Source organism: Anopheles darlingi, chromosome 3 (genome assembly GCF_943734745.1).
Source record: "Anopheles darlingi chromosome 3, idAnoDarlMG_H_01, whole genome shotgun sequence".
NCBI lineage: Eukaryota > Metazoa > Arthropoda > Insecta > Diptera > Culicidae > Anopheles > Anopheles darlingi.
The window spans coordinates 32813365-32885453 of NC_064875.1; the positions used below are offsets into that span (position 1 = coordinate 32813365).

General features: G+C 40.7%; 2 protein-coding genes and 1 long non-coding RNA gene across 3 annotated transcripts; 2 read left to right on the forward strand and 1 right to left on the reverse strand.

Moving 5' to 3' along the window:
- Positions 1–12229: 12229 nt before the first annotated feature.
- LOC125956197 (uncharacterized) lies at positions 12230–28049 on the reverse strand. Its single transcript, XR_007469156.1, has 3 exons — positions 28013–28049; positions 13255–13332; positions 12230–12412 (listed from the first exon to the last, which is right to left on the reverse strand). It is a non-coding gene; the product is annotated as an uncharacterized LOC125956197 (long non-coding RNA).
- A 2250-nt stretch (positions 28050–30299) lies between these two features.
- LOC125956137 (condensin complex subunit 3-like) lies at positions 30300–34449 on the forward strand. Its single transcript, XM_049687711.1, is given in 4 exon segments — positions 30300–31261; positions 31329–34041; positions 34119–34364; positions 34366–34449. Coding segments are annotated over 4 exon segments (4005 nt in total).
- A 1582-nt stretch (positions 34450–36031) lies between these two features.
- On the forward strand, positions 36032–36774 carry LOC125955450 (uncharacterized). Its single transcript, XM_049686585.1, has 4 exons — positions 36032–36087; positions 36159–36241; positions 36413–36508; positions 36622–36774. Exons 1-4 carry the CDS (start codon positions 36054–36056, stop codon positions 36772–36774), a joined length of 366 nt encoding a protein of 121 aa, XP_049542542.1. The 5' UTR covers positions 36032–36053.
- Positions 36775–72089: the final 35315 nt, after the last annotated feature.

Consider the following 72089-nt stretch of genomic DNA (forward strand, 5'->3'; position numbering starts at 1 on the left):
AAAATCGCATCACTCCTCACTTTGTTTTAGTCAATAAGACACGTTATTTTTGTCAACATTTTACGATCTTTGTGTCAAAAGCAAATATAGTGTGACCCAAGTATACTATATTCGCGCCCAGATAGCTTTTAAAATACTTTCTTAGGTTGTTTGAAACTGAAAGATTGGAGCGTTTATAACATGGAATACTAGTTTGAAGTAGCATCGACCTCCTCTAATTGATTACTGACATCATTTGAATATTTTAACCCCATGTAACTAATAGACCTGAAGTTAGTGGAAACGGCGATCAACCGGCGTACTAGATGATAAGTTTATGAAGTAGATGAAAGATTATGTGTGGGGTGCAGGTTCGTTAGCACACGTCCAATTAATTAATGTAGTGTCGACCTTCGCTAATTAGTTTATTTACGGTTAATCAATACGGTAGTACGGGATGTCGCCTCCATCAAATGAGGTTTCTTCTTTGGAGCGTCTGTACTCCAGAGCCCTGCACCAATTGGACGATGAACTAGTCAAGCTAAACCTGGACCTAGTAGCACTAGCACTACAAGAGATACGCGCATGACACTCGCCCGGCTTCGGTGGGCTGAGCTTGTCAAGAGAATGGCAGACGACCCAAGCTTGTAAAGTCTTCTTAGGACAGAGAGGGCGTGGTAGGCCCAAATCGAGATGGAGCGACGGTATCAACATTGACGCCAGGATAGCAGGAATTACAGCTTTGAGAACGACGACGCTCGATCGCGAGTGGTGGCGGAATCTTCTGCTACTGCCATTGCGTATCACACGCAGTACAGTTTGGATAAAGTGTAAACAACACCTTTTTCGAAGTGTGGAAAATGTCGAGTTTTTTCCCTGAAAAAGAGTTTTCGCGGGGAATACTTCTTCATTACTACAATATGAAGAAAAATGCTACCGAGAGCCATCGTATTCTAGTGGAAGTTTATGAGGAACATGCTCTTTCTGAAAGGAAGTGCCAAAAGTGGTTTGTGCGATTTAAAAGTGGTGATTTTTGCTTTCAAGACCAACAACGACCAGGACAGCCGAAAAAGATTGATGACGAAGAATTGTCAGCATTACTCGACCAGACGCAAAAAGATCTAGCAGAATTGTTGGGGCTTGATCACTCAACAGTCTGTAAACGCCTGAGTGCCATGTGAATGATGAAAAAATGTCTAATTGGGTGCTATATGAATTTATTGAAAGAGATGTTGAACGAAGGAAATCCATTTGTGAAATATTGCTTACGCGAGAAAAAAGAAAAAGTTTCTTGCACCGTATAGTGACGGGTAATGAAAAATGGATATATTATGAGAACCCTAAACGCAAAAAGGCATAGGTAAAGCCTGGTGAACCGGCTCCATTGCAACCAAAGCGAAATATCCACTGTGGCAAGGATTTACTGTGCATATGGTAGGATATGAAGGGCGCGGTGTACTACGAGCTTTTAAAATCCGGTGAAACTATTGATGGACACCGCTACCGAGAACAATTAATACGTTTCAAGAAAGCTTTAGGCACGAAACGACCAGAATGGGGAAAAAGACACAACAATCTGATTTTCCAACATAACAACGCTCGAACACATGTAGTTTCCTTTTTGTAATGTTTTTTGGATGAAAATGGATCGTCTACCAAAGAAAACATACGAAAAGCTGGTAAGTATGTTTGGGTTAAATATGTAAGTGAAGTGAACTTGGTTATCCGGAACGCTTCGGAATGCTCCGGATCCAGTGGACGAAACAGTTTTCATATTATGTCGCCTGTGATTCGGTTGTATTTTGTAGTTAATTCACTCCATTTCATTTTGTTTATTTATCTTCGTTTGCCGAATAGGCTCTACGAAGTTCCTTAAAATTAATACATATAAGAGGTATACGCAACAACGGATGAGCCACGAATAGAGAAGACGAAACATGCTCGCACTCCCACTGCTGCATCAACATCTACAAGGAGACAGCATAGACAACGTGCTAGCGATATCGATGACGATCTTTCGGTTTCGCTGCAGGCTTTGGTCGATATAACATGGAGCGGGCTTCATCCCGACTCGCCAGCAATGTAGCCGATTGGGTGGAGAACTCGACAGTCGGATTCATTCTTTGGTTATCGGAAAATTATATCAGGCTATGCACACTATCGAAGTAGAGATGAGAAGACTAGACGTAAATAGCTTAACGACAAGTCAATAGGTTTAAGTCATAGCCAATAGTACCACCGTTCCTTTGTTTCAACTGAACTAAAGACAGAACTTTTGCGAGTAATTTATTTATAGCCAAAGATCACTAAACTGATCGCTTTTCTCTTCTTCATATGAAGGTATAGAAAAATTGGTATCCGATTGGATCGCTTCCAAAAATAAAGAGTTCTATCGACACGGAATCCGGGAACTACCTGAACGATGGGAGAAAGTAGTAGCAAATGACGAAAGTACTTTCAATAGGATAGTAATATGTTAAGTAGTTATAATTTGGCCACAAATATTGAATAAAAACCGCCTGAATTAATTCAAGTATCTAATACCTCGGAGTGAAGTTTCGAGCGGATATCGAGTCAAAGTGAAAGGAAAGGAAGATGGATTTTTCGAAGATAAACATAATCCGGCTGAATAATCGAAATTATCGGTCGAAATTATCCTGCGTGGCTTTCAACACTCATCCCCAATATAGAGCTATGGGTGGCTAGAGGACACGGTGAAGTCAGCTATCACCTAACCCAGCTCCTTTCCGGGCACGTATCTCAACCGGATAGGGCGAGCCTCGTCCGCAACTTCTGCTGCATTTGATGCAGTCAGTGGGTTTGCGAAATCAACGATGACACGCGCTTGCTCAGAGTGGCAAGAGGAGCAAAGGAGATAACCTCTAACGGGTAGGCTGGCCAAGTCCTGAGCGCGGTTTTTAGCGAGCGTACCCACATGGGTACGAGTGAGACTACCATGCCCAGCCTCCCCTTCGAAGGTAATACCGAGTAGGTGATCCGAAGGGGGCTCAAGGCATTGGTAGGGAGGGTTTTAGTGGGTAGGTTCGGACTCCTCAGAGACCGGAAATCCCACACTATCGGTTAGGAGCTCTTGCCCTCCTAACGGTGCCTATGAAGGTTTCTCGCCCAGCATCAGAAAAAAAAGATGTGACACTTTACCAAAATATCACCCGATAATTATACCTAATAGCCATTTTGCTAAGAAACCACTTATTAGCGAGGCCAATAAAAAGAGGCGACTAACTAAGCTTTACAAAAAGAACGTAAACAAGTCGCTTGAATTTTGGAAACGTGTCGTTTGGTTGGACGAATAAAAATTTAGGCTATTCAACAACAAACGCCGACTAAGAACGTGACGCAAACAGGATGAAGCTCTTCTAGAAAGGATCATTCAACCAACTTTGAATCACGGCGGAGGAAATGTTATGGTTATGGTAAATTATTAAACCTTAATTACTACAACTAGTGTTTAAGTTATGATTTGAAATAACGAACGATGTTCATAGGATTAAACATTCTACACTTGAGAGCAAAACTTAGGCGAAATCCAGGGTGGTGGTCCATATGAAGGCATCCATATTTGCATCTCTCTCAGGGTTTTCGCAATTTTTACCGAGTAATCATCAAAACAATCACTTGTTGCGATTTTATCTCGAAATTGCCAATGGAAAAAGTTGAAGTGCAAAAGAGCAAGTGTAAATCGAAATTGAGCCTTATTACAGTGGAGATCTTTATAAGCCGATACCGCCGCGTAATCAGCCTGTGTAAGTATCTATGGTTTATCAAAAACGGTAGCCCCATTGGTGTTCTGTGTTATCGCTGATAGAAACTGACACTATCTTTTTCCAGTCAACCCAGTCCAATATTCGTAGCGTCGGATCCCAGAAGATAGAGAATCCCTAAGGAGACCAGACATCTTGGGCCCCGTTCAGACGTTTGGATAAAAGGAGTTGGTAAGTGCTAATTATAGCAAATCTCATTTAAAAGCATTATCAAAAACATATTTTTCTATTCAATTTTATTTTTCTCCAAACTTATTTTCAGCAAACGCTTTAAACGAAGCGGTGGTGTTTGAGCAAGATCTCCAAGCAGGAGGGTGATAAATATAGCAATAACTTTTAATGGAATTCCTCTTAGCTATAAACCGTTAGTGGAAGTTTAGCCACTTAGGGGGATAGTACACGAGGAGTAGAGCATTTAGGGAACACTCGTTTTTGCAGTATACCACGTCTACAACAAAAAGCCAACCTGTGCTGTCCAGGTTCCAATTATGAAATTCCTCAGGGCACACGACGGTTGGTGAAGTTGCACTCGTAGGGCATTCAGTTGTCGCAAATACGGCGTACTTTGGCAGCTGGGACCACTTTATTCAATCAGCACCACATTCATAGATGGCCATTGTGACGACTTGAGTGACAAAAAGTGTGAAAATCGACCCAGAAAAGTTGAGAACCATGAATTGCACGCTCTTTTGGATGAGGATGATACCCAATCGCAAAAAATACTTGCCCAACAGTTGGGAGTTACTCAGCCAACCATTTCCAACCGTTTACGGGCCATGGGAAAGGTTAAAAAATGCAGAAAGACATGAGAAGATAATTTTTCTACACAACGCATCCCCATCGCACTCTTCAAAAATTGTCCAAAATTTTTTGGATACACTTTGGATATGTGGAGGGGATGGAAAAGAAAGAATTTCCAAAGATAAATGCTCCACACTGCTAAAAATTAAAGTAAAGAAAAAGTACCGAAAAAGATTATAAGGTATAATATACCGAAGGCATTTGAGAAATCGGTTAACGAACGGGTGGCGAGATATGGCGTGAATAAGACCATTGTGAGGCATTCTGGGCCATCTATGGCAGTACCAAATCCTGAGTTACCTGATCGAGAAAACTCTGAAAGTAGCGACATATTAAGTTCCGTTAGTAGTACGATGACTGAAAATGCAGGTCAAGAGAGTGACGGCCTACAATATATAGTAGGATTTGTAGCCAAAAAGTTTAACTTAAAATATCCGGAACTTAATTTGGGTATTCAATCATTAAACATTAGGAGCGACCATAGTTACTCGCATCCACCAAGCTATTTACAGCACTTATCAGTAGGAGAATTGTTCGTACCATCCGAAAATTTCTTGAAATCATGCTATAAAATGGAAAAGATTTTCCAAAAAATTCATCCAGATGGAAAATTTAAGTACACCAAAAATATTGTAGCGAAATGCTCCACCGTAATCGAAAATCAAATGAAGGATCTGCCGGCACCGATCATCAAATATTTTGCATATATTTGATATATTCCTGGTCCCGGTTGCAGGTGGAAGTCGCTTTGCGGCTCGTATCGGTCGATGCGAAGCCAGCATCAAAAGAGCTTGACGACGGGATCCGGTAAGGAACTAATTACACCTAGTTTACAATTTTTTTTATTAATCTAATTTTTCGTCCAACAGCTGCCAGTTGTGTCGCAAGACCAAATTAGTTTGCCTATGAAGCCATGGCTTTCATGGCATCCGTGAGCGAGGCCGGAACCTCCACTAACACGGTGAGTTTTATTTATCAATTTATTAATAATACGAACGTTATTCATTGTTTTTATGTACCCGCACTATGCCGGGGTATTTAACAATCGTTTTGAATTAATCCTGTAATGGATTCTTTGCAAAATATCGGGCCAAATACATGCCGAATGTGCATTAGATTATCTTTTGTTCGATGGGTTACACCCCGAAATTCACCCTCTTCTGCGATATTCGCATCCAGCTGAGGATTTTGTTTCCAATGCCTGTCGCTTTGCTCCTGATCGCTTTGCTCCTGATCGCTTTGAATAAAATTGTGAAGGAAGATTGTGACAAGTGTAACCTTTTTTGTGTTTTCTGGCTCTAGCTCTATTGTGGTTTTCATTACTCGGAATCGACTTGATAATATCCCGAACGCCATCTCTACCGTCCTGCGTGCTCGGAAGTGCCGCTCGTTAAATATATGCGTTCAAGGAACCCCGGTCGATTGGTCCCTCCGAACGGTCTGATACAGTAATTTGTAAAAGCGAATGCCTTGTCACCTAGCACCATATACGGTACTTTCGGAGATGATGAAGGTTCATTCGCCAACGTTGTTGGTGCAGGAATATCTAATGAGTTGTTTTCGAGCATATTACAGATGTGAGAGTGGCGTAAAACTCCACCATCGGAGATGCGACCCTTACTCCCAACTTCTGCGAATAAAAAAAATGCAATTCGCATCGACTATGGCCAGCAACACCATGCTACAAAACCCCTTATAATTAAAATGATCGGTGCCACTGAAATTGGGTTTTATAATTTTGATATGCTTCCCGTCTATAGCGCCAATGGCATGCGGGGACTGCCATTTATTGAAAACTGTTGTTGATATTTGCATCCATTCTTCCTTTGTGACTGGAAGCTGCAAACAATAATAAAAAAATTAAGTCAATTAAACCATTAAATCAATTCAGTAATTTCAGCTCAACCAGAACCAAACGGAAGGGGGACCAACGCCACCAGCTACCCCCACTTCGACACCAACACCAACACCAGAGCCGGTGCCAGGGTCAAGCCGGCGACCAGAGCAGACCCAGGAGCCTTCATCTGTGCCAGCCCCATCGCCACAAACCCCTGCTCCTCCACCACCTACGACCCCACCGCGCACAAGGACTCAAAGCCTGAAGCGCCGGTGGGATAAAGCGAAGCTCGAGTATACCGGGGAGGTGTTGAAGGTGCTCTCCGGACTTCACGCCACACAAAGTAGTTTGACCGAACTACTTTCTCGTCCGGAGACAGAGGACTCGGCCTTTGGAGGAGTGGTTGGGAAAAAGCTAGATGGCTATTCGCCTGTTCGTCGGAAGAAGGTCATACTTCTGATAGAGAAGCTGTTTGTCTCGGAGGATAAGGTGCTGCTTCACGAGAAGTATGGCATTACCCTAGCATACTACTAGTATAGTGTATGAAATGAATGAATCTGTGAAATGAATGAAACTGTGATCTCAAAAGACAAATGCTGAAATACATGAAATGAACTGAAACGAATGATGAGGTCTTGCTTTGGTGTTTTGGTGTTTGGGCTACTACACCGCAGTAGTAGCTTTTCAATATCGGGGCTGAATTTTTAAAAGATGTTAGCCTAAAGATACGATTCCCGCCAGAGGAGGAAACGAACGTGTGCCTGGTTTCGGAACCGTATCCGCCCTCATCAGACGGTTATTCAAAATCAAAAAAGTTAATAACTACTGTACCTTACCATAATCATGAAGTAGGGTAACTATGTTGGTGCATACTTCGGGGATGAAGCTGGAAATTGACTGTGTTGAAATCTGCAATAATTTCACAAACCCTTTAATATTTTGTTGATATAATATCGAATAATTGATATAATATCGATTTTAGAAAAAAGATAAGAACTTGACATTCGGGTCAATGTTTGTAATCTAGAAGAATTTGAAGAAGAAGAAACATTTATGATGGCAAAATTATTTTCTGGCCCATCTATGGCAATACCAAATCCTGAGTTACCTGATCGAGAAAACTCTGAAAGTAGCGAAATATTAAGTTCCGTTAGTAGTACGATGGCTGAAAATGCAGGTCAAGAGAGTGACGGCCTACAATATATAGTAGGATTTGTAGCCAACAAGTTTAACTTAAAATATCCGGAACTTAATTTGGGTACTCAATCATTAAACATTAGGAGCGACCATAGTTACTCGTATCCACCAAGCTATTTACAGCACTTATCAGTAGGAGGATTGTTCGTACCATCCGAAAATTTCTTGAAATCATGCTATGAAATGGAAAAGATTTTCCAAAAAATTCATCCAGATGGAAAATTTAAGTACACCAAAAATATTGTAGCGAAATGCTCCACCGTAATCGAAAATCAAATGAAGGATCTGCCGGCACCGATCATCAAATATTTTGTATATATTTGATATATTCCTGGTCCCGGTTGCAGGTGGAAGTCGCTTTGCGGCTCGTATCGGTCGATGCGAAGCCAGCATCAAAAGAGCTTGACGACGGGATCCGGTAAGGAACTAATTACACCTAGTTTACAATTTTTTTATTAATCTAATTTTTCGTCCAACAGCTGCCAGTTGTGTCGCAAGACCAAATTAGTTTGCCTATGAAGCCATGGCTTTCATGGCATCCGTGAGCGAGGCCGGAACCTCCACTAACACGGTGAGTTTTATTTATCAATTTATTAATAATACGAACGTTATTCATTGTTTTTATGTACCCGCACTATGCCGGGGTATTTAACAATCGTTTTGAATTAATCCTGTAATGGATTCGTTGCAAAATATCGGGCCAAATACATGCCGAATGTGCAAACCCCTGCGCCTCCATCACCTACGACCCCACCGCGCACAAGGACTCAAAGCCTGAAGCGCCGGTGGGATAAAGCGAAGCTCGAGTATACCGAGGAGGTGTTGAAGGTGCTCTCCGGACTTCACGCCACACAAAGTAGTTTGATCGAACTACTTTCTCGTCCGGAGACAGAGGACTCGGCCTTTGGAGGAGTGGTTGGGAAAAAGCTAGATGGCTATTCGCCTGTTCGTCGGAAGAAGGTCATGCTTCTGATAGAGAAGCTGTTTGTCTCGGAGGATAAGGTGCTGCTTCACGAGAAGTATGGCATTACCCTAGCCTAGTGTACATATGTATTTTTTTTTTCTTCAACTAGTATAATGTATGAACTGTAATCTCAAAAGACAAATCCTGAAATACATGAAATGAACTGAAACGAATGAACAGATCTTGCTTTGGTGTTTTGGTGTTTGGGCTTGATGCGGTGTAGCAGCATTTCAATATCGGGGCTGAATTTTTAAAAGATGTTAGCCTAAAGATACGATTCCCGCCAGAGAGGAGGAAACGAACGTGTGCCTGGTTTCGGAACCGTATCCGCCCTCATCAGACGGTTATTCAAAATCAAAAAAGTTAATAACTACTGTACCTTACCATAATCATGAAGTAGGGTAACTATGTTGGTGCATACTTCGGGGATGAAGCTGGAAATTGAATGTGTTGAAATCTGCAATAATTTCACAAACCCTTTAATATTTTGTTGATATAATATCGAATAATTGATATAATATCGATTTTGGAAAAAAGATAAGAACTTGACATTCGGGTCAATGTTTGTAATCTAGAAGAATTTGAAGAAGAAGAAACATTTATGATGGCAAAATTATTTTCTGGCCCATCTATGGCAATACCAAATCCTGAGTTACCTGATCGAGAAAACTCTGAAAGTAGCGAAATATTAAGTTCCGTTAGTAGTACGATGGCTGAAAATGCAGGTCAAGAGAGTGACGGCCTACAATATATAGTAGGATTTGTAGCCAAAAAGTTTAACTTAAAATATCCGGAACTTAATTTGGGTACTCAATCATTAAACATTAGGAGCGACCATAGTTACTTGCATCCACCAAGCTATTTACAGCACTTATCAGTAGGAGGATTGTTCGTACCATCCGAAAATTTCTTGAAATCATGCTATGAAATGGAAAAGATTTTCCAAAAAATTCATCCAGATGGAAAATTTAAGTACACCAAAAATATTGTAGCGAAATGCTCCACCGTAATCGAAAATCAAATGAAGGATCTGCCGGCACCGATCATATTTTGTATATATTTGATATATTCCTGGTCCCGGTTGCAGGTGGAAGTCGCTTTGCGGCTCGTATCGGTCGATGCAAAGCCAGCATCAAAAGAGCTTGACGACGGGATCCGGTAAGGAACTAATTACACCTAGTTTACAATTTTTTTTATTAATCTAATTTTTCGTCCAACAGCTGCCAGTTGTGTCGCAAGACCAAATTAGTTTGCCTATGAAGCCATGGCTTTCATATCATCCGTGAGCGAGGCCGGAACCTCCACTAACACGGTGAGTTTTATTTATCAATTTATTAATAATACGAACGTTATTCATTGTTTTTATGTACCCGCACTATGCCGGGGTATTTAACAATCGTTTTGAATTAATCCTGTAATGGATTCGTTGCAAAATATCGGGCCAAATACATGCCGAATGTGCAAACCCCTGCGCCTCCATCACCTACGACCCCACCGCGCACAAGGACTCAAAGCCTGAAGCGCCGGTGGGATAAAGCGAAGCTCGAGTATACCGAGGAGGTGTTGAAGGTGCTCTCCGGACTTCACGCCACACAAAGTAGTTTGACCGAACTACTTTCTCGTCCGGAGACAGAGGACTCGGCCTTTGGAGGAGTGGTTGGGAAAAAGCTAGATGGCTATTCGCCTGTTCGTCGGAAGAAGGTCATACTTCTGATAGAGAAGCTGTTTGTCTCGGAGGATAAGGTGCTGCTTCACGAGAAGTATGGCATTACCCTAGCCTAGTGTACATATGTATTTTTTTTTTCTTCAACTAGTATAATGTATGAACTGTAATCTCAAAAGACAAATCCTGAAATACATGAAATGAACTGAAACGAATGAACAGATCTTGCTTTGGTGTTTTGGTGTTTGGGCTTGCTGCGGTGTAGCAGCATTTCAATATCGGGGCTGAATTTTTAAAAGATGTTAGCCTAAAGATACGATTCCCGCCAGAGAGGAGGAAACGAACGTGTGCCTGGTTTCGGAACCGTATCCGCCCTCATCAGACGGTTATTCAAAATCAAAAAAGTTAATAACTACTGTACCTTACCATAATCATGAAGTAGGGTAACTATGTTGGTGCATACTTCGGGGATGAAGCTGGAAATTGACTGTGTTGAAATCTGCAATAATTTCACAAACCCTTTAATATTTTGTTGATATAATATCGAATAATTGATATAATATCGATTTTAGAAAAAAGATAAGAATTTGACATTCGGGTCAATGTTTGTAATCTAGAAGAATTTGAAGAAGAAGAAACATTTATGATGGCAAAATTATTTTCTGGCCCATCTATGGCAATACCAAATCCTGAGTTACCTGATCGAGAAAACTCTGAAAGTAGCGAAATATTAAGTTCCGTTAGTAGTACGATGGCTGAAAATGCAGGTCAAGAGAGTGACGGCCTACAATATATAGTAGGATTTGTAGCCAACAAGTTTAACTTAAAATATCCGGAACTTAATTTGGGTACTCAATCATTAAACATTAGGAGCGACCATAGTTACTCGCATCCACCAAGCTATTTACAGCACTTATCAGTAGGAGAATTGTTCGTACCATCCGAAAATTTCTTGAAATCATGCTATAAAATGGAAAAGATTTTCCAAAAAATTCATCCAGATGGAAAATTTAAGTACACCAAAAATATTGTAGCGAAATGCTCCACTGTAATCGAAAATCAAATGAAGGATCTGCCGGCACCGAACATCAAATATTTTGTATATATTTGATATATTCCTGGTCCCGGTTGCAGGTGGAAGTCGCTTTGCGGCTCGTATCGGTCGATGCGAAGCCAGCATCAAAAGAGCTTGACGACGGGATCCGGTAAGGAACTAATTACACCTAGTTTACAATTTTTTTTATTAATCTAATTTTTCGTCCAACAGCTGCCAGTTGTGTGGCAAGACCAAATTGGTTTGCCTATGAAGCCAGGACTTTCATGGCATCCGTGAGCGAGGCCGGAACCTCCACTAACACGGTGAGTTTTATTTATCAATTTATTAATAATACGAACGTTATTCATTGTTTTTATGTACCCGCACTATGCCGGGGTATTTAACAATCGTTTTGAATTAATCCTGTAATGGATTCGTTGCAAAATATCGGGCCAAAAACATGCCGAATGTGCATTAGATTATCTTTTGTTCGATGGGTTACACCCCGAAATTCACCCTCTTCTGCGATATTCGCATCCAGCTGAGGATTTTGTTTCCAATGCCTGTCGCTTTGCTCCTGATCGCTTGTAACCTTTTTTGTGTTTTCTGGCTCTAGCTCTATTGTGGTTTTCATTACTCGGAATCGACTTGATAATATCCCGAACGCCATCTCTACCGTCCTGCGTGCTCGGAAGTGCCGCTCGTTAAATATATGCGTTCAAGGAACCCCGGTCGATTGGTCCCTCCGAACGGTCTGATACAGTAATTTGTAAAAGCGAATGCCTTGTCACCTAGCACCATATACGGTACTTTCGGAGATGATGAAGGTTCATTCGCCAACGTTGTTGGTGCAGGAATATCTAATGAGTTGTTTTCGAGCATATTACAGATGTGAGAGTGGCGTAAAACTCCACCATCGGAGATGCGACCCTTACTCCCAACTTCTGCGAATAAAAAAAATGCAATTCGCATCGACTATGGCCAGCAACACCATGCTACAAAACCCCTTATAATTAAAATGATCGGTGCCACTGAAATTGGGTTTTATAATTTTGATATGCTTCCCGTCTATAGCGCCAATGGCATGCGGGGACTGCCATTTATTGAAAACTGTTGTTGATATTTGCATCCATTCTTCCTTTGTGACTGGAAGCTGCAAACAATAATAAAAAAATTAAGTCAATTAAACCATTAAATCAATTCAGTAATTTCAGCTCAACCAGAACCAAACGGAAGGGGGACCAACGCCACCAGCTACCCCCACTTCGACACCAACACCAACACCAGAACCGGTGCCAGGGTCAAGCCGGCGACCAGAGCAGACCCAGGAGCCTTCATCTGTGCCAGCCCCATCGCCACAAACCCCTGCGCCTCCACCACCTACGACCCCACCGCGCACAAGGACTCAAAGCCTGAAGCGCCGGTGGGATAAAGCGAAGCTCGAGTATACCGAGGAGGTGTTGAAGGTGCTCTCCGGACTTCACGCCACACAAAGTAGTTTGACCGAACTACTTTCTCGTCCGGAGACAGAGGACTCGGCCTTTGGAGGAGTGGTTGGGAAAAAGCTAGATGGCTATTCGCCTGTTCGTCGGAAGAAGGTCATACTTCTGATAGAGAAGCTGTTTGTCTCGGAGGATAAGGTGCTGCTTCACGAGAAGTATGGCATTACCCTAGCATACTACTAGTATAGTGTATGAAATGAATGAATCTGTGAAATGAATCTGTGAAATGAATGAAACTGTGATCTCAAAAGACAAATGCTGAAATACATGAAATGAACTGAAACGAATGATGAGGTCTTGCTTTGGTGTTTTGGTGTTTGGGCTACTACACCGCAGTAGTAGCTTTTCAATATCGGGGCTGAATTTTTAAAAGATGTTAGCCTAAAGATACGATTCCCGCCAGAGGAGGAAACGAACGTGTGCCTGGTTTCGGAACCGTATCCGCCCTCATCAGACGATTATTCAAAATCAAAAAAGTTAATAACTACTGTACCTTACCATAATCATGAAGTAGGGTAACTATGTTGGTGCATACTTCGGGGATGAAGCTGGAAATTGACTGTGTTGAAATCTGCAATAATTTCACAAACCCTTTAATATTTTGTTGATATAATATCGAAACAAAATACGAAAACATGATTATATACATATCGTGTAACAATACTCCAATACTCTTAAAATCCTCTACGGTGGCAAGATACCTCATCGTAACAATCAGCTTATCTCTAGCAGTGATTGCTTTGCGCATGACGGTATCTTGCCGCCTAATTTTTGGAGTGATTATCTCCATCAGATAGCGAAAATTTGATTTTTATATGCGCATGTAGTTTAATACAGTGGCCTTCGTTTCTTCTTGCTCAATCGATTCAAGAAGTTTGCCAGCTTGCTCATCTCATTCCAAAAAAAACGGTTTCATCCAAAGTCGACGTTGTTCCGGTTCCTCTCGATGCCGGAGCAAATCCATCCGCAGGAAATAAGACCACTCTTCACGAATTGTCCCAGCTTGTTGCCTTGTCAAGTTCTACATATGAATATAACTTCAAATGGGATTTCGGCAGAAATGATGATGATACCTATACTGCACTATATTGAAAACACTCATTAAAGCATACCATTGTTCTTCATTCGAATAGGCTACTCGAGAGATGACACATATCCATTATTGGCGCAGCCGTCCAGGTTTCAGTAGTGTGATCAGTTAACAAACAACAGTGGAAAAGATTTGCCAAATAATCGAATCTAAAGTGACTTCGTCCAAGAACATCGAGTGCTGAAGGTTTAACCGCACTTTGAGTAGAGGGTAACCGACACGCGGAGCACCGCCATCGTTTGCTGCAACTACGCGACACGACAGCAAAAATCGTAGCAGGAAAGAATTTCCCTACGTCCTAAGCAGTGAGTTTGGTTGAGTTACTTTTAACACTTTAAGTCGGCTTAGCAAACAAGCAAATCTTAGGTGAGAAACAAATGATCACATCGGTGAGTTTCTCTGGTGAGGTACATATCAGATAGTTGTACAACACTGTGTTAGGGAGTACTGCTAGATAGGGCCCTGAAACCAAGGGGATCTATCACACATACCTCTAAAGGAACCCCTTCCATACCTAAGCTGGTTAGAAATACTCAGTCAACGTGTAGAGATGGATAACGAAAACGTGAAGGATACGTCTGAAAAGATAGCATTAGCGATGGATACAATGCAGGCACAGATAACAAATCTGACTGCACAAATACAAAATCGGAACAATTTAACCACGCGAGAAGTGTCCATAGATTCATACTATAAAATTCCAGACCCGATCAAATCGTTGCAAAATTATGACGGGAACAAAAAACAGCTATCATCTTGGTTGAGCACTGCCGAAGAAACGATCGAAATGTTTAAGGAGCACGTAAGCCATCAACAGTACAGAACGTACGAAACTGCTATTAAGAACAAAATAACCGGCAAAGCAGCCGACATTCTTTGGCTTGCTGGTGACCTTCGCGATTTCGCCCAAATAAAAGACACTCCTATCAACGACATAGGCGATCGGCAAGAGTTATCCACATACAAGTCGTAATTATGGCAGAATAAAATGACAGAACACACTAGCAACCACACTCCAGACAGAAATTCAATAGAGAAACCTATAAGAACAAATCATTTATCTTCTCTTGAAAAAACTTCCTTAATCGATACAATTCTCGAAAAGAATGTATTATTCAAAGAAATTGAAAAATTAACGCCAACAACCATGGTAAAACATAAAATAGTAACGACAAACGAAGAACCAATATACACAGTAGAATACAAACAAGGCAAAGCGAATGTTGTAGCAGATACACTTAGTCGAAAAACAGAAAATACCAGCAAAATTAAAGCCCACAACGTACAATTCTTCAACTCCAAGCTAGAAGACGAAGATTTAGATAAAAATCGTTGAGCTAATACTTCCAGCGATCACTTCATAAAATCAATAGTAAGACCGATAAACTATTACAAAAACCAAACAATCATAATCGAAACATCCGATCAAGCGACGGAGGTTACAAAAACACCTTTCCCAAACTACATAAGAGTAGCCATTAGCAAACAATCTTTCAGCAAGGAAAGCATAACTGCTTGCTTGCAAAAGTATAACAACGGAAAACAAATACAGCATTACTCGCACCTGAAAGTTTTTTAACAACACCAGATTCTTTGTTATTTCTCATTTCCGTGTCCAAGATGTTCGATGCGAAAATACACAAGACCAACTCATCACAAAAGAACACGAAAGAGCACACCGAAGCATTAATGAAGTGGAAGTGGAACTAATTCAATTAGTTGAAGGCACCCCTTGCCTTTGGGACAGGCTGCATGCAATGTATAGAAATGCATTCCGGTAGGGTGAAGTTTGGGAGGTCATAGCGTCGCAAATTGGGCAATCGAGCGACTTCTGCCGGAAAAAATGGAAGTCGCTCCAAGCGTCTTACCGCACCACGAGAAGTAATCTTCTCAAATCGATGGTGACGGGGAGCGGTAAGTGATTCAATTTACATATAAAATAGACATGTTTAGTTACCATTTCCTATAAAGAAACATGATTTTCCCTCCAACAGCTGCTTGTTCGGTTGCAAAACCGGTATGGTTCGGGTATGAGGCCATGTCGTTCCTGCAGGACTCCTTCGACGCGGGGTCCTCAATCGACACGGTGAGTTGTATTGTTTATAAGAATAATTTTCACACATACGCCTATTCTTCATGGTTCATTTGAAAGTGTCTAGTCAAATACATTCGCATTTCCAAAAGATTATTGCTTGGGCGAAGATTTACACCTGGCAGCGGCTCTAGAAGCTCGTTTGTATCAACGTCTTGTTGGTAGTTGTCTAGTGATATCTGCTCCTGTCCCCTCCGTATAAAATTGTGCAAGTAGAATGTAGCTAGCATAATTTTGTTTGCGGTGTCTTCGTGTTGTTCCAATACCGTTTTATGCACTCGAAATCTTGACGATAATATCCCGAACGCCATCTTTACGGTCATGCGCGCTCGGGAGTGCCGGTAATTGAAAATTCCTTCCACTGATCCCGATCGAGTATCTCCACCAAAAGGTCTAATACAGTATGTTGTGAAGGCGAATGCCTTGTCCTCTAAAAACATATAAGGGACTTTAATAGGGGAGTGTGGGTCGTTAGCCAAGCATTCTGGCTCCGGTATTTCCAGTAAATTATTTTCAAGCTTGGTGTACAGTTTAGAGTGCCGTAAAACTCCGCCATCGGAAATTCGGCATCCGCGTACATAAAATTAGAATTTGCATCAACTATGGCCAACCAGACGATGCTACAGAAATGTTTGTAATTGAAGTTATCTGACCCCGAAAGATTAGGTTTTTTTTATGCGGATATGTTTTCCATCTATGGCCCCTATAGCATGCGGGAACTGCCATCTGGCTTGAAATGTCTCCGATACACGTAACCATTCATCCTTTGTAGCCGGTAGCTGCAAAAGATAATTGAAAATTTACATTGACTCATAAATTTTTTCAACAATATTTGAGAACGGATCCTTGGTAGTTGTCAAGAAACGATTGACGCCAGCGGGAGAGGAAGAGGGAGAGAAATTGTCGGAGAGGTCTTGCAGGGCGAACGACCTGCCCGACGGCCGAAAAGAAAGGCGAGAGAGAGGTCAGTCGCGAAACAAGGGTCAGTGGTGAAACAAGGGTCAGTCGCGAAAGAAGAGCACGAGAGGAGACTCTTTTTTTTCAACGTGGAAAACGAGTGAAAACGGAAAACGTGCGAAAACTTGTGTGTTAATAAAGTTAAATCCCGTTTGAAGAAAGCGTCAAGTGTTATTCGCGACAGTAGTGGTATTAAAATCATACAAGGCTAATCTAACCATTTTCCTTTCTTTTTTAGCTTTACCAACCTGGAAAAAAAAGGGACCATTCTACCACCGACAGCCACCATTCTACCACCGACAACCACCATTCTACCAGCGACAGCAACCGTTCCATCACCAATAGCAACCGTTTCACTGCCAGCGCCGACTACACCACCAGGAGTGTCGACAATTCCACCGCCAGCGCCGACCACACCACCCCGCATGAGGGCAAACAATGTCAAGAGGCGGTGGAATGAGGCTAACTTGCAGTATAATGAGGAAGTTTTGAAAGTGATGTCTGCGATGCAAGGAGTAGCAGAAAAGTTGGAGAACCTACTATCGCAACCAGAGACAGAGGGGACAATATTCGGCACGATGGCGGCCAAAAAGCTGGACGCCATATCCCCTCTCCGCCGCAGAAAACTAATCCTTTAATTTGAAAAGCAATTGTTGGCGGAGGAGGAGTTGCGGCTGTATGAAAATCATGGGGTCCGCATGGAATCATGTATATATGTAAAAATTTTTTTTTTCGTTAGTTGTAGTGATACTTATGTTTAATCATTCCTGCACATATTTCTTCGTTAGTAATTAAGGTATGAATTGTTCCTTTCGATACTGATGTGATATTGTGTTAAGGACATGTGATAGCGAACTAATGAAATATACAAATGAAGTAAACAATACGAACCAATAGTTAAGTGTGTTTACGTGTTTACGCTATTGCAAGTTGAAGAGTTTCTTGTTGGGATTGGCCAAAGCAGAAACGGTCACTAATATTGCTTTGGAGTCTTCCTTAAGCCATGGTGGCTCGGCCAAGGCACATGTTAGATTGCCGAAGGTCGAGCTACCCAGCTTCGACGGGTCGATGACCGCGTGGTTGACGTTTCGAGATAGATTCACGAGCATGATACACGCCGTAGAGGATATTCCTCCGGTGTTAAAATTACAATATTTGTTGGCCTCACTCAAAGACGAAGCAGCTCGTCAATTTGAGCATATGGAAATTACCGCAGACAATTACGCAATCACGTGGAGTGCACTTGTGAAAAAATACGATAATAAGCGAATGCTAGTGAGCGAATATTATAGAGCATTGCATTTTTTGCCGTCGATAAAAAGGACTGCGTCGAGGACTTATTCCTCCTAGTGGACGATATCATTCGTCATGTGAAAGGTTTAGAGCGGCTCGGAGAACCGGTGGAGCAGTGGGACACGCCATTATCCAATATGGTGTTCCTTAAGCTGGACGATGACTCGTTGCTGGCTTGGGAGACGTACTCATTTGGACGAGAGAGAGACACCTATGCAGACGTACTGGAGTGTTTGCAAGAGAGGATCAGTATTCTCAATTCGAAAATTCGTCAACCGGAGCCCGACGCTCCAATGGCCGGTACTAGCAAGGTGACCGGCACCAATACCAAAAGACCAGCATCAGGAGTAGAGGGAAGAATTTTGCGCGGTGGATTGGCGGCGTCATGCGTCGCTGTGCAAAGGAGAAAATGTCCGTCCACCAAATCTACCGTCCCGAATAGTTGACGTCGGAGCATGGAGAATACCAAGTCACGTGGAATTGGCGGATCCACAATTCAATGTACCAGGCGAGGTCGATTTGATTTTAGGAGCGGAAATATTCTTCAATTTGGTTTTGGATGAGAGAGTGGAGTTAGGTGAACAGTATCCTACATTAGTTAAAATATCACTAGGATGGATAATCAGTGGAGCATACAATCCACAACCGGCTACGATATTAGTGAGTTGTGCTGCAGTGTCAAACGAAGCCACGTTAGACGCAATGTTCGAAAAAAAGTTTGTGATAGAAGGAGTTGGTGATGCAAGATGCTGGAGTCCAGACGAACAGAAGTGTGAAGACATATTCAAAGAGTCAACCACGCGGGATGAGAGTGGGAGATATGTTGTGAGATTGCCAATCAAGCGGCCCATGCGGTTGGGAGAATCATTACAAGAAGCACGACGTCGATTCGCAGCGTTAGAAAGACGTTTCGGTCGTGAACCGCATACAAGGTGCGAATACGACAACTTCGTAAAGGAATACATAGAGCTGGAATACATGACCGAAGTGTCCGAGAGTGAGGCTGTGGGAAAGGCATATTATATCCCTCATCATCGAGTGTTCAAGGCAACCAGCACCACTACAAAATGTCGTGTCGTCTTTGATGCGTCCTGCAAAACATCAAATGGACTGTCATTCGATGACAACCTTTTGGTCGGACCGACGATGCAGCAAGATTCAACAGAGATTTTATTGAGACGGCGCACTAAACCGATAGCGATAGTGGCAGACGTTGAAAAAATGTACAGGCAAGTGTGGGTGCATAAGGACGATAGGCATTTGCAACGAATTTTGTGGAGAATCAGCGAGAATGAGTCAATCAAGACGTATGAGCTCAACACTGTTACATATTACTGTTACGGCGTCCGCGCCATTTCTAGCTATCAGAGCATTGCAACAAATGGTGTTAGACCACGGCGATGAACATCCCCTGGCAGCTAATATTTCGAAGGATTTCTATGTGGATGATCTGTTGTCCGGAGCAAGAACGCAAGAGGATGCAAGAGTATTGGGCACAGAAATCCAAACGCTCTTCAACAAGGGAGGTTTTCTACTGAGAAAATGGGCATCGAACGATCCTAGTGTTCTTCCAAGCGCGGAGCGAGCTCAACCCCGAGAAAAGAGAATTGTTGGCCAATCAGAATGAAACAGTGTCAACGCTGGGGTTGAGTTGGAACCCTACCAACGATACGCTAGGAGTGAAGATAGAACTGAGTACCCCCAAGATTCGGCCTATAACGAAGCGATCAGTGTTGAGGACCATCGCAAAGATACACGATCCTCTCGGCATCATAGACACGGTAAAAGAGGTGAGAGAATGGCCAGTTGCAAGTCATGTAAAAGATCAAGCAATCGAATTCAGAGTAGAAGAAAAGGTGGTGACATCTGCAACGACTGGTGTTACCGATAGTCCCGATATCGATAACGCGATTATCGGTAGGGATCGTGCGCAGCCGCAAGAGGCTCCCCGGTGCGTACGTGTGCGTGCGCGCAGGAGGGCATGTTAACGAAAGGTGATAAGGAAAAGAGAGTGTTAGTCAAGCAGCCGGGAACAGCAGACTGTTTTTTGAGCTGCCGCTTCATTTTGACTAATGAAATAAACAGAGCTACATAAAACGAGTTCTCGCTGCACCTTTGCATTTAACAACAACTGGAAATGATAAAAGGGATTCAATTAATGAACTAATAGAGCGATTTTCCAACTTTCAAAAGGTTATTAGAGTAGTTGCTTATTGCAGCAGATTTTGTCAAAAAATAAAGGTGTCAGTCCAGTGTCTTAACTGTAGACGACTTGAGGCGATCAGAAGCAACGATTCTACGCGTGGTGCAGCGTGAAATGTTTTAAGAAGAATTGAAGGCCCTTCGAGGAGGAAAGGCAGTTGGAAGATCGCCAAGATTGAAGGGACTCTGTCCATACGTGGATGAGGAGCAGCTGATTCGCGTGGGTGGCAGGTTAGAACAATCAGTGTTAAGGCGGGACAGCAAGCACCCGTTAATTTTGCCGGGAAAGCATCAATTGGCAAATCTGGTGGCTGAGTATTATCACAAAATTTCACTGCATGGCGGAGCGCAGTTGGTGCACAGTACCATACGGCAAACATTTTGGATACTTAATGGCCGTGGTGTGGTAAAGCGAGCGATACGTGAGTGTGTTAGGTGTGTGAAATGTCGCCCAACAATGTTATAACAACCGATGGCAGAACTACCCCTGCAACGGGTCAAGCAAGTGAGACCATTTGCAGTCACGGGAGTAGACTATGCTGGGCCATTATACATAAAAGGACACCATCGCAAGGCTGCTCCAACTAAGAGATATGTTGCAGTGTTTATTTGTTTCGTAACAAAGGCGGTATATCTTGAGTTGGTGCCAGAGCTAACGACTTTTGCATTTTTAGCTGCATTGAGGCGTTTCACGGCGCGAAGAGGATGGGTTACGGAGTTACATTCCGATAACGGTACGAACTTCCGTGGTGCAGCTAACCATCTCAACGAGCTATACAAGTTGCTGCAGAGTCCGGCTCATCAAGAAGAAATAGCGGTTTGGTGTACCGAGCATCGAATCCAGTGGAGCTTCATACCACCGGCATCACCTCATTTCGGCGGCTTGTGGGAGGCCGCGGTGAAATCCATGAAACACCACCTAACAAGAGTTGTAGGAACGAACCATTTGTCATACGAGGACATGTCAACACTTCTCGCTGAGGTGGAGGCATGTATGAACTCAAGGCCACTAACACCAATCTCCGATGACCCTACAGACGTAGAAGCATTAACCCCAGGACATTTTTAATAGGGGGAAATCTACAGACCGTGTCAGACGTCAGCTTGAGGGATATCCCAGTAAACAAATTGAATCATTGGAGGCAGGTACAGAGTTATGTGCAAAAATTGTGGGTGCAATGGCACCATGAATATTTACAATCGTTGCAAAAGAGAGCTAAGTGGCACGGGAACCCCGTTAAGATAGACAGAGGTCAATTGGTAGTAGTGAAAGAAGATAACATACCCATAGGCAAATGGCTTTAGCTAGAGTGTTGGATATCCACCCTGGAATGAATGATATTGTGCGCGTCGTCACCGTACGGTTTTGGAAATGGAAAGATATATCGTAGGTCAGTGACAAGAGTAGCAATATTATCAATAAGCGAATCTGCTTAGAAAAAACCCAAGGGTTTTTGGTGGCCGGAATGTTGACGTCGATAAGGATGTGTGAAACGGGCGAATAGAGCGAAGCGGGCGAATAACAAATACACGGGACGGAGTCGAATAAAAGAGTGAATAAAGACAGTCGAACTACAACCTTCGTGGAATACACATCGTGGATTAGACTTTTGAGCAACATTTTTGGTGTTGCTTAGCGTCAGCTTAACGGTTCAGTCGTGACTCAGTTCGCATCCGCTGTTTTTCTCATCTCCTTAGTGGTTTTCCGAGGTTCTGCGCAGTTTTAGAGACTGTTTCTGGCGTGTTATCCCGGTAAGATTCAGACTTTGCGAGGCCGTCGGCATACTCGCGCTATTAACTGCAATATTCGTTTTGGAAAATTCCGGCGTCGCTGTGAGCCGCTATCAGTGCTGCAATGGCCGCCTGTGGTGTGTGTTCCCGTCCACTGGATGGAGACTTTGTCAGTTACAGCGGTGGGCTTGGAGGATTGCCCTGTAGCCGGGGCTTTTCCATCCGGACTGCCTGAAGCTTGGAAAGCAATGCATTAAAAAAGTGTTAGCTAATCAAAACCTGAGATGGTTTTGCGACGATTGTCGGAAGGTTGTTTTGGTTCCAGGGAGCCATTCATTTTGCGAGCTCTCTCGTCTCATTGATGAGAAGTTAGGAGGGCTGCTGAGGGAAATTGACCTCCGATTCTCTCGTGGCCTGGCTCCCAGCATGGATTTGGCTGCATCCGCCGCGGCATGCAGCCCGTGCCCGAGTTCATCTGCTATTTCTTCTAGGGCCGCCGCACCCACTTCATCTCACTGTACTACACCATCGACAGCCTCAGCGAATCCCACACCTGCGAAGCCTAATACGGTTACGGAGGATACCACTATTCCTACTACGGCATCTGCTCTCACTCCATCTCACTGCACTACACCATCGATGGCACCAGCATGTTGCCAGCTTGGGAGAGGGGTACTGGGGATGCGCTTACACAAACACAAACAGCTACAGCGCAGCCTGCTCGAGTCTGCACAGAAACAGACTTTGCCCACGGATGCGCTAAATCTCGTCGTCGGAGCACCTCAATCCAGCCTGTTGCTTCTAACCGGCCAGCTAGGGGCATCCACGGCGCGGCTCCTAAATCGACTACACAGGCACGACGCACCTCTACCTCCCCTATTGATGGCTCTCCCTCGGCTGCACATCACGCTCTACTCAACTCGACCTCGACTGCAGAGCTACTACCTCTCCACTCTCACCAACACCAGCACTACAACATGGGGCCGGACCGTCACCTGCTGACAGTATTATCGCCGACTGTCTTGCCACGCCAAGGTTCTGCCTTTATCTGTCTGGATTCAAACCCAGATGCACCGAGGAGAGACTGACGAAGTACCTCGAAGCGCGGCTTGGCACCGTTGATCTGCGGGTGCACCGGCTGACTAAGGCTGGCGCGGACATAGACAGATTGTCGTTTGTCTCCTTTAAGGTCAGCCTACCCACACAACTACGCGCACTTGTATTGTCTCCAGCCACGTGGCCGGTGTCAATTCTTTTCGGCGAGTTTGTTAGCCGGCCTTTGCACAGGCCGCTGGGCTCTCGTGCCACGGTGGCGGTAGAACAAGAGGTTTCTCCTCTTGGGACTGGGAGGATGTCACTACGACAACGACATCTCTGTTTACAATCAGAACGTCCGTGGTATTCGTACGAAGCTCGACGACCTACGGTTGGCTCACACTCACCGACATCTTCGCATCTATTATCAAAACGTTCGTGGTCTCAGAACTAAGCTTCAGGAGCTCAGTTTGGCTCTCACAGAATGTGACTTCGATATCATCGTGTTGACCGAAACGTGGCTAGATGCTACGATGCCATCGGCTATGCTTAATTCCAAGCGATATGTTATTCACCGGACTGATCGCAGCTCTGCTACGAGTTCTCATCAACGTGGCGGCGGGGTCCTGATTGCTGTCGCTTCAGACCTCCGCTCCCAGCTGATAACTCATCATGTACGAGGCCTAGAGCAAGTGTCCAAAGACCAAAGTTAATTGTTCTGAGGGAGCACTCCTAATTGGTGCAATATATCTTCCACCCAACATTAGCTCCGATATTGGCCATAGAACTTTACTGAACGAATCGCTACTGGACATTTCTTTAAGGATGAAGAGCAATGATCGGCTTCTGTTGTTAGATGATTTTAATCAACCTTCGATTTCGTTGAGCCAAACAGCATCATCTGATCATGCCTCTGGAGGACAGTTCATCTACCTTGCACCGTCATCGCATTCCTCGGCTGGACTTGAGTTCATTGATATTATGGACTCGTTCAACCTCTTCCAGTTGAATGGAGCAAAGAACCATTTGGAGAGGACATTAGATCTTGTTTATGCTGATGTATATGCTGCCCAACTGACTTCCGTTTCGACGCATGTCGATCCGCTCTTACCTATAGACCTGCACCATCCACCGTTAGAGATACTAAGCGATATTTCGGTGTCTCCGGAATAACCTGACACCGCTACTGTGAGCCGTTTCGATTTCAAGCGTACTGATTTCGAAAAGCTCAACAACTTGATTAGAGACTTTGACTCTAGTTTACTAGTAAACAAATCTATGTCGATTGATGAGATCGTTGAATAGCTATCTGATTTTGTCCGTGCTGCACTTGTTTGTTGTGTGCCTGTATTGATGCCTGTACGTCATCCCCCATGGAGCAATGAACGCCTGAAAGCCCTTAAGCGTAAGAAAGCCAGGGCATTACGGCGATATAGAAAACGGAAAACTAACTGCACGCGCGCATGTGTATTCTGATAGCCTGAATCACTACCGGAACACTAACAGAAGCAGACATTCTAAGTACGTGTTTAACCTGCAACGGTCCATGGGCAGCAATCCCAAACGTTTCTGGAACCTGGTTAAGAGTCGTTGTGGCAGTAAGGCAGCCATTCCAAAAACATTGCATTACGACGGAATGACTACGGACATGGATGCTGAGTCTTGTGAACTATTTGCGGCGCGTTTCTCTAAGTGGTTCGTTTCATCTAATAACTGCCCCGAGTTTTCAGCTAACGCTGTTCGAGATACGCCTGCCGACGTTATTGATTTCCCGTTGCTAGTTGGCGATGAATTGATGGTAGGCAATGCTATCGCTCGGTTGAAGCAATCTTACCACCCTGGTCCCGACGGAATCCCGGCATGTGTGGTAAAGGGCTGCAGTGATGTTCTGGCACCATTGCTCACCATGATCTTCAACAAATCGTTGGACCCCAGCGATGTGTTCAACTATCGGGGCGTCACATCGGTGAACGCCTTTGCCAAAGTCATCGAAATAGTCGTGCAAGGAGCTTTATTCAACTGCTCGAGGCAGATTATATCTCCTCTCCAACACGGTTTTGTCCCGAGACGTTCGACGACATCACTCCTGTTTGAATTCGTCAGTTACTGTAAACGTAGCCTCGATCGGGGCCATCAAATCGATGCGGTTTACACCGATTTTCGAGCAGCGTTCGATTCGGTTTCACATCCGGTCCGGAACTCCGTAATATCGAAGTCTTATAAGCTGCTCGGACTAGTATATCGCATGACGGCAGATTTTTCGGATCCGATGTGCATCAAAGCAGTGTACTGCAGTTTGGTTCGTTCGGAGCAGGACTGCGTTGTCTGGTGCCCGTATACGGCCAATCACATATCCCGCATAGAAAGCATACAACGTAGATTCACCAGGTTCGCATTGCGTCGCTTCTCCTGGATAAGACGTGGCACAATGCCGCCTTATTTAACTCGTTGCCTGTTATTAGGACTGGAGCCACTATCAATGAGACGTGCAGTCAGCCAATGTTCCTTCATTGCCGGGCTCCTTGAGGGCTCTATAGATTCGCCGTCACTCCTGGACGCCTTAGATATCCATGTTCCTGCCCGTAACCTCCGTTCCAGTATGTTCCTGTCGGTCGCCAATGCTCGTTCGATCTTTGGCAGGTTTGAGCCGTTGGCATTTGCAGTTAGGCAATTTAACGCGAACTTCGCCAGATTTAATTTCGGTGACCCGCTGCGCTCCTACCGTGATGTTTTACGTTTGAATGTGATTGATGTTGTGTCCTGTACGTCTTAGTTTCTAAGTGTTTGATTAGGCATATGTAGCCCGTCAATCTATTTGATTATAATAAACAACAACAATAATAAACAACAACAATAAGAATCCATTACAATTTTTGGATGAACAACACTCAATTCCAGCAGTAAAAATACTGCATTTTCAAACTGTAAACCAAAATCTGAATTATAGCTGTCCGAATTAGTACAGGGGGTCCTGTAATCAGTGTGTCACTTTCACGTTGCCTGTACAATAAAATGACATCATGAAAGGAAAGAGCAACTTTTAAAATCTTTACTTTTAAAACACACTTATGCTACAGGAGCCTAAAATTTTCTTTTGCTTCGGTATCACTTTCAGTATCCGGTGTCAACGAAAAACGCCGAAAGTATGTTCAATTTAAAGTGATCACAATCTGAATTCCCTTTTGTTCTTGTTTTCAGCAACAGTGGCACCAGCGCTTGGCTACTGCGATGTATGTCTTTCTTTTTTAGCCTTTGGCTTTTGAGGAACGGAAAGCAGCAATGCCAACTATTGCTCAAATTGGTTCAAGATATTCCATTCGAGTTGTCGAACGTATGATAACCACAATAGGTCGTAATCAACAAAACAATAAAATATATGATTTAACATGGGTAATTTTACATTTAAAAATCTCTAAAATATGGCACTATCCAGTTCTGAGAAAAATGTCCAGAAACAAGCAATTAACAGAATTAAAAAATGATTTGTCAGACTAACCACTATTAACCATTTGAATGAAATCTTTTGTTTTTAGATATTTCCAACAACATTTAAACAACTGAGTACGATAAGACTAGAACCGTGCACCAACGCATATTTTTTTTAGTGAAAGACAGTGTCGAGTTGATAAGGCAATCGAAAATCACCACATAGCACTGAGGGTAGTTCACAACAAGGCTGTGAAGGTGTGTCAACCGATATCAATGATCCTCAGTTCTTAAAACTCATCACAACAGCTGCTATGTGCAGAAACATAAAAAGTATGATTAAAGAGACGATAACGCAAGCCCTCGAAATAAGTTCCACATCAAACTTCCCATCTCCAAAACCATGAGTTGCCATCTTCCACTCATCCAGTCCAGTCAGATCATACAGTTGTGCATCTGAGCCTTTGCTAGCGTTCCTACTCACAGTTCCGTCCCCAGCATCCAACCTTATCATTCAATTCAATTATGTATCACAATTAACAACACTAACACGCCTATATCTTCAAATATCCCAACCTAAATCCCAGCGAGATGCAAGTAATTACCAATAGAATTAAGGGTAGTCATTAACCAGAGTTAATCGTAAAACAGTGTCATTTTAAATGCTATTATTATTCCATATTTCCCTAATTTCATGTTCGTTGGCCAATTCATGCTTCATTGGTCGGATAACTGTGATCAGAAACATCCTCCTCCCTGCTGCAATATCCTATTTATTCCATCAGTGATAGCCATCCATCACATGCCAAGCCATAGCAGCCAATCTAAATGATTGTTTGGCCTACAAGGTTTAAATATATCGTGATCGTGCAATCACACATGTTGCAGCAACAGTCAAAACAATTAATTACTTGGTGACAGATTGAACGAACGAAATCATTATTTGATCGCGTAAACCGGTACCTCAAAACGGTTATAAAAACGACTCTTGTGTCAAGAATGATGATAAGAAGATAATATCAAGTGAAATCATAGCTCGAAACCGTTCGATCGAAATTGTCTTTGAAAGATTCTTTAATCCTTATTTTTCTCTAGGAGCAGTGTAACACATTGTTAGCCGTTCAGCGATGATCATCTGGTGTCGATGAGAGCTGCGTCATACAATGCAAGTACAATCCCAGACGCATATTTCCGAAAACAATCAAATATGAATTGTGAGAGGAACATGCCGCGAAACCATACTTCGCGGCATAGAGCCTTCAGCCTTCACGACTGCCGTGCCGGTACGCGAACGACTCAACACTCCTGTCTTTTACTCGGTTGGTATCCCGGTCTTTCCACCTTCCGCCGAAAAGGAGGCACTGGTGAGTGCACCCTCTACCGGCCATCTCTAATAAGCCATCCCCGAAAGCGAAGCGTACCTACCTTCCACCTTCACCTTCATTTTCATCTTCGACATCTGGTATCATGGAAAACGGTGTGTCACGAAACACTCGATACGTTCCACCCATCAATCTCCGGCTAGTGACTTCCAATGCCCTTAAACTCTTCCGGACTGATGGCTTACATATGTACATCTTTTGTATTTGTTCTCGCCCTAAAATACAGTCGACTAAACAATGAAATATATAATTTAACATCGCTAAGTTTACATAAAAAAACTCAAAAATAAAACACTATACAGTTCTAAGGAAAACGTCCAGAAACAAACAATTAACACATTCCAACAGTTGTTGGTCAGTCTTACCAGCTAAGTGGAAAAGATATCTCTATAGGACACTTCTTTCTGGATAACGAATGGAGAGCATTTGCGAAAGGTAGCTAACGTTCCACATGATTAAACACGATTTCTAGCAATAATTTAAATAAAAAACAAATCAATTACCTTTTTCCGGCTAAGCCTTACCATACTTTAATTGAGAGCTGATTCAATCTGATGTGTTGCTCAATTTCAATTGTAATATCCTTCCGCAGAAATCCGGAACTCGGGACACCTCTAAAAACGAAAACTATACGATTCGGACATTACAAATACACCGAGTAAATATGCACGCAATATCTGCTTACCACAAGCATTTCATTATTCGTATTTTCTTTTTTATCGAAGATAATCGGAGCCGCAGAAAACATTTCGCGTTACATATTTCACTAGAATTAACACCACCACTTGAAGTTGCCAATATGGCCACTTTTTCGATCCAGCACTTTTTCGATCCACTCAGCAAACAGGAGAACAAAAAACACGAGGTTGCTGTGCCTACGATGATCAATCTTGGGGACCGAGGGAAAAAACATCTTGTGAGCTACAGTGGTTCCACTAGGGAGTAAATGAGAAAGGCGAAGGGACAACGCTATCTTCGATCGATGAAATTCGACACTCGATTAAAGGCTCTGGCAAACTGGCTTCAGCACTTGCGGCAGTGCACGTTCAAACCGCGACCAACACATCAAGAAATGGTGTTATGAGTACAGTGTTGTACAAATGTCTAGAATAACTGTTTTGATTGCTATAAAGCAGAATAAATGATGAAAATATGAAAACTAATTTCAATTATGCTAACAAACAGCATTTTGGTTATCCTATTCCAAATGCTTTTCCGGTAAAAAACCAAAACATACACCTCAACCGATTCAAATAATTTTAGCGGTTATCCATTTCAAAATTTTGCCGTTAGATAACCATAGAATGAGCCGGACACAGAAATACATGTGGAAAGTGCAGGAGGGGTGGGGGAGGGAGCGAGTACATACCTAGTACATCGCTTGTACCTTCCCCCGTCCCTTCCAGATGGATAAAAGATGATTTAGACATAATAATTGTCCCAAAACCATACACACCTTTTCAGTTAAATATCTTTGAAAAATACATTATAAACGTTAAATAGTGCTACTACGGAAGAGGGAAGGAAGATGCCATTACATTTTCACTGTCGAAAGATAATATTTGGGTAGTTTTTCGCACCATAAATTGATTTAATCTCATGTTTAAGGTTCTTGTTCATTCCACTGGTTATTTAACGGCCAAATTTTGAAATGTTCGGCCCCTAAATGTATGCAATTAGAATCGGTTAGCCTACCGAATCGGTTGAGGTGTATATATTGGTTTTTTACCGCTTTTCCATACCCCAAGAAGGAAGAGCTATAAAGTGACAGACATATGGGGAACACTGTAGTTTTGAGAAAGAATTTCACTAGTGTTGGAATCATTCCATCGCTTCTTTTGCTGTTGTAACGGGCTTAAAACAAGAAGAATACATATTACCTGCAGTAAAGTAGTAGTAAAGTAAAAGCTGGTCAGGATTAGGAAAAAATAACATTACATTTGTTCTTCCGTACATATCAGTGTGAAATGACTCATAACTCAATCTAAAAACAATATCTTTTAATTTTCAATTAAACAATGCTTAAAATTTCTTATTTTTATGTATAACTTCATGAGAAACTTAAAAATAACTTCATGAGAAACTTAAAAAGTATACCGTCATTCAATATTACGCCACAATTCACTTTTGACGGCTACTCCACACACCTTTTGGATACGGCAGTTGCGGCAATTGCAGCAGTGTTGTGTTTTTGTACAATTTTTTAAGGAAGTCATCCAGGCGATCGCTTTTTTGCTGGTGACAACAGACGCTTTGTTCGGGGAAATAATCGACGAACCAGAAAAAAGATTCGAAACGAACTAATATTAATTACAAACGGAACGGCCTGGATGGCTCCTCGTAAACGAAAAGTGGTGGTTCCGGCAACGGGACAGTCGCCGGAAAAGATAAAATATTCGACCGCAGTCATACAAACCATGCTGAAATCGCAGCCTAATCAAACGATGCACGCCAAGCTAATCCGGCAACTTAAGGGGCTTTACGCAACGGTCCCGCACGATTCCTTCATGAAATCATTCCTGCAAGTGATCAAACGGCAGATGGAACATGAAGAAACGAACGAGTACGCAAAAAATGTGTTCATGTTCTGCGCCAAGTTTGTGGCCGATCCGGAATACAGCAAACAGTCGGAAACGCATCCGGTTATGTCGTCCTTATTTGATTGGTTACTTAGTACGATCAGTTACGTGCAGCTCGTCCGCTTCCGGATTTGCCAGCTGGTGAATCTAGTGCTGAATGCGCTCGGCTCCGATGCCACTCTGGATGATTCGATCTGCGACAAGATTCAGCGCTACATGCTCGATCGGATGCGTGATGTATCGCAACACGTACGGGTGCAGGCGGTTCTTGCGCTCCAGCGTCTGCAAGACCCCACCAATCCCGAAGACGCCGTTTGCCGTGCGTACATCTATCACCTGGAGAAGGATCCGTCGCCGAAGGTGCGCCAGACAATCATCTCCTCGCTGGGACTCAATTACCACACGCTTCCTCACATTATCGACCGGCTGTGGGACGTGGATGAGCGTGTACGCCGGCACACGTACATGCAGATGAACAGCTTCCCTGTGCGTCAGTACAAAGTAGCACAGCGTCTCAAGTTCTTCGAGCAGGGACTGACCGATCATGCCGAGAGCGTGAAAAAAGTGGTGCGCAACGTGATGATCCCGCAGTGGTTTGAATCGTACCAACAAGACCATATTGTCTTCATCGAGGCACTCAAGCTAGATGCCGATGAAAAGGATATCGAACGGTTTCGCAATACTGCCAAGATGGCTCTGTTGGAGATTTTCAAGTAAGCATTGTCCACTTCGACCCCTTGGTGGAATGGTAATCATTTTAATTTGCTTTCTTTCGTTAAGGAAAAGTGGAGTTAAGGAGATGGGAGCGTTGCTGAAGTTTAGCGAAGAGAGCAAGGTCGTTCCGCTGGCAGATCTGACGATCGAGCGCGCTATTTGCTGGCAGGCACTGCTCGAGCATCAACAGACGACGGATACGGGCGAAGAGGAGGATTATATGATGGAGCTTAGCAAGTTATGCGAGTATTTGAAGCAGTTTATCGAGAACACGGGTAATGCGGCGTTCATGATGTCGACCGATGGCAATCACACCAAGTCAACCCTTACGACATCGACGTCTTCCTCACCGCACACGATGGACAAGCTGCAACAGTTGTACTTTCAGTACATCCTATTCACGCTGCTGGAGATTGTCGGAATCTATGACTATGCCGATGAATTTGGGCGTGACAGCTTAAAGCTAGTGTTGTCCGGTATACTGTGTAACGAGGTGCTGTTTGAAACGAACGTGCGTTTGATAATGTCCATTTTCGAGAAGCTACTACCGGACATAGAGCAACGGTTCAAATTCTTCGTTGATCTGGTTAACTCGGTCCTCGAACCGTCGCGCGTAGACTTCTCCGATAGCTCGCGCGTGCTGGTGGATAAGTACTTTGAGCGACATCCGGAGCAAACGGGTCTACAGTTTAAGATCTCGTCATTGCGGTTGGAAATACTCGATCTGAAAGAGCAAGAAAACTCGCTCGTCCAGCAGAAGGACTACAAAGGGGCGCACCTCGTCACCGAGAAACTGAACGCTTGCAACGAAGAGCTGTCTAATCTGTTGAAACCACTCGCGCAGGAACTATCGGCAACACTGGCCAGCAACACTTCCAGCAGCAGCAATAGCACACTGCAAAGCGGAATGTTCCGGGAATCTACACTGAATCCGCGTCGTATGACGCAGGAAACGATCAGCAAGTGTCTGCAGATTTGTTTCCACCTCGTCAATAGTCCGAGCGTTCGTGTGCTCACACCGATGGTGTGCGATCTGTACACATCCTTCATTAGCCGTAACGTGCAATCGTCCGAACTGCATACCCGGAATTGGGCTTTGCGAGCATCGACCGCTTTTAGCATGCTGTACGATGGGTTGAGCAAGGAGACGTTCCAGCTGTTATACCAGCAGTTTCTGCATACGTCTTCGACTCGCCTGTGGAAGACGGCGATCGAGTGCGTATTCGAATTACTCGATCGGTACGGGTTTGAACATTTTGATCTCGAGGACGAGTCAAAGGACGATTCGCCAGTGAGCAAGAGCTCTCGCCAGCTGTTCAACCGACACAGTGGCCACGCCATGGAGAAGGAAGTGAGTGCTTGCAATGGCAACGAGTTCTACAAAATGTCAATCCATTTTATGGATACCTGTGACGAGGCGGTGATATGCAAGACGATCATCGAAGGCTTCTGTCGGTTGGTACTGCACGGACATTGCAGGTCGGCTGACATCGTGTCCAAACTTCTGTTGCGCTACTTCAATCCGGCTACCGATCCCGAAACACAACAGATTCTGGGCATCTTCTTCGAGGGATTGATCCGGAAGAGACGCCAGGATCTAATGCAAAAGGCGCTGCTTGGCACATTGTTTACGATACTGGAAGCCTCGAACGAGAGTCCGTTTGCCGAGGTGCGACCGGAAACGGTGCTCAAGTTTGTCATCAACTCCACGCGACCGATCTTCTGTAATCCAGGCGTTAATCCCCACAACACGATTGCTATTTCGTTTCTGCGCGTCATGCAGGATAATCTCAGTCTGAAGGATCTGCTGAAGCTGATGAGTCGGGAGTTGCTCACGCTAGAGATCGGGGACGATCCGACCTTGCGAGCCAATTTAGCGAACGCGGTCGACAAGATGATGGTACGGGAGACCAACCTCGATCCGAAAATTGTAAAAAATTTAACTACTTTCCGTGAAATAATGCGGGGCAACATCGTTGAGCCACTCTCTTTTTCTTCTTCGCATGTACCGGCAATTATTGTCCATGGCGAAGACTCGACCAATAGTGACGATCAATCGATCGGTACTGCGCGTAGTGAGGTGATCGAGGAGGACGATGATGAAGAGGAAGACCGGGATGAAGAAGATGAAGAGAAGCGCGCCGATTCGCGTCCAAATATCAACAAGTCCATCCTGCAGGAGGACTCCGATACGGATTTGTTTACTTCGCCGTTACGATCGCGCGCTTCACTGATCGATCCTAACAACTTGAGTTCTCCCTCGCGTCCAGCAAATGCTCAGGCAATGTCTGTGCAATCACCGCTAACGGCCACTGCGGAAAACCGAATTGAAGGTTCGGCAGTGAAATCGCATCGTCGATCGCTACTCTTTGGTAGCAGTCCGAACTCGCCAATGCTGCCACCGGCAACAACGAAGCAACGAACGTCGACATTCAAAGTGCCGGATGCTTCGGTTTTACGTAAAATTCGTGCGAAACCGAATAGCACCGTCAGTGAGAAGGAAAACGCTTCCACCAACGAAACAGTGGCATCAACTGGACAGAGTTTCGTGATTCCGGCAACGCAGGAAACGACCGACGACGACAGTTTGCAGAAGGCATCGGATCCTGAGGACATTCCTGAAACTCCGCCGGAACCCAGTACACCTGTGGTTACCTCGGCTACGCGCGGAAGACGAAGTGCCAAATCGAAGCAACTTACTTCTAATGCACGTTCATTATCTTCAAGCTCTACATCATCATCGGAAGGCGATGTCGTGAATGCTTCGCCAAACGCTAGCGTAAGTATCTGGCAAGGCATGTTCTTTGCATAGTTATGCCGCGGATGTTAGCTCTTCGTCTTCTATCTCCCACACAGAAATCTCGAATGAATCGCTCTGTTGTACGCTCGTTGACGAAGGCAGCAGCCAAAACTTTGTTTGAGCAGAAGCTACAGTCTACACCCAGTACCATGCCCCGAACACGACATACAAATCGAATGGAGGTCCTTAACGAGAAAATGATGACGCGGAAATCACTATCAGAACCACTGGCCGATATCCCTATCGGTTCTCCTGCTAAAGAAACACGCAAGGTCGTCGCAGCCGAGTTGTTTCCCACGCTAGAGGAAGAGCAACGTAATAAGAAGTCTACAAAACAGCCTACTGCGACGAGAGCAGAAAAAGCTACTGCTTCCAGCAATAATATGAGGCGGAGTGCATCTGCTCGCAGAACGTTCGGTCCTGGCACAACACCTACTTCCGAGGTCATAACCGAAATGGCGGCGCTCAAACCTTCCACCACAAGGACAACTTCACAAAAGACATCCTCGGTGGATGCTGGCGGTAGCAATAGTTCTCCGTACGGTAAGCGATCGCTTCCAAAATGTGTAGTATTACGACCAGCACGCCAAGTGCCGAATGGTCCTATCAACGTTGAGCAAACAAGGGGCAACAAACAAACCGAATCTGGAGCCAGTAGCATCGAGAATACATCCAGTTCCAGTCCTATTCGCTTGAAACAGGCTTCCGTTGTGCTAACACCGTTGAGCGCCACGCGTCTTGCGCTTACACGCAGTCCACGCAAAACGACAGCCAATGCCACAACGCCCAAACGATCAGGACGTAAGGCTAAACGGTCCAAACAATGTTAGCGGAAACAGGATTAGACAATAGTTAAAATAGATGAAGAATAACTGAACACTGTCCCAGCGCAGTCGCATGTACAAATTTGAGTTGTGCTCATCACTCTGTTCAGGCATCCTGGGATAATAAATGCAAAAGTAAACAACAAAATACGCCTCGACTTGCCTTTCGTTAATCCATGGCCTCGAGGGAAATAAAATATTTCGCACAAAATTCTTGGTTTTTTCACATCAATTTTCACGCGTTTCTTTCGTGACCGTTTTATTGTTTACTTCTGATGTTTTTATGGACAGCAAGAACTGTTTGAAGGATCCCTCAGTTTGGGTTGGTGCATAAGTTCTTCGAAAACTTTTTATCAATCTTCTAAAATTATCGCCTCTGAGACAAAATTAACAATCCTAGACAGAAAATTAATCAAAGATAAAGGCTGCTACAAGTGCACATCACCGGGAACTTCAACGTCTGCTTCGTGTTCGGCGGAAATCCAGCTTTCGGTTAAATCCATGGGTAGAATGGCATCGTTCAATACCGTGTGCTTGTTTGGAACTGGGTCTGTTCAAGGCTGCAAAGAACGGGGATTAAAGGTGCAACTTACAAAAAAAAAAACGATCGCCATCACTTACGGTTCTTGAGCTGAAACCAACAACACGGAAAGCACGGAGAAAACGATGAAAATTTCTCTGAATATGCTGTTGATTGGCAAACCTAGAGCATTTAATTTCATCGACAGAAAATAGAGCTATCTCATCGGCTATCTCGTTTTCTCTCAATCGAGTTCTTGTTCGCTGAAAATCGATCAAATTCCTACTCTAGCTCATGGGATATCGATCTCCCTCCAAAATTGTTCATCGACACGGACGCCATGATCGATCATCATAAACGCAGCAACCTCATGTGATTTTTCATTTCTTTTCTGCTCTTCGCAAGGTGTGGTTCGAAAAATTCGTTGGTTCGTGGTTGTTGTCCGTGGCCACATTGGCACTTTCCATTGATGGCGATTAGAAATAGTGTATTTAGCTATTTCGATTTTCTTCAACATATAAAAGATTGAAAATAATTAAGTGATGTGGTAAGCAAATATTGCGTTTATATTCAATCGGCGTGCGTTGTAAAATCCGAATCGTATCATTTTCATTGTAAAGGATGTTCCGGGTTCCAGAGTTTTGGCGATGGGCACTATATTAAATATTGTACAACTCATCGGTTTGGATAATATCTCAAGTATGGTAAGGCAAAGCCGAAAAGGTAATTGTTTTCTTGTTCTCAATTATTAGCTGCCCTTCGCAAATGCTCTCCATTCGTTATTTCGTGGAAAAAAAATGAGGGCGGAACGTGTTTCACTAAAGCAGTATCCGGGGTATGTGTGCTTTGGAAATGCTCTAATCAAAGACCTATTTTTTTGGAAATTGATGTTTCTGTCCGTTTTTCTCATAACTGGAACATTTTCTGGTTATGCTTGTTTCATGTCTTCCGTGTATTTTCCAAACTCCTATCTTATAATGGTAAATATGTTTGTGAACTGTTTTAGGTAATGAACAATTTGATGAAATTTACAACTGCTTTAGAAAGTATTTCGAATAGCGCTTTGGCTGCAGCCGTTGTTGGCGAAATCCAGGAAATGCAGGTGCGTCCTTTTTGTTTTTCTAAATCTATATATAGAGAGATTTGATGGTTTTAGTGCAATGCCTAAGTTCTTTTCCGCCGCAGTTGATACATTTTTCAATTTCTTCTTTGCAGTATTTGCTTGTATGCCCAAAATGCAGGCATTTACCGTCCTTTAGTCAAAACTTGGTTAGTTGGTTATTGATAATGGCCACACGTAATACCACACGTCACTTTTTGTGGCATTTTTGTGCAGAGCCACACCGTCAATATTGCACTTCAATTTGAATAATATGTGGTTTTTTTTTTCAAACGTCCCGTCGATGGCGACATTTGTTGAATTGCATGTTCTATTTAATTGATAGTAGATAGAAAAAAATATAACAGGAAATCCTGTAACCTACTTAAACTTTTTTGCCATTCTTACCAACGTTCTAAATCCAAGTTGCACTTTGCACATTTGCGATCCCTTTGTCTCTTTGCTCGACAATTGCTTGAAGTAATAAGCGGGACCCAGCGGGATCGATCAGCTTAGCTTTACTTCAAAAATGAAGCCTGAAGCGGTGTAAAGTAGTAGTTTTTTATGTAACAGTAATACTTTACTTTTTCTACTACTAGCGACGTGTAGAAGTGTAGAATATCCAGTTGGTCATCCGTTGGAAGTTATTTATGAATGTCGCATAGCTGTTTGTCATAAGCGTGATCTTTTGTGGCATAATGCGTAGCTATAACAACTATGCTTCCATTTACCTTGCCCAACAACCATTTATTCGAATTCTTATGGGCATTTAGGCTGAAATTTCTTTTTAATATATTTGACTATATTTTGCGGCACTGAGCGGATCCTGTGATGTCATCGGATTTATTAATTCCGGACATCTTTTTAACGTGTACTTCGCCGGTAGTGCAAGAATTAAGTCAGCGATTGGTTTACTGTACGATTGTGTTTACTAAAATTCGTCCGTCGATTGATTTGGAAGCTCTCCAAAACGATGAACTTGAGCTGCGAGATGTATTAAACTATGCGACCCTGGTAGGTTAGTTTTGGTCATTTGTTTGAAACTTTCGACAAAGGTTAGGAGAAGAGCATGCGCTTTATTAATTTTATCTTTGAAATGATCCGAAGACAGGATTTTGTGGCTTGGGTAGGGTTGCAAATATTTTGAAGTAATCTTTGGGTATTGTGCTTTCAAAGATATCCATTTCGTAATTTTAAACGTAGGCATAAGGCATAATGAGTACTTTGTCATGATTGTATTTCAGAAAAAGTTGGAAATGGTTGCTTCATTTTTAATTCACGTGAATAATCTTGGTAATATTATTAAGCTTTAGCTTTCATGCCAAGTCTGCGTCTATACATAGAAATTCGATAAATTTTGTCACCACTCCTAGGTGTAAAATATGCCTGGGGTCCACTGCTATGTCTTCAACCATGTCGAAATAATCAATAATTCAATAAATGAAGAATCGATCCATGGTGGTTAGTGTAGAATTTTATACGAAACAAGCGTTTGCATATAGCAATGCTGGTGTCATGGAGAAGCTGTGGCTTATCTGCTCAGCAATGCACATACGGCAACCATACTCGCTGCCATACTTGCAGTCGAAAAGTGCCGGCAACCAAGCTTGGTGCCTCCATATCTAGAATGGCCGTACGCATAAATACGCGTAGTTTCTTGCCATTTATAATCACACCGCGTGTGGAGAGATGCTTAATTTCTCTCGCAATGGGAGCCAGAAATGAAGTGGGAGGTTTCTTCTCGCCTGTGTATACACCTATTGCTGCAGGTGCTAGGTCAGGCAACTCTACAATTTGTATTTTTACTGGCCAAGATTTTTGTTTGCCATGCATCACACGGTTTATCTGAACTCCGTCCGTGTAGAAAAGTATAGTTATGACTTCTATATCTTTCAGACAATCATCGAAAAGATTTTCAATTGAGTTGAATATTTTTTGTGACCTTTTTTGTGCAGAGCCACACCGTCAATATTGCACTCCAATTTTAATATTGTTTTTTTCAAACGTTCCATCAATGGTGACATTTGTTGAACTGCACGATCTATTTAATTGATAGTAGATAGAAAAAAATATAACAGGAAATCCTGTAACCTACTTAAGCTTTTTTGCCATTCTTACCAACGTTCTAAATCATAGTTGCACTGATCTGCAATGCCTTCGTCTCTTTGCTCGACAATTGCTTGTAGTAATAAGCGGGACCCAGCGAGATCGACCAGCTTTGCTTTACTTCAAAAATGAAGCCTGAAGCGGTGTAAAGTAGTAGTATTTTATGTAACAGTAATACTTTACTTTTTCTACTACTAGCGACGTGTAGAAGTGTAGAATATCCAGATGGTCATCCGTTGGAAGTTATTTATGAATGTCGCATAGCTGTTTGTCATAAGCGTGATCTTTTGTGGCATAATGCGTAGCTATAACAACTATGCTTCCATTTACCTTGCCCAACAACCATTTATTGGAATTCTTATGGGCATTTAGGCTGAAATTTCTTTTTAATATATTTGACTATATTTTGCGGCACTGAGCGGATCCTGTGATGTTATCGGATTTATTAATTCCGGACATCTTTTTAACGTGTACTTCGCCGGTACTGCAAGAATTAAGTCAGCGGTTTGTTTACTGTACGATTGTGTTTACTAAAATTCGTCCGTCGATTGATTTGGAAGCTCTCCAAAACGATGAACTTGAGCTGCGAGATGTATTAAACTATGCGACCCTGGTAGGTTAGTTTTGGTCATTTGTTTGAAACTTTCGACAAAGGTTAGGAGAAGAGCATGCGCTTTATTAATTTTATCTTTGAAATGATCCGAAGACAGGATTTTGTGGCTTGGGTAGGGTTGCAAATATTTTGAAGTAATCTTTGGGTATTGTGCTTTCAAAGATATCCATTCCGTAATTTGAAACGTAGGCATAAGGCATAATGAGTACTTTGCCATGATTGTATTTCAGAAAAAGTTGGAAATGGTTGCTTCATTTTTAATTCACGTGAATAATCTTGGTCTTTCGTAATATTATTAAGCTTTAGCTTTCATGCCAAGTCTGCGTCTATACATCGAATTTCGATAAATTTTGTCACCACACCTAGGTGTAAAATATGCCTGGGGTCCACTGCTATGACTTCAACCATGTCGAAATAATCACTAATTCAAATGAAGAATCGATCCATGGTGGTTAGTGTAGAATTTTATACGAAACAAGCGTTTGCATATAGCAATGCTGGTGTCATGGAGAAGCTGTGGCTTATCTGCTCAGCAATGCACATACGGCAACCATACTCGCTGCCATACTTGCAGTCGAAAAGTGCCGGTAACCAAGCTTGGTGCCTCCATATCTAGAATGGCCGTACGCATAAATACGCGTAGTTTCTTGCCATTTATAATCACACCGCGTGTGGAGAGATGCTTAATTTCTCTCGCAATGGGAGCCAGAAATGAAGTGGGAGGTTTCTTCTCGCCTGTGTATACACCTATTGCTGCAGGTGCTAGGTCAGGCAACTCTACAATTTGTATTTTTACTGGCCAAGATTTTTGTTTGCCATGCATCACACGGTTTATCTGAACTCCGTCCGTGTAGAAAAGTATAGTTATGACTTCTATATCTTTCAGACAATCATCGAAAAGATTTTCAATTGAGTTGAATATTTTTTGTGACCTTTTTTGTGCAGAGCCACACCGTCAATATTGCACTCCAATTTTAATATTGTTTTTTCAAACGTTCCATAAATGGTGACATTTGTTGAATTGCACGATCTATTTAATTGATAGTAGATAGAAAAAAATATAACAGGAAATCCTGTAACCTACTTAAACTTTTTTGCCATTCTTACCAACGTTCTAAATCCTAGTTGCACTGATCTGCAATGCCTTTGTCTCTTTGCTCGACAATTGCTTGTAGTAATAAGCGGGACCCAGCGAGATCGACCAGCTTTGCTTTACTTCAAAAATGAAGCCTGAAGCGGTGTAAGTAGTAGTATTTTATGTAACAGTAATACTTTACTTTTTCTACTACTAGCGACGTGTAGAAGTGTAGAATATCCAGTTGGGCATCCGTTGGAAGTTATTTATGAATGTCGCATAGCTGTTTGTCTTAAGCGTGATCTTTTGTGGCATAATGCGTAGCTATAACAACTATGCTTCCATTTACCTTGCCCAACAACCATTTATTGGAATTCTTATGGGCATTTAGGCTGAAATTTCTTTTTAATATATTTGACTATATTTTGCGGCACTGAGCAGATCCTGTGATGTTATCGGATTTATTAATTCCGGACATCTTTTTAACGTGTACTTCGCCGGTAGTGCAAGAATTAAGTCAGCGATTTGTTTACTGTACGATTGTGTTTACTAACATTCGTCCGTCGATTGATTTGGAAGCTCTCCAAAACGATGAACTTGAGCTGCGAGATGTATTAAACTATGCGACCCTGGTAGGTTAGTTTTGGTCATTTGTTTGAAACTTTCGACAAAGGTTAGGAGAAGAGCATGCGCTTTATTAATTTTATCTTTGAAATGATCCGAAGACAGGATTTTGTGGCTTGGGTAGGGTTGCAAATATTTTGAAGTAATCTTTGGGTATTGTGCTTTCAAAGATATCCATTCCGTAATTTTAAACGTAGGCATAAGGCATAATGAGTACTTTGTCATGATTGTATTTCAGAAAAAGTTGGAAATGGTTGCTTCATTTTTAATTCACGTGAATAATCTTGGTAATATTATTAAGCTTTAGCTTTCATGCCAAGTCTGCGTCTATACATCGAATTTCGATAAATTTTGTCACCACACCTAGGTGTAAAATATGCCTGGGGTCCACTGCTATGACTTCAACCATGTCGAAATAATCACTAATTCAAATGAAGAATCGATCCATGGTGGTTAGTGTAGAATTTTATACGAAACAAGCGTTTGCATATAGCAATGCTGGTGTCATGGAGAAGCTGTGGCTTATCTGCTCAGCAATGCACATACGGCAACCATACTCGCTGCCATACTTGCAGTCGAAAAGTGCCGGTAACCAAGCTTGGTGCCTCCATATCTAGAATGGCCGTACGCATAAATACGCGTAGTTTCTTGCCATTTATAATCACACCGCGTGTGGAGAGATGCTTAATTTCTCTCGCAATGGGAGCCAGAAATGAAGTGGGAGGTTTCTTCTCGCCTGTGTATACACCTATTGCTGCAGGTGCTAGGTCAGGCAACTCTACAATTTGTATTTTTACTGGCCAAGATTTTTGTTTGCCATGCATCACACGGTTTATCTGAACTCCGTCCGTGTAGAAAAGTATAGTTATGACTTCTATATCTTTCAGACAATCATCGAAAAGATTTTCAATTGAGTTGAATATTTTTTGTGACCTTTTTTGTGCAGAGCCACACCGTCAATATTGCACTCCAATTTTAATATTGTTTTTTCAAACGTTCCATAAATGGTGACATTTGTTGAATTGCACGATCTATTTAATTGATAGTAGATAGAAAAAAATATAACAGGAAATCCTGTAACCTACTTAAACTTTTTTGCCATTCTTACCAACGTTCTAAATCCTAGTTGCACTGATCTGCAATGCCTTTGTCTCTTTGCTCGACAATTGCTTGTAGTAATAAGCGGGACCCAGCGAGATCGACCAGCTTTGCTTTACTTCAAAAATGAAGCCTGAAGCGGTGTAAGTAGTAGTATTTTATGTAACAGTAATACTTTACTTTTTCTACTACTAGCGACGTGTAGAAGTGTAGAATATCCAGTTGGGCATCCGTTGGAAGTTATTTATGAATGTCGCATAGCTGTTTGTCTTAAGCGTGATCTTTTGTGGCATAATGCGTAGCTATAACAACTATGCTTCCATTTACCTTGCCCAACAACCATTTATTGGAATTCTTATGGGCATTTAGGCTGAAATTTCTTTTTAATATATTTGACTATATTTTGCGGCACTGAGCAGATCCTGTGATGTTATCGGATTTATTAATTCCGGACATCTTTTTAACGTGTACTTCGCCGGTAGTGCAAGAATTAAGTCAGCGATTTGTTTACTGTACGATTGTGTTTACTAACATTCGTCCGTCGATTGATTTGGAAGCTCTCCAAAACGATGAACTTGAGCTGCGAGATGTATTAAACTATGCGACCCTGGTAGGTTAGTTTTGGTCATTTGTTTGAAACTTTCGACAAAGGTTAGGAGAAGAGCATGCGCTTTATTAATTTTATCTTTGAAATGATCCGAAGACAGGATTTTGTGGCTTGGGTAGGGTTGCAAATATTTTGAAGTAATCTTTGGGTATTGTGCTTTCAAAGATATCCATTCCGTAATTTTAAACGTAGGCATAAGGCATAATGAGTACTTTGTCATGATTGTATTTCAGAAAAAGTTGGAAATGGTTGCTTCATTTTTAATTCACGTGAATAATCTTGGTAATATTATTAAGCTTTAGCTTTCATGCCAAGTCTGCGTCTATACATAGAAATTCGATAAATTTTGTCACCACTCCTAGGTGTAAAATATGCCTGGGGTCCACTGCTATGTCTTCAACCATGTCGAAATAATCAATAATTCAATAAATGAAGAATCGATCCATGGTGGTTAGTGTAGAATTTTATACGAAACAAGCGTTTGCATATAGCAATGCTGGTGTCATGGAGAAGCTGTGGCTTATCTGCTCAGCAATGCACATACGGCAACCATACTCGCTGCCATACTTGCAGTCGAAAAGTGCCGGCAACCAAGCTTGGTGCCTCCATATCTAGAATGGCCGTACGCATAAATACGCGTAGTTTCTTGCCATTTATAATCACACCGCGTGTGGAGAGATGCTTAATTTCTCTCGCAATGGGAGCCAGAAATGAAGTGGGAGGTTTCTTCTCGCCTGTGTATACACCTATTGCTGCAGGTGCTAGGTCAGGCAACTCTACAATTTGTATTTTTACTGGCCAAGATTTTTGTTTGCCATGCATCACACGGTTTATCTGAACTCCGTCCGTGTAGAAAAGTATAGTTATGACTTCTATATCTTTCAGACAATCATCGAAAAGATTTTCAATTGAGTTGAATATTTTTTGTGACCTTTTTTGTGCAGAGCCACACCGTCAATATTGCACTCCAATTTTAATATTGTTTTTTCAAACGTTCCATCAATGGTGACATTTGTTGAACTGCACGATCTATTTAATTGATAGTAGATAGAAAAAAAATATAACAGGAAATCCTGTAACCTACTTAAGCTTTTTTGCCATTCTTACCAACGTTCTAAATCATAGTTGCACTGATCTGCAATGCCTTCGTCTCTTTGCTCGACAATTGCTTGTAGTAATAAGCGGGACCCAGCGAGATCGACCAGCTTTGCTTTACTTCAAAAATGAAGCCTGAAGCGGTGTAAAGTAGTAGTATTTTATGTAACAGTAATACTTTACTTTTTCTACTACTAGCGACGTGTAGAAGTGTAGAATATCCAGTTGGTCATCCGTTGGAAGTTATTTATGAATGTCGCATAGCTGTTTGTCATAAGCGTGATCTTTTGTGGCATAATGCGTAGCTATAACAACTATGCTTCCATTTACCTTGCCCAACAACCATTTATTGGAATTCTTATGGGCATTTAGGCTGAAATTTCTTTTTAATATATTTGACTATATTTTGCGGCACTGAGCGGATCCTGTGATTTTATCGGATTTATTAATTCCGGACATCTTTTTAACGTGTACTTCGCCGGTAGTGCAAGAATTAAGTCAGCGATTTGTTTACTGTACGATTGTGTTTACTAAAATTCGTCCGTCGATTGATTTGGAAGCTCTCCAAAACGATGAACTTGAGCTGCGAGATGTATTAAACTATGCGACCCTGGTAGGTTAGTTTTGGTCATTTGTTTGAAACTTTCGACAAAGGTTAGGAGAAGAGCATGCGCTTTATTAATTTTATCTTTGAAATGATCCGAAGACAGGATTTTGTGGCTTGGGTAGGGTTGCAAATATTTTGAAGTAATCTTTGGGTATTGTGCTTTCAAAGATATCCATTCCGTAATTTGAAACGTAGGCATAAGGCATAATGAGTACTTTGCCATGATTGTATTTCAGAAAAAGTTGGAAATGGTTGCTTCATTTTTAATTCACGTGAATAATCTTGGTCTTTCGTAATATTATTAAGCTTTAGCTTTCATGCCAAGTCTGCGTCTATACATCGAATTTCGATAAATTTTGTCACCACACCTAGGTGTAAAATATGCCTGGGGTCCACTGCTATGACTTCAACCATGTCGAAATAATCACTAATTCAAATGAAGAATCGATCCATGGTGGTTAGTGTAGAATTTTATACGAAACAAGCGTTTGCATATAGCAATGCTGGTGTCATGGAGAAGCTGTGGCTTATCTGCTCAGCAATGCACATACGGCAACCATACTCGCTGCCATACTTGCAGTCGAAAAGTGCCGGTAACCAAGCTTGGTGCCTCCATATCTAGAATGGCCGTACGCATAAATACGCGTAGTTTCTTGCCATTTATAATCACACCGCGTGTGGAGAGATGCTTAATTTCTCTCGCAATGGGAGCCAGAAATGAAGTGGGAGGTTTCTTCTCGCCTGTGTATACACCTATTGCTGCAGGTGCTAGGTCAGGCAACTCTACAATTTGTATTTTTACTGGCCAAGATTTTTGTTTGCCATGCATCACACGGTTTATCTGAACTCCGTCCGTGTAGAAAAGTATAGTTATGACTTCTATATCTTTCAGACAATCATCGAAAAGATTTTCAATTGAGTTGAATATTTTTTGTGACCTTTTTTGTGCAGAGCCACACCGTCAATATTGCAGTCCAATTTTAATATTGTTTTTTCAAACGTTCCATAAATGGTGACATTTGTTGAATTGCACGATCTATTTAATTGATAGTAGATAGAAAAAAATATAACAGGAAATCCTGTAACCTACTTAAACTTTTTTGCCATTCTTACCAACGTTCTAAATCCTAGTTGCACTGATCTGCAATGCCTTTGTCTCTTTGCTCGACAATTGCTTGTAGTAATAAGCGGGACCCAGCGAGATCGACCAGCTTTGCTTTACTTCAAAAATGAAGCCTGAAGCGGTGTAAGTAGTAGTATTTTATGTAACAGTAATACTTTACTTTTTCTACTACTAGCGACGTGTAGAAGTGTAGAATATCCAGTTGGGCATCCGTTGGAAGTTATTTATGAATGTCGCATAGCTGTTTGTCTTAAGCGTGATCTTTTGTGGCATAATGCGTAGCTATAACAACTATGCTTCCATTTACCTTGCCCAACAACCATTTATTGGAATTCTTATGGGCATTTAGGCTGAAATTTCTTTTTAATATATTTGACTATATTTTGCGGCACTGAGCGGATCCTGTGATGTTATCGGATTTATTAATTCCGGACATCTTTTTAACGTGTACTTCGCCGGTAGTGCAAGAATTAAGTCAGCGATTTGTTTACTGTACGATTGTGTTTACTAAAATTCGTCCGTCGATTGATTTGGAAGCTCTCCAAAACGATGAACTTGAGCTGCGAGATGTATTAAACTATGCGACCCTGGTAGGTTAGTTTTGGTCATTTGTTTGAAACTTTCGACAAAGGTTAGGAGAAGAGCATGCGCTTTATTAATTTTATCTTTGAAATGATCCGAAGACAGGATTTTGTGGCTTGGGTAGGGTTGCAAATATTTTGAAGTAATCTTTGGGTATTGTGCTTTCAAAGATATCCTTTCCGTAATTTTAAACGTAGGCATAAGGCATAATGAGTACTTTGTCATGATTGTATTTCAGAAAAAGTTGGAAATGGTTGCTTCATTTTTAATTCACGTGAATAATCTTGGTAATATTATTAAGCTTTAGCTTTCATGCCAAGTCTGCGTCTATACATAGAAATTCGATAAATTTTGTCACCACTCCTAGGTGTAAAATATGCCTGGGGTCCACTGCTATGTCTTCAACCATGTCGAAATAATCAATAATTCAATAAATGAAGAATCGATCCATGGTGGTTAGTGTAGAATTTTATACGAAACAAGCGTTTGCATATAGCAATGCTGGTGTCATGGAGAAGCTGTGGCTTATCTGCTCAGCAATGCACATACGGCAACCATACTCGCTGCCATACTTGCAGTCGAAAAGTGCCGGCAACCAAGCTTGGTGCCTCCATATCTAGAATGGCCGTACGCATAAATACGCGTAGTTTCTTGCCATTTATAATCACACCGCGTGTGGAGAGATGCTTAATTTCTCTCGCAATGGGAGCCAGAAATGAAGTGGGAGGTTTCTTCTCGCCTGTGTATACACCTATTGCTGCAGGTGCTAGGTCAGGCAACTCTACAATTTGTATTTTTACTGGCCAAGATTTTTGTTTGCCATGCATCACACGGTTTATCTGAACTCCGTCCGTGTAGAAAAGTATAGTTATGACTTCTATATCTTTCAGACAATCATCGAAAAGATTTTCAATTGAGTTGAATATTTTTTGTGACCTTTTTTGTGCAGAGCCACACCGTCAATATTGCACTCCAATTTTAATATTGTTTTTTCAAACGTTCCATCAATGGTGACATTTGTTGAACTGCACGATCTATTTAATTGATAGTAGATAGAAAAAAATATAACAGGAAATCCTGTAACCTACTTAAGCTTTTTTGCCATTCTTACCAACGTTCTAAATCATAGTTGCACTGATCTGCAATGCCTTCGTCTCTTTGCTCGACAATTGCTTGTAGTAATAAGCGGGACCCAGCGAGATCGACCAGCTTTGCTTTACTTCAAAAATGAAGCCTGAAGCGGTGTAAAGTAGTAGTATTTTATGTAACAGTAATACTTTACTTTTTCTACTACTAGCGACGTGTAGAAGTGTAGAATATCCAGTTGGTCATCCGTTGGAAGTTATTTATGAATGTCGCATAGCTGTTTGTCATAAGCGTGATCTTTTGTGGCATAATGCGTAGCTATAACAACTATGCTTCCATTTACCTTGCCCAACAACCATTTATTGGAATTCTTATGGGCATTTAGGCTGAAATTTCTTTTTAATATATTTGACTATATTTTGCGGCACTGAGCGGATCCTGTGATGTTATCGGATTTATTAATTCCGGACATCTTTTTAACGTGTACTTCGCCGGTAGTGCAAGAATTAAGTCAGCGATTTGTTTACTGTACGATTGTGTTTACTAAAATTCGTCCGTCGATTGATTTGGAAGCTCTCCAAAACGATGAACTTGAGCTGCGAGATGTATTAAACTATGCGACCCTGGTAGGTTAGTTTTGGTCATTTGTTTGAAACTTTCGACAAAGGTTAGGAGAAGAGCATGCGCTTTATTAATTTTATCTTTGAAATGATCCGAAGACAGGATTTTGTGGCTTGGGTAGGGTTGCAAATATTTTGAAGTAATCTTTGGGTATTGTGCTTTCAAAGATATCCATTCCGTAATTTTAAACGTAGGCATAAGGCATAATGAGTACTTTGTCATGATTGTATTTCAGAAAAAGTTGGAAATGGTTGCTTCATTTTTAATTCACGTGAATAATCTTGGTCTTTCGTAATATTATTAAGCTTTAGCTTTCATGCCAAGTCTGCGTCTATACATCGAATTTCGATAAATTTTGTCACCACACCTAGGTGTAAAATATGCCTGGGGTCCACTGCTATGACTTCAACCATGTCGAAATAATCACTAATTCAAATGAAGAATCGATCCATGGTGGTTAGTGTAGAATTTTATACGAAACAAGCGTTTGCATATAGCAATGCTGGTGTCATGGAGAAGCTGTGGCTTATCTGCTCAGCAATGCACATACGGCAACCATACTCGCTGCCATACTTGCAGTCGAAAAGTGCCGGTAACCAAGCTTGGTGCCTCCATATCTAGAATGGCCGTACGCATAAATACGCGTAGTTTCTTGCCATTTATAATCACACCGCGTGTGGAGAGATGCTTAATTTCTCTCGCAATGGGAGCCAGAAATGAAGTGGGAGGTTTCTTCTCGCCTGTGTATACACACCTATTGCTGCAGGTGCTAGGTCAGGCAACTCTACAATTTTTATTTTTACTGGCCAAGACTTTTGTTTGCCATGCATCACACGGTTTATCTGAACTCCGTCCGTGTGGAAAAGTATAGTTAGACTTCTATATCTTTCAGACAATCATCGAAAAGATTTTCAATTGAGTTGAATATTTTTTTGTGACCTTTTTTGTGCAGAGCCACACCGTCAATATTGCACTCCAATTTTAATATTGTTTTTTCAAACGTTCCATCAATGGTGACATTTGTTGAACTGCACGATCTATTTAATTGATAGTAGATAGAAAAAAATATAACAGGAAATCCTGTAACCTACTTAAGCTTTTTTGCCATTCTTACCAACGTTCTAAATCATAGTTGCACTGATCTGCAATGCCTTCGTCTCTTTGCTCGACAATTGCTTGTAGTAATAAGCGGGACCCAGCGAGATCGACCAGCTTTGCTTTACTTCAAAAATGAAGCCTGAAGCGGGGTAAAGTAGTAGTATTTTATGTAACAGTAATACTTTACTTTTTCTACTACTAGCGACGTGTAGAAGTGTAGAATATTCTTATTTTGTGGCATAATGCGTAGCTATAACAACTATGCTTCCATTTACCTTGCCCACAACCATTTATCGAAATTCTTATAGGCATTTAGGCTGAAATTTCTTTTTAATATATTTGACTATATTTTGCGGCACTGAGCGGATCCTGCGATATTATCGGATTTATTAATTCCGGATAACTTTTTGACGGTGGTGCAATTAAGTCAGCGATTTGTTCACTGTACGATCGTGTTTACTAAAATTCGTCCGTCGATTTATGAGGAAGCTCTCCAAAACGATGAACTTGAACCGCGAGATGTATTAAACTATGCGACCCTGGTAGGTTAGTTTTGGTCATTTGTTTGAAACTTTCGACAAAGGTTAGGAGAAGAGCATGCGCTTTATTAATTTTATCTTTGAAATGATCCGAAGACAGGATTTTGTGGCTTGGGTAGGGTTGCAAATATTTTGAAGTAATCTTTGGGTATTGTGCTTTCAAAGATATCCATTCCGTAATTTGAAACGTAGGCATAAGGCATAATGAGTACTTTGCCATGATTGTATTTCAGAAAAAGTTGGAAATGGTTGCTTCATTTTTAATTCACGTGAATAATCTTGGTCTTTCGTAATATTATTAAGCTTTAGCTTTCATGCCAAGTCTGCGTCTATACATCGAATTTCGATAAATTTTGTCACCACACCTAGGTGTAAAATATGCCTGGGGTCCACTGCTATGACTTCAACCATGTCGAAATAATCACTAATTCAAATGAAGAATCGATCCATGGTGGTTAGTGTAGAATTTTATACGAAACAAGCGTTTGCATATAGCAATGCTGGTGTCATGGAGAAGCTGTGGCTTATCTGCTCAGCAATGCACATACGGCAACCATACTCGCTGCCATACTTGCAGTCGAAAAGTGCCGGTAACCAAGCTTGGTGCCTGCATATCTACAGTGACCGGCATAAGTAAAAGCCCACTCCTTTATTTTTGTAGATTCTTGACTATAAATCCTACATTTTCTATAGCAAGTGTAGTGGTTTTTTTTAAAGCTTGAATATTCCTCTTTCAGTTTCACTAGCTTTCATCTAGATTGGATGGATAACAAATATAGCATTCGGATTTTTGCGAAGCTGCTACTTTTTTCAGGCGCATCGCCTGATTGCCATTCGCACAATTTTCACTACACTTTAGAAGACCTGCACGTATTAGGAGCTTTATCAAACCTTGCGTATCACCGCAGCAGAGATTGGTAAGTTCCAAAAGACCTTTTACATTCGCGATTTGATCCATCGCAGCGAACGTTGAATCTGTAAAAACCGACAATAAGCGTGTTTTTGAACGTTTGGGCGCGCAAATCTGTATGCGAATTTTAGCGGTTGATTTCCTGTCGATTCATTAAGCAGTACTGTCTTGTCTTATCGAACTGCGTTTTCTAGTGTTTTCTTAGCATTGACAGTAGGGGCTTCTTGTAATACTTTTAAATTTTTTCACGATTTATGGATCGGTCAGACACACTTTGACGTGTCTAGTGTGAAATAAAACTGATGTGTATAATATTGACTAATTATAAAAATAATGAAAGATTGGAACACCCCCGATCAACGGACGTGCGACGGATTCCCTGATAAAGTGTACTACTTTCATTGGGACGCACGTTCCGTCGCGGATCTGAACTACTAATGGCCACATCGATGATGGACTTACCAATAAAAAAACAAGGACCACAAATAATTCGCATTCGCATCTTTCCCATAATTGGCCATACTTCTAGGCGAGGAATTCTATCGGTATCTAGATGCATTCCATCAAAATATAGCGTTACATTAATGTTGCTCAATGCTGGCTCATAAACCAAGGGCTTTGTTAATTACTATGTTATTATTTTGCTGGGTATGGAAGGATACGTATCAGTGGTAGGTCACTGGAGTGTGGAAGGATAAGTTAGATTCTGAGTTGCACTGAATTGTGGCTTCTGGGAGTGAATATTTGGTTAGTAAGCCAGAGCCAGAGCCGGAAAAATGTGTGGGAAATGTTGAGAAATCCTCATTTGCCTCTTGATATACGTCATTTTTATATTTTATCAATTTCAAATCTTTACACAAAAGGTTGTTCTAAGAAATTATAAATCAATTTGTTAGTAGCTGGAAGAAGAGATAATTTTCTTTTCTTTGTTATTGATGAATTAAAGTTGCTGCTGATGTGTGCACAATCAAAATGAATAGTATTGCAAAAAAAATCAATCAATTTACTGCGGTCTCCACGGCATATTTTATCAATTTATTTATAATAACAAAAGAATTGGACTCTTTCATGTCATCATGAAAAAGAGTGTAACTTAAGGATACAAAAATCCAAAATAACAGCAAACTACAAACGCAGTGATGCAGATCGTTTCGTATGTTGCGAGTCGAACTAACGCTGCCGCATAAGAGTGATGTGATGAATGCATACACTCAACAACTAAAATAAGACCAGATGAACCAACACACACACACACACACACACATTCCCCATTTTACAACGTGGACAACGATAGATCACAACGCAGCCAATATCAAGGTATGTATTTCTGATATAATTAGTTCTTTCCATTTTAGATAAATAATCAACCCTAAATGAGCGAAATATTTATATGGGTATGTTTTTTAAATCTTCCCCACAGGATTGTGTCCCGTCGTTAAAACGATAAAACCAAATATCAATATTATCATCATTCGGTTGAGTCTACAATTGAAGGAATCCAGCTGTGGAGCTAGCAAAACTCATTTACCGATATGTGGGCTGCTATTTGTTTACTCATCTTAACAGCAAACTATCAACGATGACTGAGTGTCGACATGCATCAACTGCGATGATAATCTGCTAGCTACCTACGTCTCAAGTTTTTTTTATAAGTTGTAATGTATAAATGCAGCGAAAGTTAGTGTAGGGGATTATTAGGGAAACGCAAAAATTTCATGTATAAGTTATTTAGTATAGTTAGTAGGAAATCGATTGGACAAACCTTGTGACCATATCCTGTCAAACCGATTCTCAGCATTAACATATCAACGATCCGCCTCAACTTTACTGTGACAAAACCAAAATGATCTTGATTACACTCCGGCAACATCAGTAAGGAATAATCAGACCATCAATCGTCAGTAAAGGATACAGAAGCTAATGTGGAATGAATGTATACTAACGCATCAGCTGTGTGATGGGACGTCCGATGTTATCACCGTTCATTATACAAAAGGACTACGAACTGATACAAGGAATTGCAGGAAGAATGGACATTGGTTTAAAAGAAATTCTGTCTGATCGTCTGTGCATCGTTTGAAAACAATTGTTGAATTTCGGATTTAATTAAATCCACCAGATAATACTACAAAGCATTAGTAATGGGAAGCATGTCCTATCTCATGCTTTACGCTTCGATCACATGGTTTCCCTGCGCTTCGAAAGTGAAAAAGTCTACGCCCTGATTATCATTAAACTGGAATGGATTCAAACATCCAGACAGCAGTCGACCATCTTCAATGACACAGTCTCAGTCTCGATTGTACACGCATGGATATACCGAAATACTATCTAAAACGTTCAACAAATTGATGATACAGTTGTCGGATTTGAATGAAAAGGATGATGATCAATAAAAACTGACACAACATCGGCAAGAATTTAACACAACCCAGAAGAGGCGAGCATCGTTTGATGGAGAATTTTGGACAACAGCTGCTATGAACGAGATCTGTGGTTGTCACTGTCAATGTTGATAGTGGTGACATCGATGTTGATTAATGTTGTTGAAACGGTTTTGTAAGGATAATGTTATGTCAAGTGTCTTGAGATGGTTTGAAAAATCAGATAAGTAGATAGCTGCGTGGCTCAGGTATATCTATTAAAGGTTTGATGGTCGATACGGCGGAAGAGAAAGCAGTTCCATATTCATGTACAAAAATCAAATAAGGAGATAGCTGCGTGGCTCAGGTATATGTATGTTTGAAAGAATGGTTTATGTAGGGTAGCTTTTAAAACGCGTCAAATTTGTGTTCACGGAATTGTGTGTTTCTGATGATGATGATGAAATGCTTTACGGAATTTATTTTTCTGTAGCAATCGTAACGAATCTATTAAAGGTCTGATGGTCGATAGGACGGAAGAGAAAGCAGTTCCATATTCGTTTGAATGAAATGTGAGAAATAATAACTATGATTTGAAAGGAAGTTTAGAAAAAATGATTGGTTTAAGGAAACGAAGAAAAGGAGGAAAGTTTAGGCTAAGATCGGTTGTTTCATTTATTGCATTGGTTGTTTTAATTATTACATTATTTATAGTATTGCCAGAATGCTGATCATATAGATCGCAGTTTTCTCAGCGTATGTATTACAATAAGGTGCGTAGATGTTTGCAAATTTAGTGTCGTTATTATACTAATCATAAATATTGGTTTCATTTTGTCGCAGTATACTTTGTTACTTTTTATATGATTATACGTTAATCATGTAGCATTTTCTATAAAAATCATTACGGAATGTATTATTAAATTGTTTTATGAATATCTGATGTCAAGTGAATATCACGGTATGAATATTCAATATCACGGTGAATATCACGGTATGATGTGTGTATGAGAAAGAACGGTAGGTATTAGAGAGGAATCTATCGTTGAAATTAATATGGAATGGAATATGCGCTTGTGTTGCAGTAAGTATGTTGATATATTATGTATGTAAGCGTATTTTTCCATTCAATTAATTATATTTCTATTGTAAAACTGAACGGCAATGAAGAGCTCGCTTTCAATACGCTATGAGTGATCTCTGTCGCGTTTTAAGTAAATATTCTTAACTAACATTTAACTAAAAAGCCTCCCATGAACTCTCGCGGATTATCTACACATTTTAACGCATGCGATATACACATCTTGAAGGATACTTTAAAACTTTTTAAACTTAAAACATAGGCCAAAGGTAGCAATTTCCACTTTCGCATAGAACATAGAACGACATGGAATCGAACGACAATACCTTGTACGCCGTTTCATCAGGACACAATCAGAAGATGTTTGATGTGCGGAATATCAAAGTCAACAAATCTAGAAATTCGAAGACGAATACTATAACCAGTATATCTAAACAGTAAATCAATGAGATGATAAAGAGCACTATATCAATTATATTATGTTATGGTAATATTTTGAAAAATAAAAATGCAGAGCAAACTCCACCCTATCATCGCTTATTACGATCAGTTTTTGTGTATAACCGTTGTTCTGTGTTTGCACGCGAAGCGTGAGGGTTCGATGTCGCTTCACACGACCGAGGATCGCCCCAAACTTATACAGAGGTTCATCATAATCCTTCATTGGATGTACAAGAACCAAGACAAATTGTAATGGTATACAGAATTCAGACGCTGTGATTTGTCACCGTATTTTCACTCGTCACCAAGTAGGCTTGTCGTTGAACGTACAAACATCTGGAATCCTCGTTGTCACTATTTGAAGCACGTCGTCACCTGAAATAAGACATCGTGAGGCCACGATTCCGCACAGAAATAAATACGCAGTTATACATAAACAGGAACATAACAGGAATAAACAGGAAGAAAATTAGAATAACGATTTACGAAATCGATAATACTAAATAAAGAAATGAAATAAACTGAAAATGAAATTAAATGAATTGGAGGAAGTCCCGATGCTCATGATTTATAAATCATTATACGAACAATGAATGATCTGATAGAGATCAAAAACATGCAATATTTACTCAATGAAAATCTAGGAAGCAAAATTAAAGCGCTCACTGACGAGTTGAACACTGACATTTTACCGAAAGTAAGTAAACCATCGAATTTTTGCCAAACGAATTCGACATATTAATGTCAACAATTAACACCGACACGATAACTAAGATAGTAGAAGAATGCAGGAAGCAATAGTAGTATGCAAAGTAGGAACTAGCGAGGAACAAACTCCTCTCGCCTCGCAAATTTACGATGATACAAACGATTTTGGAGGATCAAGGAGTAAAAATAGATATCCCAGAAGAAGCAATGAAGTGCGTCAAACCAAAACTAGCAATTAGCAACACTGCTATACATGTAGGAATAATACACCCTTATTCTCTGAAGACCGTTACGCAACTGCCGCGCGCAGGCTTTATTCATGTTCCTCATTTCTCTCTCTCCGTACGTTCGCTCTCTTTTACATATCCCACATACATCCTAAAGGTACCAACACTTAAAAAGGATTTCTCCGAGCTGGATCAAGGAAGGTAGCTATCTGTTGAACAGTCCATCGATCAGAAACCGATTAAAATGGAATACCAGTTTCCGATGGAACTGGCTTTGCGCGTGGTTCCGGAGTTCACTGGACGGCCACGAGAGCTGGATGGGTTTTTATACCAGCTCGGTAGTTTGGCCTGAAACAATATTCAACCAGTACAACGCATTTACAACGGACGTTCGTCGCCAGTCCGGGATTCCCGTATTATTTATAGTATTGCCAGAATGCTGATCATATAGATCGCAGTTTTCTCAGCGTATGTATTACAATAAGGTGCGTAGATGTTTGCAAATTTAGTGTCGTTATTATACTAATCATAAATATTGGTTTCATTTTGTCGCAGTATACTTTGTTACTTTTTATATGATTATACGTTAATCATGTAGCATTTTCTATAAAAATCATTACGGAATGTATTATTAAATTGTTTTATGAATATCTGATGTCAAGTGAATATCACGGTATGAATATTCAATATCACGGTGAATATCACGGTATGATGTGTGTATGAGAAAGAACGGTAGGTATTAGAGAGGAATCTATCGTTGAAATTAATATGGAATGGAATATGCGCTTGTGTTGCAGTAAGTATGTTGATATATTATGTATGTAAGCGTATTTTTCCATTCAATTAATTATATTTCTATTGTAAAACTGAACGGCAATGAAGAGCTCGCTTTCAATACGCTATTCTAGCTGATACTATCCGTCGCTATGATGCTCGTCGAGGTATTTATTTGGAGCAAGTTAATCACGAATGATTTAAAGAAAATCCTGCTTCTTACATGAGGAGATCATTAACGCATTTTTTGCAGAGAGAATGATACGCAACGGAGGGTTTTTTAGCGATTGGGAGCTAGGCTGCAAGTGGTGTAGGGGTCAAAGCGTAAATTATGTAATCTAATTTTATTACTTATTGTAGTGCGCCAACAGAATAGCACTACAATCAAAGTACATATGTATAACCAAAGCATTAGAACTGCAGTACATAAAGATGATTGAAATGGGTGATTCATAGTCGTGAAAGTGTTATGATCGTAACACTCGTGATGTTCAATTAAACCTACCAGATATATCTACATATTTTACCATTAAAAACGGTCAAATCTTTTCGGATGAATTAAAACTGTAAACAGATGGGGCAAGATTTGGCTTCATTAAAATATGAGCTCATTTTATTTTGATTTCACTTCAGTTTATTTTACCGTATTGCTTAAACAAGACTATTATTGCACATAATATTTTATCCGCATGCTATTTACTAAAACCTATTCGGTATTCTATTATTATCCGGGTTTAAGAAACTATAACCTGAGTCTACCTCAGCGACGCTATATCGCACAAAATTATGATATCTTTCTGTCAAAATTATGTTCAGGAACATTATCAGAATTCAGTACGCATTAACGCTCAACTCCGACAACATCAATCAACCGCAGATACGAGTTTGACCTTAACTTTGGTTCACGTCGGTCGCTTTATTCTCATTTGTTTTTTTTTTTGTTGCATTCGATCATTCTATTCTCAGATTTTAAACACAAAATTTTGTCATGTTCAAACTTTAACGAATAGCTTACATTATGCTTTTCTTCGAAGCTCATGTAATTGATGAATTGATCCCCTTGCCTATCACTGCATGAAGTTGATTGAAGGCAATGCGCTGCGATAAACATCTCACACATAAGAAAGCTTCATCCAGAGGATGGAACACCCGCCCACTTCTGTGCTTTTGATGTTTCGTAGATTTTCGCTCAGTGAGGTAAATTCTGTGGAAATGGCAGCAAACAAAGCAGATATGAAACGATTTCCAAAATCAGGGAATAATATAGAATCAAACCATGGAATTTGCAATACATACCATGAAACGACTTAGTTACGTTTATGATCCACTGTTTGACGGAATCAATGTTCTCCTTGCAGTCGCATGGTTTGTGATTAAGTAGCGCTTTACAGGATCCTACCGATGTAGCAGCGACGCTATATTGGCCGTCGATTGGTGGTTCTTGTCCTTAGATTACGTGACTATGTCATTATTCTCAATTTACAATATACGTAATGAGTGATCTCTGTCGCGTTTTAAGTAAATATTCTTAACTAACATTTAACTAAAAAGCCTCCCATGAACTCTCGCGGATTATCTACACATTTTAACGCATGCGATATACACATCTTGAAGGATACTTTAAAACTTTTTAAACTTAAAACATAGGCCAAAGGTAGCAATTTCCACTTTCGCATAGAACATAGAACGACATGGAATCGAACGACAATACCTTGTACGCCGTTTCATCAGGACACAATCAGAAGATGTTTGATGTGCGGAATATCAAAGTCAACAAATCTAGAAATTCGAAGACGAATACTATAACCAGTATATCTAAACAGTAAATCAATGAGATGATAAAGAGCACTATATCAATTATATTATGTTATGGTAATATTTTGAAAAATAAAAATGCAGAGCAAACTCCACCCTATCATCGCTTATTACGATCAGTTTTTGTGTATAACCGTTGTTCTGTGTTTGCACGCGAAGCGTGAGGGTTCGATGTCGCTTCACACGACCGAGGATCGCCCCAAACTTATACAGAGGTTCATCATAATCCTTCATTGGATGTACAAGAACCAAGACAAATTGTAATGGTATACAGAATTCAGACGCTGTGATTTGTCACCGTATTTTCACTCGTCACCAAGTAGGCTTGTCGTTGAACGTACAAACATCTGGAATCCTCGTTGTCACTATTTGAAGCACGTCGTCACCTGAAATAAGACATCGTGAGGCCACGATTCCGCACAGAAATAAATACGCAGTTATACATAAACAGGAACATAACAGGAATAAACAGGAAGAAAATTAGAATAACGATTTACGAAATCGATAATACTAAATAAAGAAATGAAATAAACTGAAAATGAAATTAAATGAATTGGAGGAAGTCCCGATGCTCATGATTTATAAATCATTATACGAACAATGAATGATCTGATAGAGATCAAAAACATGCAATATTTACTCAATGAAAATCTAGGAAGCAAAATTAAAGCGCTCACTGACGAGTTGAACACTGACATTTTACCGAAAGTAAGTAAACCATCGAATTTTTGCCAAACGAATTCGACATATTAATGTCAACAATTAACACCGACACGATAACTAAGATAGTAGAAGAATGCAGGAAGCAATAGTAGTATGCAAAGTAGGAACTAGCGAGGAACAAACTCCTCTCGCCTCGCAAATTTACGATGATACAAACGATTTTGGAGGATCAAGGAGTAAAAATAGATATCCCAGAAGAAGCAATGAAGTGCGTCAAACCAAAACTAGCAATTAGCAACACTGCTATACATGTAGGAATAATACACCCTTATTCTCTGAAGACCGTTACGCAACTGCCGCGCGCAGGCTTTATTCATGTTCCTCATTTCTCTCTCTCCGTACGTTCGCTCTCTTTTACATATCCCACATACATCCTAAAGGTACCAACACTTAAAAAGGATTTCTCCGAGCTGGATCAAGGAAGGTAGCTATCTGTTGAACAGTCCATCGATCAGAAACCGATTAAAATGGAATACCAGTTTCCGATGGAACTGGCTTTGCGCGTGGTTCCGGAGTTCACTGGACGGCCACGAGAGCTGGATGGGTTTTTATACCAGCTCGGTAGTTTGGCCTGAAACAATATTCAACCAGTACAACGCATTTACAACGGACGTTCGTCGCCAGTCCGGGATTCCCGTAATTATGTACCTACAGGCAGCGTCCTCGGCAACCGACATCGTCCTTACCCGAGGTATACGATATGCCAATGAGAAATGCATAGAGTTTCTATGTATCCTTCCTTTCCCTTCCATTCCATTTCTCTACCTTCCCCAACATCCTAAAACTTATAAAAACTATTCTAGAGAAATAAATCGCCACTTCACGTTTTGACAGTCAAGGAACCTGTTCGTCTTCGATTATTCACTCTGTGCTAGAACGTTTAAATCCCAACTACAACCCGAAAAGTTAACTCGCGCCATGGATGCAGCGCAGAGCGTAGGGTTATTAAACATCGACGCAGGGAACCAGTGAAGCGATCTCACCCGCTATCACCACACGTTCAGGCCTACGATTCGGTCGCTTCATAATTCCAAGAAGTACAGTTAAGATTTAACATCGATCGTTCCCCAGCAACATAGACCGCCATAAAAACTAGATTCTTACCGGAAGAACATGACAGGCACAATAGATCCCAATACCGTATCCATTAATGCAAACCTTGGGTTTCATACGCAAGAGATCGCAACAATATAAATGCATACACCAGCTGGATCTAACGCTCCAGATGCATGCGCGAAGGACGATCGTAAAAGTCACCATTATGAAAAGATCGATCGGAAAAGGGTCACAGGACAAAAATGGTGGATAATGGTTGATCTGCAATGGTGGATGTTCGTTGAGAGCATTTTTACCGAGAAAGATCTGAGGGACGGTCATAAATGTTTTTTTGGAGAAGGGTCGAATGCAGGTATGAAAAGGGATCGCCGCACCGGAAAGGAGCCCAAGGATCGCGAGTTAGGGAGAAGTGATCCCGGATCGTTTTATACGGGAATGAATTATGAATCTTATTGAAACACGAATCAAGATAGGCTATTCATCGAGCAGCGTTGTGGAGAGGAGGGTGAGAATCGGAATAATAGGAGAGAACTAGAAAATAAGGATGACTGTTAGTATATAAGCCTTAGAGTTAGAATAAACGTGGCCAGTACTGTGTGAACCATAACGACGCCTACACGTTGATTCTTTTCTCCGCTCGTAGACTAGCTTTCAGGTTCTGGAGTCCTGTCCACACAACCAGCTCAGCTTTCTGATCCAAAACACAGGACCCCACCTGTGGTAATCCTACTTGGACACCAGTTTGCAATATCGGGCTAAGCTCTAGACTCCCAACTATTGGGTGCCCAACATAGAGTTATTTTTCAGGTGACAGTATAGAGGAACGCCATAGGACCACTTGCGCCACGTTTAAGTTAAGTATTCATGAGCGCCCCGCCAAGGCGTCTTCATCTGGTGACAGCGGTGGGATCATTTCGAAGTCCCGTATCGGTTAAGTAATTACCCAGTGGCTGACGAACACCATACAGTAATAGTGCATTAAGAACTTAGTAAGTCAGTGAAAGTGAGTGGAAGTGATAGTGAAGTTTCCAAGAGACTAAACGGTGAACCGAAAATCGGCTGAAACTCCGGAGCATCGCAGAAACGAAGATCATCGCAGACAACAAGGATGAAGATTACATTCGTACTATTGTAAGTAAGGGAGTAAGTCACTGTGGAAAATTAAATGCACAGATCATGCGAACAACAGTGAATGTAGAATGATAATTCAATGGGCGATAGGGTATAACGCAGTTTTTTTTAATAGGAGGTAAAAACTGCACTGTCCGAGAATACCGATCAAACTCCAAAAGAACAAGAAAAATCAGTTGCAAAGAAGGCCTCAGACGCCTTCTTTGCAACTGATTTGGCGAAAAAATAACGTTCTTCTAATTTACCAACAGCAAAAGCCAAAACCCCAGAGCAAAAGAAGGTAGGAAATTCAGCAATCACCACGGATAGTTTAACAGCTGTAGAAAATATAACCGTTATTGCAACAGAAATTGAGGATCGATTGAGAAGTGAGGAAAATAAACTGGAGACTGAAGCAAAACAGGAGCTAAAGCTTGAATTATATTCCGAAATGACGATGGAAAATAGTGTTGGAAAAATGCCAGATATGGCTTGGCCAAAGTTAGCTTTGCGGATGATTCCTGAATTCACAGGAGATCCAAATGAACTGGAGGCTTTTCTATATCAAATAGATCAACAAACTGCTAGAATTCCAGCAGGACAATCAACGCAATGTACTATTGACATTGTTCTAGGAAAATCAAGAGGAGACGCAGCTCGATCACATGATCGAGTTAAATCGGATAATTGGAGAGATATGAAAGAAAAGATAAAGAAAGAGTTTGGTGGGTGTTATCGGTTAGAATCCGTTGCCCAACAGATTGAGGAATTGGAACAAGGTCCAACAGAGAGTTTTATAAGCTACCGTAATCGGGTGCTTCATTTACTAAGATTGATGGAAGAATATACCAAGTCGTCGAACGAAGTGTATCAAATATTTATATCTCATGTTACATCGGGACTCCGTGATCCAGTATTAAAAGCGGCGGCACGCCCGCAAAAGAGGATGCGCAAACGAATAGCAGCTATTTACAGCTGGAAAAATATGAGAAAAGATATTGAGGACTACATGAGAAAATGCGACTCGTGTTAAAAGAATAAGATTTGTAAATATAACAGAATACCCATGAAAATATTTATGGACATTGTCGTATTACCTGAGACGGAGAGAGGAAACCGTTATGGTTTGGTCATACAGGCCGATCTCTCCAGATATGTAATTGTTGCCGCAATGGAAAATCAAGAAACAATTACAGTCGCGCAAACTTTTGTGGAAAATGTAATATGCATGTTTGGAGTACCAGAAGAAATAGTAACTGATCAAGGATCCAATTTCATGAGCGATGTGATGAAGAGTGTATACAAAATCCTTAAGATACAGAAAATCAATACAAGCGCATATCATCCGCAGGCGAACTTAGTAGAACGCGCTAACAGAGATTTAAAAATGTATCTTCGCCAGTACGTAGCAGGGAACACTTACATATGGGATCAGCATATTTCATATTTTGCTTTTGAATGTAATACCACCGTAAACTCATCGACGAATTTTACACCGTTTGAATTAATGTTTGGTCGAGAACCACGTTTACCACTATCCATCTTTAAGTGAAATGTACAAGAAGCAAATTATAATAACTATGCATTAGAAATGAGAAAAATATTCAAACATATTCACGAGACGGCTCGAGCAAATTTATGGAAATCAAAGGAACAACGAAAGGTAGCTTACGATAAGGGAACAAATGATAGGAGACCCATGTGGGGTGATAAAGTACTGGTTCAAGCCAACTCAATGGGAGTTGGTCAAAAGCTTCAAAGCACATGGAGAGGTCCGTATACGGTGGTAGATGTGCCTAGTGAGGAAACGGCAGTAATCAAGAATGGAAATAGTTCTGAAAGAATTCATGTGAACAGATTGAAGAAATTTTATGACTGAGAAAAGTTACAGAGTTTGGGTAATATAAAGAAAACATAAAAAGAAAGAAAAATTATTGAAAACATACTGATGCAACAGTAAGGAAGGACTCGAACTCGAATTCGTAGTGTAATCGCTGGAGTTAAAATGGGCAACGCAAGGATATAAGTGAAGGTCAAAGTAACTATGCATAGAAAAGATCTACCTTCACTCAAATGAATTCTAATATCCTTGATTTCTTTATTTTTGCTAAGGAATTGTAAAAGATGGCATAATCCTTTAAACTTTGTATAAAAAAAATTGAATGTTTACAAATATTAATGTTTATCTCTTTAGGTTTATTTTCCCAGCTATTCTGGCATCAACTGATGTTCCAGTAAAATTATATGTTGAAAATGGGGGAGTTACACGAGTGCTTCAAGGATATATGGGAATTGACGTAAATTTGGATTATCGAGTTTTGCAAAAGCAGGTAGAATACTTGCAAATAGCTTCAGACAATTATGAGTTACAATGTACCAAATTAGCAGTGCATGTGGGTATCAATTACTGCCCACAAATGAACGAGACGCTGCAAAATAATTTAAACCAAATGAAAGCAAAAGATGATTATATCCGAACATTTTATTCAAAGAAACGAACCAGAGATATTTGGGCTTATCTCGGAGTCATGGATACGGAAGACAGGCATCGGGTTGACGATAATATGGACAAACTTCGTTCGAATCAAGAATCGTTGAAAACCACAATTACTCATCAAACTAACGTGGTGGAAACCCTTTACAAAGAAATTACTCGAGCAACAGATAAAGTGGATGCTGAAATGGGAAATATGCAGACTTGGGAAAATATTGTTCTGAATGAAACCAGAACAATTGAAAATGCAACCAACACTCTGAAAAAACTAATACAATATGAGCAAGATTTGTCTGAAGCCGGTTTATGGATAATCCAAATGTCTCAACATATTCGACAACAAATGGATATATTTATGAAACTTTTATTAAAAACAAAATTACAAGCAACAGAAATTTTAGAATTGGTAGACACCAATGAGTTATGGAGCAAACTAGAAACGGATTCACTGACACTATTCCCCGATTTCGATTTTCCACGTAGCAGGGGTGGAGCGATCATGCCTCAAGTGTTAAACGTGATTACGATTGATGATGAACTTACATCAGATAAAATTGTAAAAGTCACACTGAACTTCCCTATAGTAAGAAGCATCAAATTTTCAAATTTTCAATTATAAGTATAGTACGTTGCCGGCCGAATATTAATTGTTGCTCCAGAAAGAAGAAGAAATCAATCCAGAACCAGTAAACATGACTTTGCTAGAAACGGCCTCGAACCCGAAGATCACATCAGCCTATCAAATGCGAGCTCGACATCAAGAAAGCGGTGCATTCTACGTTCTTTAAAAGGGATGACCTTTACTGCACTATTTATGGCCTGGTTGAGTTCAATAGAAATAGACTATTGTAGTAGAAGGAGTAGAGAAAGAGAAGAATGCTACAACACAGACCGAATATCAACTGTTGTACGGAACCGCCCACTATCCCGTACTTAAGACGCAGGTAGAAAAAAAAAGGGGCACTGAAGGCCATCCCTAGACAACAAAATAGACTGAATCGAAAACATAAATGGATAAACAAAATATATAGAAAACGCCAACAAAATTTCATATAAAAGGGACTCCCTTGATTTGGGTCATCACTGTCATTTCGTCATACGCCGAAGACGAACGCCATCACCTACCAGCCATCGCCTACGAACGCCATCGCCTACCAGATCGTCCAGCCAGTTCCAGACGTTCTTATCACAATTCTGGTAAAACGACAAACCATTGTGAAGGCCACAATTCGATCGGAGGAGTTGGTACGTCGGGTCTGCGACATTGCAGACATCATAACCAGCCGAGTTGGAGCTCAGCCGATCACCGGATGGACCCGTATGTGGCTCCATAAACGCCGAATGGAGCGGTTGGAAACCGTTTCCGTCGAAATGGAGAGGTGGGAGACAGCGAGATGGGCAGATGGAGAATATGCGGAAGTCTACCGCAGACCGTTCCAGCTTTTCCCGCAAGAGGAGATGTGGGATTAATTTTCTTTTCCATCAATAAAAAAAACTGTTTTTTAAAATAAGTCCAAATAGTAAAAATTTCTCCGAAATCCGAAAAAAAATGTTGAAAGAAATCTTCGCACTCCACCTTGAAAATAATATTAAGCATCTTTTTGAATAGGTCTCATATAGTGAAACGATAAGAAACAAAGGGTTTGGAAGAAAAATAATTTGGAAAGAGATGAAAATGAAATTAGCAACTTTCAGAAAATGAAGGATAAAAAAATGACAAGAACTAAAGAAATGAAGAAATAAGAAAACGAAATTCGCAAAAGGTAAATAGAGAAAGAAAGATAGAAAATGGAGGCAAAACGCATGACCAACAGATGGGTTCAAGTCCAGGATAATGGTTGATCTGCAATCAACACAGGACCCCACCCGTGGTAATCCTACCTTGACACCAGTTAGCAATATCGGGCTAAGCTCTAGACTCCCAACTATTGGGTGCCCAACATAGAGTTATTTTTCAGGTGACAGTATAGAGGAACGCCATAGGACCACTCGCGCCACGTTTAGGTTAAGTATTCATGAGCGCCCCGCCAAGGCGTCTTCAATAGTGAGCATAAACGACAGATATAGTGACCAAAGACGAAACGAGAGGTATAAAGATAGAAACCTAAAGCAAAAGTGTAGGAACAGCTAGGGAACAAAGTGCATGATCTCCGGTAGGAAGCTTAAAAGGAACCAATTTGTTGATAGAAACAGAATGGTAACCCCGGGTAGTCACACCAATCCTACCATGAATTTTGAAGATTTTATGCGTTTTGGAGAAGTGCCAAGCTACGTTCGTGATTTACCAATATTTGAAGGTATAAAGCGAACCAGTTAATATCGTGGGTGATGGAGGTAGAAAACGTTCTACATATGTACACCAGCTTGCCAAAGGACTCCATGCTATATCATGTGCTGGAGGGTACTATTTGGAGAAAAATTAAGGGTAAAACTGAGCCAGTCCAGTTCAGTCAGTTCGAACAGTTCCCTTGTGCAGCGCGAAGAATTCCCTGGTGTAGAAAGCGCGGTTCGCAGTGTCGATTTCGTTATTCTCCTTACATTTGGTGACAGCGGTGGGATTTTTTTATAAACGCCCCAATCGGCCCTACATTTGGTGACAGCGGTGGGATTTTTATATAAACGCCCCCAGTCGGCGTTACACACGAAATGATTAAATATCAGAAATTCGAGTGACTTGTCAAAAATGCATTAAGGATTTGCATTAAGGATTTAAGATGGAAAATTAAAAACGGAAGATGTTGTTATTTAGCTACAGTTGAATCATTGTGGCATCACACAACTGTACAGAAAAAAGGTCAAAGAATGTGGAGTACATTAAATGTATAAAATATGTAAAAAAAGGAATTTGAAAATGTGAAATGAAGTACCAAAAGTCTACAGAAAAGAATCCTTCAGAAGAAATAAACAAAAGCGATAGTTATCACCGCGAAGAGAAATAAGAAAAAACCCATGTCGTATGTCGTTAGTCCATACTATAGCCACACGAAAAAATGCCTACGACAGATACATACAAATGTGAAAGCTACGTATCTTTTCCTGGGCAAGATACCCTTTTACAACGTATGAGGAGCGTTAATCTGAAGGAAATGGATGGATCTCCTACATTTCGTTAATGTCTTCACTCAACACAACACCAAACCACGACTTAAAATACACGAAACGATGAAGGATGAAATAGTTTGAACACAATTGAAACTGCACGAACGAATTGTTTGTTAATCTGCATCCAGGCAAACAACATGTCAACTTGCACTTCTCTAAACACATCACACAATTGTGCTGGTTTTCCACGATCATTCCAGGGCGCTTCACTTAACTAGATCACAAGAAGGTTCAACCTACACTTACTGTGTCGCCGTCCTCACACGAGAACAGACGACCTTCAACTAACTTAGGAAACGAAAAGAAAAAGTCTTTTATATGCTCGTATGGGAGCTTCACTAGTGTTCAGGTATATTTACCTGTGTTTGAACTGGGATTTCAGTTTTGGTAAACGAAGCGCAGGTAAATAAAATGAAATTCTTCGTAAGGACGAGACGCTTGTGAGGTAGCTGAGAAATGCTGGTAGAGTAGATAGAACTATTATTATTTACGGCAAGCAACAGGTAGCGACAGAAGCAGCGGCAACATGGACCTTACCCAACAAATATTTTCTTTCATGTACCTAAATAAGGATAACGAAATATGGAAGCTCGATGTTGTTTAACAATCATATGTTACATTGAACAATAAATTACGATTTCGTGCATCGGTGAATGATGAGTGCAAATAGTAAGAAACGAATAGCCAGTGAATAGAAAGCCAATCAGCATAAGAAAAGTAAAAATAACGTCTATTAACGATGTGTGGTCTAATTGAGATTGAGAAACTGCGGATTTATTGCGATTCCGATAGCCTTTCGAATGCCAAAAGGAACTGAATATCAAAACTTAGGATCCACAAGCCCCGTCAGGAAAATTCAGAAAAATAAATCCTGTAGCTTAGAACCGTAAGCCGCCATCGGCACACCATTGGCATCGTCGTGGGGTAGCACCATCAACAGCAGGAGGTAACGCGCAACTAATTCATTTTGCGTGAAACTGCAACGTAAGTGGAACAACAACAAATAAAATGTTTGTCAAAATCCAGATTTGTGTTGAATGACAACAGATTTTCATACATTTATTTATTTAAACATTTAATGAAAAGTATCCGAAAGCATAATTATCATAATATTTATATACAATAATAATATCAATGTTACGAACTGATGCTTTCTAGTATAATCCATACACTCAATACCTAACGAATCGTGGGATAGATACCCTGAGACTGCCAAATAATAGTATCTTACATTAAAATAGCAAAACCTGATTACACTTCAGTAGAAATACCACCCTGAAGACAAGAGCATATCGCGTAGTATTGCATTATCCAAACATTGACGAGGCACTGACGCATGTTACACTGACATCTATGTGCTACACTCACTCAAAAATCAATTCACATTTATCTACCATAGAGACTTGCTTCTCTTAAAACCCCTCTTTTCAGTTATTGTTGTAGATTTTTGCCTTTTCGTAAATTCTATCTCCATTTCATCGCTTAACATAATCAGATTAACTTGCACTACCGTTCAAACTTTTACGATAGCCTATTTTCCTTTTTACTTTTTTACCTTCATTCCTGTAAGTATTTTGGTAACAATATTTATAATATGTGCCTTTCCTTTCAAACTCTACTTTTATACATCCTCTTCAAAGAGATTCTTGGAATTCTAATATCCAAAAAACCGCATTGACAGCATTGATCACAATCAATGTCACTACCACCATCTTAGCTGAGAATCCTGAAACCATTGTTACATTCGATCAGTTATCCCAATTTTAAATCATTCAATGGTGTTGATGTGAACAGGCCAAACCTCGGAGAGGTCTGGACCTGATCATGTGCGAACCTTCCAGTCCGCCAGCCGCTATGGCCTGAGTGGTCGATGGCGCCTTTCTTTTTAGCAGGCTGTCACCAGGAGTTGAAATGAACTGGACTTCCCAGGGGGATGGGATATTACAAATAAAAGATCAGAATGAAATAAATAGTTTAGGTTCTTGGATAAAAACAGACGGGCGCAACCGGCGCTATGCTAAACTAAACATACTACTGTGTCCAAAAAGTAAGGTGACACGGTGTCCAAATTGCCCGCATAAATGGATATCTTTAATTTTGTATTTTTTATAGGTTGTCAGCACTGTTATTGACAACCATGGCAAGTTTCACGTCAAAATGTTCACTAGTGTTTGAGATACGTATTTTTTTGTGAACTGCTAAAAGTGCATTCTTCGTTTTTCTCCATGTCGCAATTTTTTAAGCAAAGACTTTGCATTAAAAATATTTTTTCTGCTGCGAATATACCAATGCGAAAGGTTTCGAATGTCTTTAGTGACGATACTACGTCAAAAAAAAATATTTACAGTTGGTGGAAAGACTTCCAGGAGGGTCGGGAACGTTTTGAAGAGGAAGTTTGCTCTAGACGACCACCAACGACAATCGATGCCGCTCACGTCCAAAAAATCAAAGATTTGGTGTTGGAAAACCGTTGATTAACAACAAGAGGCTTTGCTGATGATATTGGCATATCAAACATATCCGCTAATTACATTTGGAATGATGTTTTTCATCTCAAGTGCGTCAGCGCTCGATCACGATAATGAACCATCTCACACTTTGTTGGTTTTCTGTGACTTTTTTGCCAATATTTTCACTCATATCGTTCCAATAAAACCCTATGCGCCTGATTTGGTTACATTCGGCTTCTGGCTATTAGACAAGCCCTAAATTTTGTTCCGAGGACACTGTTTTGACACGATAGAGCAGATTAAAGCCGCTGCGAAAAAGGTACCGAAGGCTATTCCTAAAGTCATTTTTTTCACGAGTTTCTAAAACTGGAAAATTCGTCGGCATAAGTGCATTGTATCTGGGAGGGATTACATTGATGGGAAAAAAATTGATTTGGAAGAAAAATTAAGCAACTTTCGAAATACATCCAATGTCACCTTATTTTTTGGACACAGTAGTATGCATATCTACGTAGATTGCTCGAGTCAGCAGCAACAGCACGGTCAGTAAAACATATTGCCTGTTTTTTGAAGAATGCACGATGGTTGAGCTTCAGAATACGAACGCGCAAACCGAAAGAAACGATCGAAAATGAACCCACAACTGTTATATAAAAACTAGAAAAAATGGACTAAAGTTGTCGGGTTGCAAATTTATTGGATTGAAATTTGGTCGGTGAAATCACAAAGGTGAAACAGTGGCAGCTAACCACTTATTTTCACAATAAATAACAACAACAATGATAATTATAAAATTATGAAAAAGCGAAAATAATTTTAGCCGATAACTTTTATTGCTATTGAAATTAAACCACAAATCATACAATTTTATTTTTCATTCAAATGTTTATATTTAAGAGTGTACCAAAGATAAAATCTACTTTATAAAAATGGCAATGTTTCAATAATAAACAACTGAATCCACTTCATGCGCAAACAAACGAGCCACCTCAGCGATACATATGCAGCGACACATAAGACATGCGCATGCGGCATCGGTATACAAATGACAATGTATGCAGTAATGGATGGTAAGTCATTTGAACCAACGGATCCGGTCTGGAATGAAGAATTCCAATGTTCACAAAACAATGAGAACGAATGGCTGAGAACTTTTTAGAACGAAAGCCGAAGGTTTCCAATTACCGCGACAATAACGAAAATACCAGAAGCGCGATCATGAGCCACCACCATCATGAAATATCCAAAACCTAACTTATCAAAACTACTTAACATTAATATTTCTCAATGTTATGACCCTCAGCCGAGATACGAAATGGACATTTCACTTACCGGTGTTTTCAAAATGAACTTCCACTTATTGGAAAACCGCTTTCAGTTGCAATATCGAGTCGCGATCGCTTAAAATATTGATAAGAAAGTGATCCTGCAAGATCATACTTCTGGTTGCAATACTTGCGAGGGACACCTTATGATTGCTTCAGCAAATAAAACGAATGTTCACATTGCTTTCAACGAGCATGTTTGGCTTAGAAATTAAGGAAATATATAAAAAACAAAATATATTTTGATGTTAAACAGTGTTTGAATTTCGCAATAATTTTCGAAAATAGTTTCACGATTTATTAAATGGCGAAATCACTCAAAAGGCACTAAAATGCAGCAGTAAAACTTAAACCATTCAACACTGTGTTACAAAATTGGTTGATAGAAACACTAGGGGATTAATTAAATCGTCTGAAGCACTGCATGAAGTAACTATAGTATATTCTAACTATAATCTAAAGTTTACGATTTCAAGTTAACCTTGTCACTCGAGCACTGTATGTGTCTTTTGCCACTTGAGACATCTTTTGCAAAAATATGAGGGGAATATAGTGCTAACTTATGTCTTCGGTAAAAACATTAAAGACTTTGTGCACTACAAGTGAGTTACACAATTGCACTACTCAAAATTTATACACTATACTATATTAATGACTTCACATCCACACTCTAGAACTGACGGTTCCTAACTAACTTTGAAATCGTTGACAGCGAAATGAAATGAGAGCGACGTTTCATATGCTTTTGTCGGAATGGATGAAGTAATGAGACAGTCCGAGAGAGAAGAACACCAGAACAACCAGCGCAGGAGAATGGTTATTTAACGCACACAGTACAAGGGTTAACGTGCAGTAAAAATTGCGTTCTTCCAAAAGAGTCAGAAAGGCAGGTATTCATTTACAGATGATTTCCGTTGAAAAAAAATTTATTCTGTAACGTACTTGCACGATCATTTTTTTAATACAACTTATGGGTTTTTTAACATACAAAAAAGTTGAATATTTATACAAACCAAGAAATATTTTGTTTAAAAATATGTTAATAATATGAATATATATTATGTATATCCTTGGTTAGCACTTTGCATTAACATCCCAAAAAACCAAACATTATTTTTGTTAATAAGTAGTCTTATCATTTTGCTTCACTGAATCTAAAGCAAAACATTCTGTCAGCAGAAATTTGGCCCCAGGAGCATTGTTGATGCTTCGCCCAGGATTCCAGATGTTTCAACTTGAAGCAAAAATAATGTCGTTACTTTTGAAACGTTCATTTCGTTTCTCTTTAAACGGAGTGTAAACTAAACGCCGTGACTGGATTTTGACCTTCCAGTGCGTTGGTATTCCGCGGTGTTTATATCTTTACAACTGTTTTTTACCGATACTTTGTTGTTTTTTTTTTTAATGTTGTATGATTACCGTATTGATTCTTGATCAAATGATATCATCAATGTTGACATCAAGTGAAGACTATAATATTTTTGGCTTTGAATCGAAGTCATATCATATCATATTATGCTTGATGCGTATTTATCGATCATTCAACAATATTATAACTTTAACAACATTTACAATTAATTGATTTAGACCCGAAAAGGACTTTTCCAGTTTTATATCAAAGGGCGAGAACGAGACAAGAACAGCGGCAGAAAGAGATCGTGAGCGAAGAAACAAAATGAGAGAATTTTAAACACACTTAACAAACCATTTGTGAAGACAAAAAGGGAAAATATGTTTCGTTCAGAAGGCTTTGTACGCGTTTTTGTGTTGAAAGTTATTGGCGCTAAAATAATTTAAAAATCATCGAAATGAATAACATTTTTAATAACAACGATGGTAAAAAACCAATAATAACTTATGTATGTGCCAAGTTTGGTGATGGTCGGCCCGATAATTTCTGCCAGATGTGCAAACATATATACACTGTAGCGACTTTTTTAAATATATAAGATATAAATAAAGTCATGGCATTAATTTCTGGGTGTATTGTCTTGAAAAATGCATTCTAATCGGTTCGCTATTAATTACGACAGGACTACCTGAAAAGTAGGAAGGAAGTAGCGAAATGTATGAAACACTTATGTCAAGTCGAGTTGAAGTTAAGTTTTTAAAAATCCGTATATTTCTCAGA

Bases quoted from the DNA above. Each gene is read 5' to 3' on its own strand.
- LOC125955450 (XM_049686585.1), top strand. From the start codon at position 36,054: ATGGGCACTATATTAAATATTGTACAACTCATCG. The intron at 36,242-36,412 runs GTATGTGTGCTT...GAACTGTTTTAG, and splicing joins TCACTAAAGCAGTATCCGGG to GTAATGAACAATTTGATGAA. The intron at 36,509-36,621 runs GTGCGTCCTTTT...TCTTCTTTGCAG, and splicing joins GCGAAATCCAGGAAATGCAG to TATTTGCTTGTATGCCCAAA.